The 72089-nt window shown below is 44.7% G+C and overlaps 1 long non-coding RNA gene and 4 other non-coding genes across 5 annotated transcripts; 3 read left to right on the top strand and 2 right to left on the bottom strand.

The window, feature by feature from the left end:
- The first annotated feature begins 28219 nt into the window (after positions 1–28219).
- On the top strand, positions 28220–29374 carry LOC143990297 (uncharacterized). Its single transcript, XR_013277261.1, has 3 exons — positions 28220–28303; positions 28888–29066; positions 29160–29374. It is a non-coding gene; the product is annotated as an uncharacterized LOC143990297 (long non-coding RNA).
- A 7458-nt stretch (positions 29375–36832) lies between these two features.
- Positions 36833–36922, bottom strand: TRNAY-GUA (transfer RNA tyrosine (anticodon GUA)). The gene is given in 2 exon segments: positions 36833–36868; positions 36886–36922. It is a non-coding gene; the product is annotated as a tRNA-Tyr (tRNA).
- Positions 36923–41435: 4513 nt separating this feature from the next.
- On the top strand, positions 41436–41517 carry TRNAS-AGA (transfer RNA serine (anticodon AGA)). The gene has a single exon. It is a non-coding gene; the product is annotated as a tRNA-Ser (tRNA).
- A 5605-nt stretch (positions 41518–47122) lies between these two features.
- On the top strand, positions 47123–47204 carry TRNAS-AGA (transfer RNA serine (anticodon AGA)). The gene has a single exon. It is a non-coding gene; the product is annotated as a tRNA-Ser (tRNA).
- A 12700-nt stretch (positions 47205–59904) lies between these two features.
- TRNAS-AGA (transfer RNA serine (anticodon AGA)) lies at positions 59905–59986 on the bottom strand. Its single transcript has one exon. It is a non-coding gene; the product is annotated as a tRNA-Ser (tRNA).
- Positions 59987–72089: the final 12103 nt, after the last annotated feature.

Raw genomic sequence — 72089 nt, 5'->3', positions numbered from 1 at the left:
GCCGGCCGCCCAAAATTACCCCAAGAGCGCAGCGACGACTCATCCAAGAGGTCACAAAAGACCCCACAACAACGTCCAAGGAACTGCAGGCCTCACTTGCCACAGTTAAGGTCAGCGTTCATGCCTCCACCATCAGGAAAAGACTGGGCAAAAATGGCCTGCATGGCAGAGTTCCAAGGAGAAAACCACTGCTGAGCAAAAAGAACATCAAAGCTCGTCTCAATTTCTCCACAACACATCTTGATGATCCCCAAGACTTTTGGGACAACATTATGTGGACCGATGAGACAAAAGTGGAACTCTTTGGAAGGTGTGTGTCCAAGTATATCTGGCGTAGAAGGAACACTGCATTTCATAAAAAGAACATTATACCAACAGTAAAATATGGTGGTGGTAGTGTGATGGTCTGGGGCTGTTTTGCTGCTTCAGGACCTGGAAGACTTGCCGTGATAAAAGGAACTATGAATTCTGCTGTCTACCAAGAGATCCTGAAGGAGAATGTCCGACCATCTGTTCGTGTACTCAAGCTGAAACGAACTTGGGTTCTGCAGCAGGACAATGATCCTAAACACACCAGCAAGTCCACCACCGAATGGCTGAAGAAAAACAAAATGAAGACTTTGGAGTGGCCTAGCCAAAGTCCTGACCTGAATCCTATTGAGATGTTGTGGTATGACCTTAAAAAGGCTGTTCATGCTCGAAAACCCTCTAATGTAACTGAATTAGGACAATTCTGCAAAGATGAGTGGGCCAAAATTCCTCCAGGACGCTGTAAAAGCCTCATTGCACGTTATCGCAAACGCTTGGTTGCAGTTGTTGCTGCTAAGGGTGGCCCAACCAGTTATTAGGTTTAGGGGGCAATCACTTTTTCACACAGGGCCATGATGGTTTGGATTTTTTTTCACCTTTAATAATAAACACCTTCATTTACAAATTGCATTTTGTGTTTACTTGTGTTGTCCTTGACTATTGTTTAAATTGGTTTGATGTTCCGAAACACTTAAGTGTGACAAACATGCAAAGGAACAGGAAATGGGGAAGGGGGCAAACACTTTTTCACACCACTGTATATATATATATATATATATATATATATATATATATATATATATATGTTTTCTTTATTTAATTTAATTTAATTGAGTGATTAAACCTTTGTGTAGTTTGTATACTTTGGTATGCGGTAAGGATTAGTCAATATGTTTGTGAATGTACATATATGTATATATATATATATATATATATATCTATATAATTCTAGGGAATATGGGGTCCTTTTTTCTCTTGCAGTTAGTTAAAAAAAAAAAAATATATATATATATATATATATATATATATATCATCTGTAATAAAGAAAAATAATATATTAAAAAAAATAAAAAAAACTTTGTAAAATTAGATAATGACAATTTGTTTTTAGGAGACTTTTCTTTCCTGTCCATTCTTTTAGCTTCTATTTCAGTGGTCTTTTCCGCCCTTACTTGCCTTCACAATTATGAGCCAGCCGCGGCTTGACCAAGACCCTCGCTTTCTTAGGAAAGGGCACATACATACTTTATAAAAAAAAGAAAAAAAAAGAAAGGAATTAGACTAAAAGAGTGCCTTGGGCTGTTACTCTCATTTCAGCCCTATACACCAGCACACGTCTAACCAGACTTCTGGCCACCAAAGTGGACGCTCCCGTCCAAGTTCAAGACACAGTCATTTGTCTAGCTCTCATCATCAGTCTAAAAGGTCATCCTCCAAAAGGCAGCGGTCAAGCAGCCCATCCAGAAGAGAGATCAAAGAGTTTAGGGCATGTGGAGCGACGCCTTTACCAGATAAACATATCTGCCAAAATTGCTTGCAGGGTTATGCGATTCAGGGGACCGAAGTTGAGCAGGTCACAGACCTTATTAACCACTTGCTTACTGGGCACTTAAACCCCCCTCAGTCCCAGACCAATTTTCAGCTTTCAGCGCTGATGCACTTTGAATGACAATTGCGCGGGCATACAACACTGTACCCAAATGAAATTTTTATCATTTTTTTCCCACAAATAGAGCTTTCTTTTGGTGGTATTTAGTTACAGCTCGGAGTTTTATTTTTTGCTAAACAAACAAAAAAAGATGCAAAAATAAATAAATAAATAAATCATGTTTTAATAGTTTGTTATAAAATTTTGCAAACGGGTCATTTTTCTCCTTCATTGAAGTGCGCTGATTAGGCGGCACTGATGGCTGCATTGGTGGGCACTGATGGGCTGCATTGGTGGGCACTGATGGGCTGCATTGGTGGGCACTGATGGGCTGCACTGGTGGGCACTGATAGGCATAGTTAAGGCGGCACTAATAGGCACAGATAAGGCGGCACCGATGGGCACAGATAAGGCGGCACTGATGGGCAAAGATGGGCACAGATAAGATGGCATGGATGGGTGGCACGGATAAGTGGCACGGATGGGTGGCACGGATGGGCACTGATAGGTACCACTGATAGATGGGACTGATGGGCACTGATAGGTGGCACTGATAGGTGGCTCTGATAGGTGGCACTGCTGGGCACTGATGGGCGGCACTGCTGGGCACTGATGGGCGGCACTGGGTCGCAGCACCTTTGAGGCAGATTGTGGGCACTGTGGGTGGCACTGCTGGATGGCACTGTGGGTGGCACTGTAGGTGGCACTGTGGGCACTATGGGCACTGATGGGGGGCACTTACTTTTATTCAGGATGGCACGGCGGTGGGCAGGTGGGCACTGGCAGGGGGCAGGTGGTCAGCTGTATTGCTGGCCGTGATCGGGACTGATGTCCCGATCACGGCCGCCGGTGATCGGCTTTTTTTTTCTCTCCTCGCGCTGTCAGCGCAAGGAGGAATAATAGCCGATTACCGGCTCCGTTCTATCACATGATCAGCTGTCATTGGCTGACAGCTGATCACGTGATAAGGGGTCGGGATCGACCCCTTGCACGGATCGGTGATCAGGCGAGTCTCATAGACTCGCCGATCACAGAGCGCACCGCGCGCGCCCCTCAGGGGGCGCGCAGGCCGCTCGTAACCGGGATGACGTCAATAGACGTAGTCCCGGAAATCTAGGTCCGTGCTAATGCCGTCATTCGGCAATAGCGCGGATCTGTAGTGGTTAAAAGAGTAGTCAAAGACTCCTTAACTGAATTAATGCAGGCGAACCCCTCTCCGCAGGGTTCCTCTGGCGGGCCAGGTTCAGTCTCCTGAGTTATCTGTTTCTGGCCCGTCTTTTGCAGCCCCTGCAGGCGCTACATCAAGCCCACCGACCCGAGCTGGAGACAAAAGTGATTCGGAGGACTCTATAGATGAATCGGATCCGTGTGGAGTCCATTTTTTCGCTAGCGCAACCATTTGTATTGGAGGTTAAACAAGCCATCGGTTGTGAAGAAGTAGTAGAGCCTCCAAAAAAAAAAAAAATTGTTTCCCCTTCCTGGAGGAATTGAAATCTCTAGTGGAGGGTGAATGGAAAAAAACGGACAAACGTTTTTCCTTGAATAGGCTACAGAAGTTATATCCTCTGGCGGATTCGGATGCGGGATTCCTAGACACTCCTCTGGTAGTTGACGTGGCGGTAGTGCGGCTAGCAAGAATATTACCCTTCCTATGGAAGATTCGGCTTCCTTTAAGGACCCATTGGATAGACGAATAGATGCGGACCTGAAGAAGGCCTACCAGTTGGCCGGTGGAGCCTGCAGACCAGCGGTGGCCCTGGCTTCAGTCTCCAATGCAGTCAAAGTGTGGACGGAGAATATTGAGGAGGCTATTTGAGAAGATGTCCCCAAAGATGATATTATTAAAGCTTTGGATGAGCTTAAAATGTCGGCAGATTTTATTGGAGAGCCTGCAATAGACACCATGAGATATTCAGCCAGGGCAATGTTTCATGCTGTCATGGCCAAAAGAGCATTGTGGCTAAAGCCGTGGGCAGCGGATGCGTCATCCAAACAAAATTGGTGGAAAATCCCGTTTGATGGGAAGGCCCTCTTCGGAGAGAGGCTGGAAAAGGCAATCTCGAGAGTGACTGGAGGAAAATCAGGGTTGCTTCCCCAGGATAGAAGGGTTAGGCATTCTCGAGTGGTGTCGTCTAAATATCAGTGGTCTAGAAATAGAAATTCCAGCAACTTCCGGCAAAGTAGGGACTCCAAAAGGACTTGGAGAAGCACTCAGGCTATTTCTTGAAAACAAATAAGCAAAGAAGTCTCCCCAGCACCCAGGAGGGTGCGAAGTCCTTTTGACAAGAGATCATCCCCACTAGTAGGGGCCAGATTGAAGGAGTTCGCAGAAGCCTGGCTGCACAGATGCAGGGACCAGTGCGTGGTATCTATGGTCAGGTTCGGACATTTTTGGATGTTCCAAGAACAGTCCCCACAAGACTCATTCGTTCAAACAAAGATCCCAACTTCACCTCAAAAGGCAGAAGCTCTGCAAAGTTACCTTCAACTCCTGCTGGTGCAACAAGCGGTGATACCTGTCCCTCCCTCCGAAAGATTCACAGGGTTCTACTCTCTCTCTCTTTCTTACCCCCAAAAGGGGTGGAGAGTGGAGGCCGGTAGTGGATCTGAAAAGGTTGAATTGATTTATTCAGTTGGAATCCTTCAAGATGGAATCATTACAGACGATCATACAGGCAGTTCAACCAGGAGACTGGATGATCTCGGTGGATTTGCAAGATGCGTATTTCCATGTGCCCATGCTGCCTGCCTTCCAAAGGTTTTTAAGGGTGGCAGTAAGATCAACTCACGTTCATTTTCAGTGCCTTCCTTTTGGTCTGTGCACATCGCCAAGAATATTCTCAAAGGTGTTGATTGCAGTTCTAGCACCCGTCAGAGAGAAGGGACTTTGAGTTTTCCATTGTCTGGACGACATCCTATTGCTAGCATACAGTTCAGACCAATTGGTAGAGCACAGGCAAATTCTTCTGTCTACTCTGAAAGAGTTTGGGTGGCTAATAAACACAGGAAAGAGGGTCCTGAACCCGACGCAAGCAATGGTTTATCTAGGTGCCCTCTTTGACACCAAGGCAGGCACAGTGCGCCTCTTCCCCCCCCCCAGAAAGTGACAGCGATCGCTCAGAAAATGTGCCACGTAGGAACGCTCACCTGTTGGTGTCAAATTGCCTAAGTCTGAAGGGACCATGTCAACTTGTATACCGATGGTGCCCAGTTCCCATTGGCATCTGAGGACTTTTCAATGGGACTTTTTGACACAATGGAAGAGGAAGTCACTGTATCAAAGGATAGCGATATCGACATCCATGAAGAAGGGTCTGATATGGTGGACAAAAGAAGACAACATCTCGAAGCCTCGCCTCCTACGGGTCCCCTCTTGGACCATCCTTACCACCGATGCGAGCGCAAAGGGGTGGCGGGCACACTGGTCACCTGGAGGTACAAGGGAGATGGGATATCCCCACGGAGGGAATAGTATCCAATATCCTGGAGCTGCGAGTGGTATATTTGGCACTCATAAATTTGGAGGAACATGTACGTCAGAAACAGGTGCTGGTCCATCTGGACAACAAAGCAGCAGTAGCATATATATACAACGTCAAGAGGGAACTCACAGCCTCATGCTGTTGAGAGAGGTAGAGCCTATTATGTTGTGGGCAGAGAGAAATCTGGTGGATTTGAAGGCAATCTATCTCCCGGGCCGTTTGAATCAACAGGCGGATCTCCTATCTTGCTGTTTTCCAGACAACAACGAATGGTCGCTCCATCCGGCGGTGTTCAGGTGGATTGCGAAGTTACAGAAACCTCCGGAAATAGACTTATTCGCCTCCCCAATGAACACGAAGTTGCCAAGGTTCCTGTCCAGCCTACCTCACCCTGGAGCAGAGGCGGTAGATGCCTTATCATGCCCATGGCACTGCAAGACGGCATATGCATTTCCTCCCAGACCATTGATTGCGAAATTTCTGCTCAGATTATCAAGGGAGCCGGTCAGGGTTGTGACAGTTCTTCCCTATTGGCCGAAGAGGCCATGGATTTCATGGACAATGAGCCTCAGTGTACGTCCTCCGGTCAAGATCCCAGTATTCCTGCAACTGCTCTCACAGGGAAAGTTTTTTCATCCAGCCCCACACAAGCTGAACTTAAATGCCTGGATCTTGAACGGAAAAGATTCCAATACCTAGGATGTTTGGCGGGCGTAATTTCAACCCTATTAAAGGCAAGGAAGCCCTCTACTAATTACATTTACTCAAAGATATGGGATAAGTTCAAACAGTTTGCGGAAGACAGACAGTTGAACCCAGCTGTGCCGTCCACCTCAGTAATCTTAGAATTCTTACAATCAGGCTCGGACTTGGGACTCAGCCTAAGTTCCCTAAAGGTCCAAGTGGCAGCTATTTCAGCGAGTACCCAGAAAAGATGGGCAGAAGATGCACTCATCGTACAGTTCTTTAAGGCAGTCAAGAAGATTCGCCCACCGCTAAAACGTTCCTTTCCAGCCTGGGATCTACCTCTGGTTTTAGAAAGTCTAATGGCTCAACCGTTCATCCCATTGGATTCTGCTTCACTTTGGAACCTAACCCTAAAAACGTTTTTCTAGGTTGGCTATTACTTCAGGAAGAAGAGCTTCAGAGTTGCAAGCGTTGGGGGCAGAAAAAAAGCACATAACCTTTTTTCCAGACAGGGTAGAACTACGGACAGTGCATGGTTTTGTCCCGAAAGTTTCTTCCCGTGCCACACTCTCTGAAGCCTGGGCACTACCAAACGTTACAGGTCCACACTCTGGGGCGGTACAAGAACTGGACATTTCAAAAGTTTTAACACGCTACTTACAGGTTACGAGTCCCTTTAGGTCCTCGAATAGGCTATTCATAATACCATGGGGTATGAATAAAGGGAAATAAGCCACATCTAGGACTATTGCCTCTTGGATCTGCAAATTAATTCAAAAGGTGTATAGGGCAAGAGGGTTGGATCCGCCGGCGGTCAGAGCTCATTCCACTAGAGCTGTTTCGTCCTCATGGGTGGCAAGGGCATGCGTATCTTTAGAGACTATCTGCAAGGCAGCCACATGGATGTCTCCAAATACGTTCATGCGTCACTACAGAATTGACCCAGGGGCACTAACTTCGGTGGAATTTGGTAGAAGGACTATTGAGTCAGCCCTGGCATTGCCTTAAATAAAGTTTTCCTTTGAAGCATTACCCACCCTGGTTTTAGCTATTCATTGTATCACTGGTATGCTGCCATGGAGGCACCAGGAAAACAGAAAATTGTTTCATACTTACCGTAATTTTCCTTTCCTGGTGCCTATCCGTGGCAGCATACATACCCTCCCTGGTATTCAATATAATTGGAGAATGCTAGGGGGGGATATGGGTTTGCTTTTTATAAGCTAGTAACTACCCTGAGGGGAGGACTCCGGGGTGGAGTTATCACTGGTATGCTGCCATGGATAGGCACCAGGAAAGGAAAATTACGGTAAGTATGAAACAATTTTCAGTTTTCTGTCCATCCTGCTATATTGGCCTCTAGGGGCAGCATTCATACATGTATGATCGCTATGTGACCTGGGTCATCTTCTGTTATAGCTAGCCCTTTGATCTTCTGTAACAGGACATTTGAATTTACATCTCTTCAGGGGGTCTTCCTCCACCCCCATACCTCCATCAGGAGGCCTGCAATGAATTTCCATGAATGATTCCTTGTTAAGAACACTCTGCTGGGTCAACTTGAAACTTTGGGACAACACTCAAACTGTGCACTCACTGGAATCCAATGACCCTCTTAACTTAATAAGTGGTCTACAATGGCTTAAAGCGGTAGTAAACTTGTTAAAAAAAAACACTTTTCCCCTGCAAGGCAATGTTATAATGTGCTAGTATGCATCATATTATGTGAAATTTACCTCAAAACAAAGCCCTCCTGCAGCGCGCTGTGACCTTTGGCTCCAGCTGCTGTCATTGAAATCCTATGATGACGGAGCGGTGGGGGCTTAATCCCGCTGTCCGTGCTTCTGGACACAGACAGTAGGGATCAGGAACAAGCATGCCTGGGTGCCCCATTGGAAGCAGCTTCCTATGGGGCACCCGATGAGCAGGAGGAGCCAAGAAGAGGAGGATACAGGCTGCTCTGTGTGAAACCATTTCATAGAGCAGGTTAGTATAACATTTGTTTGTTATTTTTGTTTTGTTTTTAATTTTTTTCCTTTCAAATCACTTTAAACCAGTGCAATCCTTCCAGGCACTTATTAAAGTGGAGCTCCACCCTAAAGTGGAGCTTCCGCTCATTGGAACCCTCCCCCCCCCCTCCGGTGCCACAATTGGCACCTTTCAGGGGGGAGGGGGTGCAGGTACCTGTACAGTACAGGTATCTGCACCCACTTCCGGCATAGATATCCGCAGAATCTACGCCCCTTTCCGCAGGTCCCCCGCTGTCTGCTGGCAAACACACGGATCCCAGAGACAGCGACCATCCTTATTGCGCAGCGCGACTCGCGCATGCGCAGTAGGGAACCGAGAAATGAAGCCGCAAGGCTCCACTTCCTGATTCCCATAGCCAAGATGGCGGTGGCAAAACCCGAGAGACGATCGAGAGATCGGCTTCAGGTGCCGACATCGCGGGCGGGTAAGTGTCCTTATTTTAAAAGTCAGCAGCTGCAGTATTTGTAAGGTGGAACTCCTGCTTTAAGTTAAAGTTGTAGTAAACTCTCTTCGCATTTTCTTACCTACAGGTAAGCTTATAATTAGGGTTGCACTGATACCACTTTTTTAAGACCGAGTACAAGTACTGATACTTTTTTTTCAAGTACTCGCCAAAACCGATTACCAATACTTTTTTTAATGTCATGTGATAGTGGCACTAATATACAGCACTGATGAGGCATGGACTGTGTCAGTAGTTTTTAAAAAAAAATTTTTTACAATTTTATTTTTAATAATTTATATATATATATATATATATATATATATATACAGTGGTGTGAAAAAGTGTTTGCCCCCTTCCTCATTTCCTGTTCCTTTGCATGTTTGTCACACTTAAGTGTTTCGGAACATCAAACCAATTTAAACAATAGTCAAGGACAACACAAGTAAACACAAAATGCAATTTGTAAATGAAGGTGTTTATTATTAAAGGTGAAAAAAAATCCAAACCATCATGGCCCTGTGTGAAAAAGTGATTGCCCCCTTAACCTAATAACTGGTTGGGCCACCCTTGGCAGCAACAACTGCAACCAAGTGTTTGCGATAACGTGTAATGAGGCTTTTACAGCGTCCTGGAGGAATTTTGGCCCACTCATCTTTGCAGAATTGTCCTAATTCAGTTACATTAGAGGGTTTTCGAGCATGAACGGCCTTTTTAAGGTCATACCACAACATCTCAATAGGATTCAGGTCAGGACTTTGGCTAGGCCACTCCAAAGTCTTCATTTTGTTTTTCTTCAGCCATTCGGTGGTGGACTTGCTGGTGTGTTTAGGATCATTGTCCTGCTGCAGAACCCAAGTTCGTTTCAGCTTGAGTACACGAACAGATGGTCGGACATTCTCCTTCAGGATCTCTTGGTAGACAGCAGAATTCATAGTTCCTTTTATCACGGCAAGTCTTCCAGGTCCTGAAGCAGCAAAACAGCCCCAGACCATCACACTACCACCACCATATTTTACTGTTGGTATAATGTTCTTTTTATGAAATGCAGTGTTCCTTCTACGCCAGATATACTTGGACACACACCTTCCAAAGAGTTCCACTTTTGTCTCATCGGTCCACATAATGTTGTCCCAAAAGTCTTGGGGATCATCAAGATGTGTTGTGGAGAAATTGAGACGAGCTTTGATGTTCTTTTTGCTCAGCAGTGGTTTTCTCCTTGGAACTCTGCCACGCAGGCCATTTTTGCCCAGTCTTTTCCTGATGGTGGAGGCATGAACGCTGACCTTAACTGAGACAAGTGAGGCCTGCAGTTCCTTGGACGTTGTTGTGGGGTCTTTTGTGACCTCTTGGATGAGTCGTCGCTGCGCTCTTGGGGTAATTTTGGGCGGCCGGCCACTCCTGGGAAGGTTCACCACTGTTCCATGTCTTCGCCATTTGTGGATAATGGCTCTCACTGTGGTTCGCTGGATTCCCAAAGCTTTGGAAATGGCTTTATAACCCTTTCCAGACTGATAGATCTCAATTACTTTCTTTCTCAATTGTTCCTGAATTTCTTTGGGTCTCGGCATGATGTGTAGCTTTTAAGGATCTTCTGGTGGACCTTACTGTGTCAAGCAGCTCCTATTTAAGTGATGCCTTGATTGTGAACAGGTGTGGCAATAATCAGGCCTGGGTGTGGCTAGAGAAATTGAACTCAGGTGTGGACAACCACAGTTATAGTATGTTTTAACAAGGGGGGCAATCACTTTTTCACACAGGGCCATGATGGTTTGGATTTTTTTTCACCTTTAATAATAAACACCTTAATTTACAAATTGCATTTTGTGTTTACTTGTGTTGTCCTTGACTATTGTTTAAATTGGTTTGATGTTCCGAAACACTTAAGTGTGACAAACATGCAAAGGAACAGGAAATGAGGAAGGGGGCAAACACTTTTTCACACCACTGTATATATTACAATGCTTTTTTTGGGGGGGGGGGGAGGGTTTCATTATTTTTACAATTTTACTTTAAACTATTTATTTATTACAAATTTACCTTTTTTTAAATCAACCCTGTTGGGGGGCTTTGATGAGGTGTCAGAGGTCTAAACATATCCCTGGCATCTCCCTTTTGAGACTGAGGACACAGACCCCCCCAGTCCATTTCTCTACAGCCTAAGCTGCACTACAGATGAATGGACAGGAAACAATGGCTCCTCTACATTCATATACGGAGACATCATAAACACAGTTTGCAATGCTCAGTTATGAATGGACAAAGTCAGTCCATTCAGAAAAGGAAGGAGGTGGTAAATGACATATATACTGGAGCAAAGGGGGGATTGTAGGAGGACACAGGGGAACTGGAAGAGGAAAGGGAGGAGCGCATGGCGGAGGACACGGGGGTACAGCCCATACACCTCTATGGGGCCCAGGCATCCCTAGGGGTCAGAGCGGGGATCGCTTCTCTGGGCACCTTCCTCGTATATCTTCTGAGGACTGGTGCCGCAATTAAGCACTCTGCGACAGGTGCCAGCTGCTTATAACAGCACCCCTAGCCAATGGAGCCTAGGCTCTGTCTCCATTCTGACCAGGGGCAGACTGAGGGCCCAGAGTAATTGGGGGGGGGTATACTTGCCACTGTGCGGACAGCAGCAGTGTCATTGCCTCCAAATACATACCCTGCATCGGTGGTGTATGTAGGGTTGCCACCTTTTCCTCAAGCCAAACCTGAACACTTTAGCAGCTGCATTTTTTTTTTGGAGTATACCTTATAAGATTGTAAAAGACCTGGGACACTTGGTGGCCCAAAAGAATGCAGTAATGTGGCACACATAGCGCACCATGGTGAACAGTGCAGTGCATGTGGCCGAATTGTGAGAGTTCTGCACAGAATGCAGGGGTCATAAATAATTAATGCACAAAATTTAGGGGTCAGATATGTGCAGTGGAGAGGGGAGTTCGATTTGTACTGGGGGGACTCTATGGGAGGGGAGAGGACTAGTTTTAGGGGGAGTCAGATATGTGTTTGGTGGTACTTTGGGAGGGGAGAGGGCTAGTCCTGGGGGAGGGAGAGGGGGCAGATATATGCTGTATGGTGCTTTGGAAGGGGAGAGAGCTAAAACTAGCAAGTTGGACACTTTGGGAGAGGAGAGAGCTAGAAGGGGAGGCTTGGATATGTGCTGGGGTGCTTTGGGAGGGGAGAGGGCTAGTGCTTGCCGGGGAGTTGGATGTGCATTGGGGGATGCTTTGGGAGGGGAGAGGGCTCGTGCTGGAGGGGGTCAGATATGTGCTATGTGGTGCTTTGGGGGGGGAGCTAAAGCTAGCAGGGGGGCTTAGATACGTGCTGGGGGTGCTTTGGGAGGGGAGAGGGCTCGTGCTTGAGGGGGTCAGATATGTGCTATGTGGTGCTTTGGGGGGGAGAACTAAAGCTAGCAGGGGGGCTTAGATACGTTCTGGGGGTGCTTTGGGAGGGGAGAGGATTTGTGCTAGCAGGGGGGTCAGATATGTGCTGGGGATGCTTTGGGAGGGGAGAAAGCTAGCGCTTACAAGGGAGGGTCAGATATGTGCTAGGGTGGTGCTTTGGGAGGGGAGAGGGCTAGAGCTGGGGGGGGTGCTTTGTGAGGGGAAAGGGAATGTGCAAGGAGGGGGGTAGATATGTGCTGGGGGGCTGTGGTGCTTTGAGAGGGGGGAGGGATAGTGATGGGGGTTAGATAAATGCTGGGGGGCTTTGAGAGGGGAGGGGGCTAGAGCTGGGGGGTAGGTACAGTGTCTTGAAAAAGTATTCATACCCCTTGAAATTTCCCATATTTTGTCATGTTACAACAAAAAACGTAAGTGTATTTTATTGGGATTTTATGTGATAGACCAACACATAGTGGCACATAATTGTGGAGTGGAAGGAAAATAAATGTTTTTCAATTTTTTTTTACAAATATCTGAAAAGCGTGGCATGCAGTATTCAGCCCCTCTGAGTCAATACTTTGTAGAACCACCTTTCACTGCAAATGCAACTGCAAGTATATTTGGATATGTCTCTACCAGCTTTGCACATCTAGAGAGTGAAATGTTTGCCCATTCTTCCTTGCAAAATAGCTCACGCTCTGTCAGATTTGGTGGAGAGCGTCTGTGAACAGCAATTTTTAAGTCTTGCCACAGATTCTCAATTGTATTTAGGTCTGGACATTGACTGGGCCATACTAACACATGAATATGCTTTTATCGAAACCATTCCATTGTAGCTCTGGCTGTATATTTAGGGTCGTTGTACTGCTGGAAGGTGAACCTCTGCCCCAGTCTCAAGTCTTTTGCAGACTCGAACAGGTTTTCTTCCAAGATTGCCCTGTATTTTGCGCCATCCATCTTCCTATCAATTATGACCAGCTTCCCTGTCCCTGGTGAATAAAAGCATCTCCACAACATGATTCTGCCACCACGTTTCACAGTGGGGAGGACGATGTGCAATGTCAGTTTTCCACCACACATAGCGTTTTGCTTTTAGGCCAAAAAGTTACATTTTGGTCTCATCTGACCAGAGAACCTTCTTCCACATGTTTGCTGTGTAACTCGCATGGCTTCTTGCAAACTGCAAACGGGACTTCTTATGGCTTTCTTTCAACACTGACTTTCTTCTTGCCACTCTTCCATAAAGGCGAAATTTGTGGAATGCAAGACTAATACCGGTAGTTGTCCTGTGGACAGATTCTCCCACCTGAGCTATGGATCTCTGCAGCTCCTCCAGAGTTACCATGGGCCTCCTTGCTGCTTCTCTGATTAATGCTCTCCTTTCCCAGCCTGTCAGTTAAGGTGGACAGCCATGTCTCGATAGGTTTGCAGTTGTGCCATACTCTTAACATTTTCCGGTGATGGATTGAACAGTGCTCTGTGAGATGTTCAAAGCTTGAGATATTTTTTTATAAACTAACCCTGCTTTAAACTTCTCCACAACTTACCTGTTTGATGTGTTCCTTGGTCTTCATGATGCGGTTTGTTCACTAAGGTTCGCTAACAAACCACCGAGGGCTTCACAGAACAGCTTTATTTATACTGAGATTAAATTACACACAGGTGGACTCTATTTACTAATTAAGTGACTTCTGAAGGCAATTGGTTCCACTGGATTTTAATTAGGGGTATCAGAGTGAAAGGGGCTGAATACAAATGCACACCACACTTTCCACATATTTATTTGTAAAAAATGTTGAAAACCATTTATCATTTTCCTTACACTTCACAATTACGTACCACTTTATGTTGGTCTATCAAATAAAATCCCAATAAAATACATGTACTTTTTTGGTTGTAACATGACAAAATGTGGACAATTTTAAGTGGTCTGAATACTTTTTCAAGGCACTGTACAGAGTGCTAGGGGCTGGATTATATATATATATATATAAATATATATATATATATATATATATATATATATATATATATATATATATATATATTTACATCTTGTAACAGGAGGATGTTTTCTTTGGATACCAATTTTGTATTATGTATTGTATATATTAGTAGATGAGCACAATAGTTTTTTTTTAATTATAAACATCACTATCTGACCACATGTCAGTCCTCTACTCCCCCCAGCTTGCATCACCCCAGGCCACTTCATACATCCAGCTGATGGACATCGCTCAGACCCTTATCTGCCCAAAATCACTCCCTGATCACCCCACAGACTGACATACCCTCCACACTACTACAGAGGGAGGACACTGCAAGAGACCGACATAGAGGGGAGATGAGACTGGAGAAGGATGACATGGGATGGAGGTGGAGAAAGATATGGGATGGCGAAGATGGAACTGCTGAAGGAGGAGGATGTGGCATAGAGGAGATGGGACTGGAGGAGAAAGAGGACATGGGATGGAGGAGATGGGATTGGAGAAGGAAGAAGGCATGGGATGGAGGAGAATTGACTGGAGAAACAAGACATGGGATGTTGAAGATGGGACTACAGAAGGAGGAGAATGTGAGATAGAGGAGATGGGACTGGAGGAGCAGGAGGACATGGGGGTGAAGGAGATGGGAGTGGAAGAAGAAGAGGAGCACATGGGATGGAGGATATGGGAGTGTAGGAGGAAGAGGACATGGGAGGGAGGATATATTAGGTTGTACAAGTATTAAAATAAAAGTGGGTGCACTAAAGGACTTCGGTGGGACAGCCAGTGGCCGGCCTTGAAGTATGTTTTGTAGTCAGGCTCGGGGGTTGAGGGCCCAGACCTGTGTAATTTCTGATAGCTGCCTTGATCTCATAATGTGCTAGTATGTGATACACACAAGCACATTATGATATTACCTTGCAGGGAGATGTTTTCTTCGTTTATTGGGAAACTTTAGTAATGCTTTAAGAGGGTCATTGGATTCAAGAGTGCATAGTTTGAGAGATCACAAGGTTGTTTTGGGAGGAGGTATATTGTAATTCATGACATTACTAGGGCTGAAACGATTAATCGATATTATCGATAATAATCAATAATGAAAATCGTTGTCAATGATTTTCATTATCGATTAGTTGGTCCGCACCATGCGATCCGCGGAGGAAAGGCCGCGGCTTCGGCCTAGCTCCGGAGCTGGCGGCCATCTTGGTACACCCGGCGGCAGCGAGCTGCACGCTGACGTCACCCCCAGCGCGTTGTTCAGCCTGTGTCAGCCCAAGTGAAGGAATTCTGGAGGAGTCACGAGGAGTCACGCTGGATGCCTTGCCTGCCCTCATTCAAAATGTATTTTATGCAGGTACCACTACATTTATTACCTAATCTAACCGAATAACTAACTACTATCTATTAGATAGTAGTTAGTTATTATCTAATCCTATCTAAGCCTTTCCACTTGCTCGGCACAGCCACCTTGTTGATTTAAATAAAAGGTACAACACTATCTCTCCCCCCCAATAAAATGCAGCTTATTACAAGCATAAAAACATAGCATATCACTGACGATTTGCGCCAATAGGCATCCCGGAACTCATCACGGCGGTCTGTTTAGATGAACTTTGATCTGTGGTGAGCTTGGCGCAAATCATCATTGATATGCTGACTATGTTTTTATGCTTGTAATAAGCTGCATTTTATTGGGGGGGGGGGGGGGGAGATAGTGTTATACCTTTTATTTAAATAAACAATGTGGCTGTGGGGGGCGGGGATAGTGTTATTTTTTTTGCTGATTAGAAAATTGGAACGATCCGATCCGTGAGTTTTTTGATCTGTTGCACCCCTAGTCCGCACCTTCCCCCCCTGCCGGTCCGTTAGAATCCTGTGTATCCTCCCGTGTCCTACACTTGCACCACGTCCATGAGCACGCAGCTACGCCTGCTTGCATTCTCCACCAAGCTGATGTCCTGCCAGCAACGTGCCTGCGCTGCTTTCGGCTCCTCCCCCCCCTCTACCCAGCAGCCTTCCGATAGACCTGCCGCAGAGCGCAGGCACGGCAAGCCCTCGCCAGGCCGCTTTCCAGCGCTGCCGTTATTGGAGGTTGTGCTCTGCACATGCGTGCATCCATCTCCCGGCTTCGGGGTGCCCTTCGCTCCATTCGGAGGAGTCGGCCGAGTCACGTGTGGCGGGTCCGGACTGGGACTCCGCCCCACACCACCCCAGCACACCGAGGAGGAGCCGCTGTCACCATGAAGGGGTGAGAAAACCCGAAACACCGAGGGGGGGGGGAGGGGAGCACTGAGAGGAGGTGCGGCAGTGACACCATGTGAGAGGGGAGGAATGTGTCATCTATACTAGGGGGGACGTGTATGTGTGTGTGTGTGTGTGTATATATTTCTCCCCTTTTTCCGTTTTTTTTTTTTACCTTTACACATATACATAAACAATATTTATTATAATTCTTTTTTTTTTCTATTGTCCTCAATGTATTCTTTCTATGGAATAAAGGAGGGGGGAAAAAGTATTTTATATGTCTATTATTATTCTCTTTATATATACACATACTTGCATGAATAAAGCAGGGAATCTGACATTCACCATTGCGGATAATAGTACCCCATCATTTGTGTTTTATTCTGCAGTTTGAGTGTAACACTCAGTTTTTTCATTATTACTTTTAAATAAATGGAAAAATGGCATATTACGTTTTTTTATCCGATTAATCGAAAAAATAATCGGCCGATTATTCGATTATGAAAATAATCGTCAGTTGCAGCCCTAGACATTACATCTTTGGAGAAGAAACTGTGGTTTGGAGAAACAAACACTGAATAACTAGAGACATTTTTTGTTCACAGCATGTTTTGATTATATTTTTGAAGGACTTTTGCATAATGGATTTTGATTCATAAGTATATATAGATCTATATATCTCTATATATATATATATTGCAGATTTTTTTGCACTGAAAGTTTGCCTGTATAATGGGAAGTGTTATTTATTTGCTTTCTTATTGTATTTCTTATATACGGGATCTCTATAGTGTAATCTTTACTGTGGTGTTTTGACAATTCACACCTTTAAATATGTAAATCAGAGGATTAACATTTGCACAGCATTCCTGACATCAAGGATGGGATTATGTAATTTAAACAGGGCGGTTCTACAATTTTCACACTGCCCATCCTGTTTCTAGATAATAACATCTACCTTTTAACCACTTAAGGACCAGGCTTATTTTTTAACCACTTGAGGACCGCCGTATTGCCATTGTACGTCAGCACAATGGCACAGGCAGGCATAATCACGTACATCTACGTGATTGCCTTCCAGCGGGTGGGGGGTCCCATCGGACCCCCTCCCGCTGGTTACGGCGGTCCGATTCGGTCCAGGAGCGCTCCGTGATGAGGGGATGGCCGTTCGTTTTCGGCCACCCCCTCTGGATCGCTCCTGGCCAATGAGAAGCTTCCTCCCCTGTGTATTGTTTACACAGGAAGGAGGAAGTGATGTCATTCTCCTCGGGGCGGTCTTTTTGACCGGACTACGAGGAGAAGAGTAAAAGTAAGTCTGCACGAACACTACACTGACATGTAGGTACACACAGGCACACAAACCCCCCCCGATCCCCCCCCCGATCGCCCCCCCTCCCCCCCCAGTCACAGTGTCACTGATTGCATTGATCATTTCTTTACTGATCAATGCATTCAGTGTCAGTTGTGACAGTAAAAACTGTCAGGACAGTTAGTGTTAGGTCCAGGGTAGCCCCCTATCACCCCCCAATAAAGATTTAACCCCCTGATTGCCCCTAGAGTTAACCCTTTCACCCCCTTTTGCCAGTGTCACTAAGCGATCATTTTTCTGATCGCTGCATGTGTCGCTAGTGTCGCTAGGTAGCTAGTTATTTTTTTAGGTTCACCGCCAGGTTTTTATATCGCTAGGTACCCCGATATACTACCCAATAATGTTTTTAACCCCCTGATTGCCGCTAGTTAACCCTTTCACCCCCTTTTGCCAGTGTCACTAAGCGATCGTTTTTCTGATCGCTGCATTAGTGTCGCTACAGTCGCTAGGTAGCTAGTTATTTTTTTAGGTTCACCGCCAGGTTTTTATAGCGCTAGGTACCCCGATATACTACCCAATAATGTTTTTAACCCCCTGATTGCCGCTAGTTAACCCTTTCACCCCCTTTTGCCAGTGTCACTAAGCGATCATTTTTCTGATCGCTGCATGTGTCGCTAGGTAGCTAGTTATTTTTTTAGGTTCACCGCCAGGTTTTTATATCGCTAGGTACCCCGATATACTACCCAATAATGTTTTTAACCCCCTGATTGCCGCTAGTTAACCCTTTCACCCCCTTTTGCCAGTGTCACTAAGCGATCGTTTTTCTGATCGCTGCATTAGTGTCGCTACAGTCGCTAGGTAGCTAGTTATTTTTTTAGGTTCACCGCCAGGTTTTTATAGCGCTAGGTACCCCGATATACTACCCAATAATGGTTTTAACCCCCTGATTTCCGCTAGTTAACCCTTTCACCCCCTTTTGCCAGTGTCACTAAGCGATAATTTTTCTGAACGCTGCATCAGTGTCGCTAGTGTCGCTAGGTAGCTAGTTAACTAGGCTCCCAAAAAGTCCCCCACATGTGGTATCCCCGTACTCGGGAGAAGCAGCAGAATTTATTTTGGGGTGTAATTTGACTTCTGCCCATAGCATGTGTGAGCAATATATCATTTAGTGACAACTTTGTGCAAAAAAAAAAAAAGTTTGTAATATTCCCGCAACTTTTGGCAAAATATAAAATATTCCATGGACTCAACATGCCTCTCAGTAAATAGCTTGGGGTGTCTACTTTCCAAAATGGGGTCATTTGGGGGGGTTTTGTGCTATTTTGGCATTTTATGGCCTTCGAAACTGTGATAGGTAGTGAGGAGTTAAATCAAAAATTTGCACCCTTAGAAATCCTGAAGGTGGTGATTGGTTTTCGGGGTGCCGTGCGCGACTAGACTCCCAAAAAGTCCCACACATGTGGTATCCCCGTACTCGGGAGAAGCAGCAGAATGTATTTTGGGGTGTCATTTCACATATAACCATGGCATGTGTGAGCAATATATCATTTAGTGACAACTTTTTGTAAAAAAAATTTTTTTTTTTTTTTTTTGTCATTATTCAATCCCTTAGGACAAAAAAAATAAATATTCAATGGGCTCAACATACCCATCAGCAATTTCCTTGGGGTGTCTACTTTCCAAAATGGGGTCATTTGGGGGGGATTTGTACTGCCCTGCCATTTTAGCACCTCAAGAAATGAGATCGGCAGTCATAAATTAAAAGCTGTGTAAATTCCAGAAAATGTACTCTAGTTTGTAGATGCTATAACTTTTGCGCAAACCAAAAAATATACGCTTATTGACATTTTTTTTACTAAAGACATGTGGCTGAATAAATTTTGCCCTCAATGTATGACTAAAATTTAGTTTATTCGATTTTTCTTATAACAAAAAGAAGAAAATATCTTTTTTTTTCAAAATTTTCGCTCTTTTTCCATTTATATCGCAAAAAAAAAAAATCGCAGAGGCAATCAAATACCATCAAAAGAAAGCTCTATTTGTGGGAAGAAAAGGACGCAAATTTCGTTTGGGTGCAATATTGCATGACCGCGCAATTACCAGTTAAAGCAGCGCAGTGCGAAATTGCAAAAAGACCTCTGGTCCTTAAGGTGTTTATTGGTCCGGAGCTGAAGTGGTTAAGCTTGTTGTTTACAAGTTAAAATCAGGTTTTATTGTTAAAAAATTACTTAGAACACCCAAACATTATATATGTTACGCCGAGAAAATTGATCTGTGGAATGGTGGAATGGTGACAAACTTTGATCCTTAAAAATCTCCTTAGGTGACATTTCAATTTTTTTTATAGGTTACCAGTTTTGAGTTACAGAGGAGGTCTTTTACTAGAATTATTGGCCATACTCTAATGCCGCATACAGACGATGGGACATTCCGACAACAAATGTTCGATGTGAGCTTGTTGTCAGAAATTCCAACCGTGTGTATGCTCCATCGGACATTTGCTGTCGGAATTCCCGAAACAAATGTTTGGACAGCTCGGAGTCAAGCAGAATAGCCGCACTGGCTATTGAACTTCATTTTTTTCATCTCATCGTACGTGTTGTACATCACCGCGTTCTTGACGTTCGGAATTTCCGACAACATTTGTGTGACAAGGGGGGGGTAGGGGGTGCATACTGAACATGTTACATGTTTCACCCTAACTACAGGTGTCTAAATAGTGATATAAAGATATAAAGAATGCAGCACAACCCTCCAAAGGGCAGAGTGAAACACATTGGGGGCATGGCCTGGCTGGAGTCTGGGCTGAGGCTGAAATTCATCTCATTTCATGCACATGGGTCTGCTTTATGATGTGTGGCATATGGATCTTTTACCTTGACATTGCTGCAGCTTGGAGCTAGGGCGAGCTCCCTGTCCCTTCCGGCAGTCACATCGGTCTAGTTGGACTTTACCTCTCTACCTGAGCAGCACCTAATTTTGTCTTTTTGGGCCACATGTGGGGGGAACACTGCATGGCCATGCGATTTTCAAATTGTGACAGCGGGTGGGGAAAAGGATCCCCTGCCCACTGTCACAGAGGGTGGAGGAATGGGGGGAAGAGGGAGTGCATGCTGAACATGTTACATGTTTCACCCTAAATACAGTCTAAATAGTGATATAAAGAATGCATGACAACTCTCCACTCTAAGTAAAATCCTAATAGGTGCAAAAAAATCTAAATGTGTAAAGCCTACTACACACTATCAGATTTTTTTTCGTTCAACCAGGTGGGCTGAACAAATTAAAAAAACAAGGAGCTCACTGTACTAACCATCCAATGTTAATACAGTGATCGTCCCCTAAGCTATTGTGTTCTGACAGGGGTACTGCCCCCTGCCTAGAACACACCGATCTGTCTAGAACACACCGCTGCCAGCGCTGATCGGATGCTGGTTTTCCAGCATGCCTGTTTGCCAGCTTCTGTCGGACAGGCTGGTATACACATGTTGACATTAATTACCGGGGTTATGGCAGCAGCTAGCTTTTGTTAGGCGGCCATCTTTCCGATAAAAGTGATCCCGACGGAGGGTTTTCTAATAAGCATAAACAGCATAAAGCAAAATTCCGCCGAAAAAACATAAAATAAAAGTCAGCAGCTACAAATACTGCAGCTGATGGCTTTTAATATTAGGACACTTACCTGTCCAGGGTGCCCGCGGTGTCCTCACCTGAAGCTGATCTGTCCCTCAGCTCTCACATGGAGGTGCCAGCATCTTCGGTAAGGAAATCAGGAAGTGAAGCCTTGTGGCTTCACAGTCTGGTTCCCTACAGCGCATGCGCAAGTCACGCTCCATGATCTCACTGGTCCTTGCTGTCTTCTGGGACCTGTGTATCTCCCAGAAGACAGCGGGGGGAGGGGGAGGAGGGGCCAGACATGGTGTAGATTGCCGCGGATACTGCGGTGATCTATGTCCGGAAGTGGGAGCAAATACCTGGATTATACAGTTATCTGCTGCCCCCTGAAAGGTGCCAAATGTGACACCGGAGGGGAGGGGGAATCCGAAAAGTGGAATTCCATTTTCTCTTTCATTGACTGACACAGCTCCTTTATTCTTGACCATTGGGTTGTTACGCCACCTTCAGGAGAGGACTAGGCAGAACATGTTAACATGTACAAAAAAACAGAACTTTCTAGTTCCACCCAAGGGGCAGTCCCTTCAGTAACAACCCTCCAGCCTGCTTCCTACAGCCTCAGTTTTTTTCTGCTTAGTGAAGAAGGACCTAGGAACTCTGTGGGCCCATCGGTCCGTGGATTTTTTCTGAAGAAGTTTGCCTTTTGTGCAAGATTAAGATCCTGTGATCTGCTATCAACAGTCGGCTGGGTGACAGGCTGGATACCCTTATCCTTGTAGTCTCCCCAGCCTGTCCAGCGAGCGTGTGCAGACAAGAGCTCCGCACTGGGTCGGCCACGACATGCCCCCCAGCTCCAGGGGCGGCCGTTGAGCGTAATGCTCTGGGGCACACATATGACCAGGCTACTGATGTCTGTGTCACAGTGTGCCGGGCCAGCAGCCACCCCCTACTGATTGGAGAGTGGGTCTGTGATGGAATGTTCCCCAGCTTGTCAGGACTGGTAAGTACAGCTCTCCCTGCCTCTTTGCGGCTGAGCAGCTAGGCATTCCCTGGGAGGTCGATTGGGAGGTCCCTCACCTCCCTCTCTTCTCTCCCTGTCCCTATTTCCCTCCCCCCTCCCTGTGGGGGATGCTGCATGGGCTGCTGAGCGGTGTTTGTACCATAGACAGGGGCCCCCTGGGGGGCTCTCACCTGGGGTGGGGACTGCACTGGGTAGCTGTGCCCTGGATGTCTGGAGCTCTCTCCCCTGGGTGTCTGGAGGTCTGTGCTTGCTGATCGCTGTAGTGTTGTTTGCCGCCATTTCCTCTGCCTGTTTTCACTGTCTCTCATAGCATACAGTGCTCGGTGGTCATTTTTGGTGTCACCAGGGAGACACATGGTCAGACTCCATTTTGCTGTAGTCTGGCAGCCATTTTCCCTGTGATTATGTCCTTTGTACTGGATGCTCGGTGGCCTTTCTGTTGAAGCCTGAACACGTTTTTCATGCTCAGCGCTGTCCTCTGGGGCCCAGCACAGCGCGGTTTTCTCTCACAGGTATCTGGGAGCTGACACAGGACACAGGCACACCTAGCTGGACAGCGCAGAATTCAGTCAGGGTGGTGAGTCCTGCGGTGGGGACCCCTCAGACTGCAGCAGTTAGGAGGATGGGACCATCACTGTCCTAATTCCCCTTCAGGTGGCAGACAGGATAGGGTCAGCATGGCTTCAGAAACTGGTGTTTCTTCCCCCGAAATCCAGGCAATTGCAAACGGTTCGCCTGCAGACAGTGCAGTGCCTCTGGACACTTGTCGGCGGTCCTTAACATGTTCCTTGCCAAGATGGAGGCGGTGCGTGGGCACAAGGGTGGTAAAACGGCGGGTCCTGCCCCCGTCCTTCAGGGAGAGCTCTGACGCAGACTCGGGCCCTGCTGAGGCTGGTGACCCCTGCTCTGTTTCAGATGACGCTGACCAGGAGCGATTGGACAGTGAGGATGAGTCCACGTCCAGGTCCGCATGCGACAAAAGCGCTTGTTGGAGCACTTATCACAGCTAGCGTGATACCCTGAAAATTCAGGACACAGCAGATTCCTCTGCTGAGGTAGCTGTCCCTTTTGGGTCCTGTAAGCCAGCCCATACACCTAAGGTGTTTCCGTATCTGACTTATTTCGATAAGTTAAATTACAGGAACGGGGGCGACCGCAACTGACCTTTTTCGGTCCCAAAACGCATGGTGGTGCGTTCCCCCCTGAGGAGAGCCTTCCAAAATAATGGTCGGCTCCTCCAGTCGTGGACCCCCCAGTATCCAGATTAACCACTTGCCGACCGCCGCACGACGATGTACGTCGACAGAATGGCACGGGCAGGCATATGGGCGTACATGTACGTCCCTGCCTTCCCGCGGGTGGGGGGCCCGATCGGGCCCCCCCCCGGTGCCAGCGGCGGTCGGTATCCATGCAGGAGCGATCCGGGATGAGGGGGCGGCCATTCATTCATGGCCACCCCCTCGCGATCGCTCCTGACGAATGGGAGTGAAGCATTGCATCACTTCCTCTCCTGTAATGTAAACACAGGAGAGGAAGTGATGTAATCTCTCCTCCGTGTCGCTATTTTTCTTTCCGGCACCGAGGAGAGAGGATCGGTGAGTTGCACCAACACGACACTTCACAGTAGAACATGCCAGGCACACTCACACCCCCCCCTTTACCCCCCGATCACCCCCCAATTACCCCTGCCCCCCCCCAGTCACAGTGACACCAATTGCATTTTTTTTTTTTTTTGCATTGGTGTCATTTGTAACTGTAATAACTGTTAGGGCAGTTAGGGTTAGCCCCCTTTAGTTCTAATGTACCCCCCTAACCCCCCCAATAAAGGTTTAACCCCGTGATCACCCCCCGTCGCCAGTGTCACTAAGGCTGGGTTCACATTGCAGCGGTTTATGAGAACGGATGTGATTCGCACCGCACTGCAGTGCAAATCACATCCGATCTCTGTGCGATTCGAGTTCAGCCATTCGCCGCATCCGCCGCAAATTCACACGGGACCCTTTTTTTGGTCCACAGCAGAATCGGATCGCATGGGTGTTCACACCATGCGATCCGAGTTTGCAGATCGCACTGCGATATGCGAACTGATCTGGGGGTGTCATTAACATTTCACTGACACTCCCAGCAGTTCGCATAGGGCAGTGTGAACTGCCGCCGGGAGGCATGCGATGCGGGAACCCGCCGCGGATTCGTGGCGTTCCCGCATCACTCCAGTGTGAACCCAGCCTAATAAGCGATCGTTTTTCTGATCGCTGTATTAGTGTCACAGGTGACGCTAGTTAGGCAGGTAGGTATTTAGGTTCGCCGCAGCTTTTTATAGCGCCAGGGACCCCCATATACTACCGCATAAAGCCCCCTGATTGCCCCCTAGTTAACCCTTTCACCAGTGATCACCATATAACTGTTACAGGTGACGCTGGTTGGTTAGTTATTTTTTTATAGTTTCAGGGCACCCGCCATTTATTACCTAATAAAGGTTTAACCCCCTGATCACCCGGCGGGTGTCATTTGTGACTGTAATAACTGTTAGGGCAGTTAAGGTTAGCCCCCTTTAGTTCTAAGGTACCCCCCTAACCCCCCCCCAATAAAGGTTTAACCCCGTGATCACCCCTTGTCGCCAGTGTCACTAAGGCTGGGTTCACATTGCAGCGGTTTATGAGAACGGATGTGATTCGCACCGCACTGCAGTGCAAATCACATCCGATCTCTGCGATTCGAGTTCAGCCATACAGATAGTATGGCTGAATTCGCGCCGCACCCGCCGCAAACTCGCACGGGACCCTTTTTTTGGTCCGCAGCAGAATCGGATCGCATGGGTGTTTACACCATGCGATCCGAGTTTGCAGATTGCACTGCGATATGCGAACTGATCTGGGGGTGTCATTAACATTTCACTGACACTCCCAGCAGTTCGCATAGGGCAGTGTGAACTGCCGCCGGGAGGCATGCGATGCGGGAACCCGCCGCAGATTCGTGGCGTTCCCGCATCGCTCCAGTGTGAACCCAGCCTAATAAGCGATCGTTTTTCTGATCGCTGTATTAGTGTCACAGGTGACGCTAGTTAGGCAGGTAGGTATTTAGGTTCGCCGCAGCTTTTTATAGCGCCAGGGACCCCCATATACTACCGCATAAAGCCCCCTGATTGCCCCCTAGTTAACCCTTTCACCAGTGATCACCATATAACTGTTACAGGTGACGCTGGTTGGTTAGTTATTTTTTTATAGTTTCAGGGCACCCGCCATTTATTACCTAGTCTCACTAGTGTACCCCTAAATTTAGGGGTGTCTACTTTCCAAAATGGGGTCATTTGGGGGGGGTTTGTGCCATCTTGGCATTTTATGGCCTTCAAAACTGTAACGCCCTTAGAAAGCCTGAAGGCAGTGATTGGTTTTCGGGGCCCCGTACGCGGCTAGGCTCCCAAAAAGTCCCACATATGTGGTATCCCCGTACTCAAGAGAAGCAGCAGAATTTATTTTGGGGTGTCATTTCACATATGCCCATAGCATGTGTGAGCAATATATCATTTAGTGACAACTTTGTGTAAAAAAAAAAAAAAAAGTTTGTAATTTTCCCGCAACTTGTGGCAAAATATAAAATATTCCATGGACTCAACATGCCTCTCAGCAAATAGCTTGGGGTGTCTACTTTCTAAAATGGGGTCATTTGTGGGGGTTTTGTGCCATCTTGGCATTTTATGGTCTTCAAAACTGTAATAGGTAGTGAGAAGTGAAATCAAAAAATTACGCCCTTAGAAAGCCTGAAGGCGGTGCTTGGTTTTCGGGGCCCCGTACGCGGCTAGGCTCCCAAAAAGTACCACATATGTGGTATCCCCGTACTCAGGAGAAGCAGCAGAATTTATTTTGGGGTGTCATTTCACATATGCCCATAGCATGTGTGAGCAATATATCATTTAGTGACAACTTTGTGTAAAAAAAAATTTTTTGTCATTATTCAATCGCTTGAGGCAAAAAAATAAAATATTCAATGGGCTCAACATGCCACTTATCAATTTCCTTAGGGGGTCTACTTTCCAAAATGGGGTCATTTGGGGGGGGTTTGTACTGCCCTGCCATTTTAGCACCTCAAGAAATGAGATAGGCAGTCGTAAACTAAAAGCTGCGTAAATTCCAGAAAACGTACCTTAGTTTGTAGATGTGACAACTTTTGCGCAAACCAATAAATATACAGTTATTGGCTTTTTTTTACCAAAGACATGTGGCTGAATACATTTTGGCCTAAATGTATGACTAAAATTGAGTTTATTGGATTTTTCTAATAACAAAAAGTAGAAAATATATTTTTTTTTCAAAATTTGCGGTCTTTTTACGTTTATATCGCAAAAAATAAAAATCACAGAGGCAATCAAATACCATCAAAAGAAAGCTCTATTTGTGGGAAGAAAAGGACGCAAATTTTGTTTGGGTACAACATTGCATGACCGCGCAATTACCAGTTAAAGCAGCGCAGTGCCAAATTGTAAAAAGACCTCTGGTCATTGACCAGCAAAATGGTCCGGTCTGAAAGTGGTTAAACAAGTAACCACAATCCCGGTAGAAGAGGTTCCTGTGTTTTAGGACCCCACGGGCAGGAAGCTAGGCAGTGGCCCGTTCCTTATTTATGGTTGGGGGGTCAGCAGTGCGGCCAGTACTGACCACAGCACTTGTGTCGCAGACATTTACTGAATGGGCAGTACTTTGCACTGCAAAATGGAGAAGCAGCAGGCTCCTCTGGTCTGCGTGGAACTAGCAGACCAGTTAGTGCATGGTCATAAGTACGTTGGAACATGACTCTGGATAAGTTTCCTCTGCTATCCAGGGTTTCAGTGTCAGCAGTGGTGCTGTGGCGCCTGATTTGGCTGACAGACTGGTTGGCGGACCAGGTATTTTAAAAAAGCCTTGACGGATTTATCCTTCCTTGGTGTGCGGCTCTTGTAAGCCTCGTTGGATGACATTATTAAGAATGTCACAGGTGGGGTGTGGCCAGCGACCGGGATGTGAGGACATGTTCAGACTGAGCTCCGGCCGCGCCACACACACACATCCTACCGCCATCATGATTACCCAGCCGTCTGTTCCAAGCCTCATCTACCTCCACAGTATCTGAGGAGTGCTGTGCCAACCGGGAGATGGTTAAATACAGACCACCGATGGAGGTTGCCCCGGAATCTGTGCTGACAGGGGGGGCCAAAGCAAGATGACGCCAGTGTGGGGAGAACACACAGTGCCAGCCTGCCTCCACATCAGCGCCATGGAACCAGATCGCAGGGAGGGGTGAGTTACTAAGATCCCCCCCTACCCTGAGCCCAGAAGGCCCTCTGATATTCTCCCAGGAGGAGGACATTAACCCTGCAACACCCAGAGTAAGCAACACTAACTCAGGCCCTGCAAAACCATCCCTAGCTCAGATTATGGAAGCCATCCAACGCAGCCATGTGTCTCTCACCTCGCAAATGGACACCATTAAAACTGAGTTATCCTTCCTTAAAAATGATGTCCACACTATCCGCCATAGAGTGACAAACGCTGAACAACGCATTGGTGATTTAGAGGATGAGACCCGTCCTTTACAGGGATTGATGAGAGAGCTGAAACAGGCCCAGGCTTATACTACTGATAAGCTTACTAATATGGAGGACAGTTTAAGAAGGAGCAACCTACGCTTCTTGGGGTTTCCAGAGGGAGCCGAGGGCAAAACACTGCAGGCATTCATGGAGCAATGGCTGACCAATATGTTTGGAGCCAATACCTTCTCACCAGTATTCGCCATTGAATGGGCGTATAGAGTCCCCATGCGACCCTTGCCACCCAGGGCCCCACCACGTGCCATGATTATTAAATTACTTCACTTCAGAGATAGGGAAGCCATCCTTCGTCGGCACAGCTGGACGCACTATATCATCAGATGGCATGGGGGTACGCTTGCATTTGCATGCCTTCCTATGACAGTGGGTGCCCCCTGCACTCACATGTCAGCCATCCATACATGGTGTTGGGGGCAGAGCCTCCTGGGGCCTTTCGGGGTTAAATTGGAGGTCAGGCATGGCTTGGATTTCATTTCACCTTTCACTGAGGACACACACAGCTGTGGAGATTGCTTGCTGTGTCTCATTACTTTTATACTTAGGATATTCTCCTCACTCAGGTACTTACTATATTCACCTTTTTGATACTTACTTTATTTAGGCACACTTGCATATCTTACACATTGTTTATCCTATGAGCACTTATTCTCATTTATTTTAATTGGATCCTGTTGATTTTTCCACACAAGTTTATCTTTTTCCTTTTTCTTTTCTTATCTTGTCACCTTCTAGTATCCCCTTGCTATCCTATGTTTTCCACCATCTCCATGTCCCTACCATCCTTGATCCAGGCCTTACTTAGCTATACATATCTTTATGCCTATACTCATTGATTTTACTTTACTATTCTAGATGCCTGATAAACATATTTGTTTATAGCTTATACGCTCTATGGACTAATGAGGTTTTTAAGGATACATCGCTACCCACACAATTGTAGTTCACCTCTTTCCCCTCTTTCTTTGTCCATTTTGTCACCTGGTAGTACCCCTCTGTTGTCCTAGGTTTCTAACCATCTTCATGGCCCTACAACCTTTGGCTCAGGCCTTTCATTTTTGCATACATGCATACATTTCTTTATACCAATATCTATTGATTTCACTCTACTACTCTAGATGCCTGACAAACATACTTATGTTCACAGCCTATACTTTTTATCGACCAACGAGGACCCTAGGCATACATCACTACATCTTTGCCATGCCTGCTCTCCGTTTGGCCCTGGGTGGGGTCCCATTTGATTCTGCCCCCTCAGCTCCCTGGGGAGGCATCTGCTGCCGCCGTCTCGAGGCCGCACACCTGGAGCCATGGCCAAGCTCAGTGGTAAGTATGGGGGGGCCTACAACCCCTCCTACCCTGTGCCTTTATAACCAATACTGTGCTATATTGCCAAACATATATTTTTGTTCATCCTAGGTACATTGTTACACACATCCACCCCTGAAGAGCAAGCTGGATCTCACAAAACTAGTCGTGTAGTATGATGCCCGTGTACCATGTACTACTTCTACATTTATGTACCAATACTCCTTGTTTATATATATATATATATTTTTTTTTTTAATTGGCAACCGTTGGTGTTATTTATCCATGTAAACAATTGTATTTGAATAAACCATATACTATATTTACTACTGTTATGTTCACTGGCGGAAACAGTACCCACTTCATTTAAAGTCCCAGGGCGAATCCTTTGTTGTTTGTTATATATCTTGACTAATTCACCAGTCTATGTTACAAAAATGAAGCTTAACCACTTAAGGACCGCCGCATGGCAATGTATGTCGGCAGAATGGCACCGACAGGCACAAGCACGTACATGTACGTGCTTGCCTTCCAGCGGGTGGGGGTCCAATCGGACCCCCTCCCGCTGGCTGCGGCAGTCCGTTTTGCTTCAGGAGCGATCTGGGATGAGGGGATGGCCGTTGGTTTCTGGCCATCCCCTCTTGATCGCTCCTGGTGAATGAGAAGCTTCCCCCGCCTGTGTAGTGTAAACACAGGCAGGGAGGAAGTGATGTCTTTCTCCTCGGGGCGGTCTTTTTGACCGGCCTGCGAGGAGAACACATATTAAGTGCACCAAACACTAAACTAACATGTAGGTACACATAGGCACACAAATCACCCCCCCCCCCCCTCCCAGTCACAGTGTCACTGATTGCAGTGATCATTTACTGATCACTGCATTTAACCGTATAAGTGCCACTGGTGATGCTGGTTAGCCAGTTATTTATTTAGGTTCCCCGTCAGATTTTTATATAGCGTCAGGGACCCCCATATACTACCTAATAAAGATTTTAACCCCCTGATTGCCCCTAGTTAACACTTTCACCAGTGATCACCGTATAAGTGTTACGGGTGACTCTGGTTAGTTCGCTTTTTATAGCATCAGGGCGCAAACCATTTATTACCCAATAAAGGTTTAACCCCCTGATCACCCGGCGGGTAATATCAATTAGGTTTTAGGGTCAGGGTCTGCATCGCCCTAGGCAGCACTAGGTTAGTGCCAGTACCGCTAACACCCACGCGCAAAGCATACACCTCCCGTAGTGGTATAGTATCTGAACAGATCAATATCTGATCTGATCAGATCTATACTAGTGTCCCCAGCAGTTTAGGGTTCCAAAAAAAACGCATTGTTAGCGGGATCAGCCCAGATACCTGCTAGCACCTGCGTTTTGCCCCTCCGCCCAGCCCACCCAAGTGCAGTATCGATCGATCACTGTCACTTACAAAACACTAAACACAACTGCAGCGTTCGCAGAGTCAGGCCTGATCCCTGCGATCGCTAACAGTTTTTTTTGGTAGCGTTTTATATTTAAATCCTGAAGGCGGTGCTTGGTTTTCGGGGTCCTGTACTCGGCTAGGCTCCCAAAAAGTCCCCCACATGTGGTATCCCCATACTCGGGAGAAGCAGCAGAATTTATTTTGGGGTGTAATTTTACATATACCCATAGCATGTGTGAGTAATATATAATTTAGTGACAACTTTGTGCAAAAAAAAAAAAAATTTTAATATTCCTGCAACTTGTGGCAAAAATATAAAATATTTCATGGACCCTTAGAAATCCCGAAGGCAGTGATTGGTTTTCGGGGTCCCGTACGCGGCTAGACTCCCAAAAAGTCCCACATATGTGGTATCCCCGTACTCAGGAGAAGCAGCAGAATATATTTTGGGGTGCAATTCCACATATAACTATGGCATGTGTGAGCAATATATCGTTTAGTGACAACTTTTTGTAAACTTTTTTTTTTTGTGTCATTATTCAATCACTTGGGACAAAAAAAAATATTCAATGGGCTCAACATGCCCCTCAGCAATTTCCTTGGGGTGTCTACTTTCCAAAATGGGGTCATTTGGGGGGGTTTGTACTGCCCTGCCATTTTAGCACCTCAAGAAATGAGATAGGCAGTCATAAATTAAAAGCTTTGTAAATTCCAGAAAATGTACTCTAGTTTGTAGACGCTATAACTTTTGCGCTAACCAATATATGCTTATTGACATTTTTTTTACTAAAGACATGTGGCTGAATACATTTTGGCCTAAATGTACGACTAAAATTTAGTTAATTCGATTTTTCTTATAACAAAAAGTAGAAAATATCTTTTTTTTTTTTTTCAGTCTTTTTCCTTTTATATCGTAAAAAATAAAAATCGCAGAGGCAATCAAATACCATCAAAAGAAAGCTCTATTTGTGGGAAGAAAAGCATGCAAATTTCGTTTGGGTACAACATTGCATGACCGTGCAATTACCAGTTAAAGCAGTGCAGTGCAAAATTGTAAAAAGACCTCTGGTCCTTAGGCTGACAATTGTTCCGGGGCTGAAGTGGTTAAGGAGATAGACTCCATCCTTATCACGTTTGTCTAGAAGGGGGGAGCAGTTAGGATTGCTAAAAACACTTTACAATTACCAGTGCTGGAGGGTGGGCTGGCACTACCCTGCTTACAAACCTATTATATTGCCTCACAATTGACCCATGCGCATTGGTGGTTTCACCCAGAGGCCAACAATGCGGCCACGGCCCTGGTGGCAACTATACTCACCTCATATGAGTCCCTCCAGAATCTGATCCACCGTATGTCCCTTAGAGGAAGGGAGGGCACGTCCATCCTTGCAATGACCCTACAGATCTTTAAACTGACTAAAATGTTGCCATCAACTCAACATAAAACCTATTCGCCAAATACCCCATTATGGGGGAACCCAAATCTGCAGGAATTCTCCCGCAGAACGGATGGGGATAAAGGTCCAAAAAAGGGGTGAAAACGATCCTACATCTATTTGTAGACAACAGGTTCCGATCCTTTGAAGAATTCCGCCAAGACTATCAGTTACCACGCACAGCATATTTTCTTTATCTACAGATACGCCACACAGCATCCACCCAGTTTGGCCTGTGTAACAAAGGTTCAACCCTCTCTGCTAGAACAAATGCTAACAGATTCTTCCCATACTAAACTAGTCTCCGCATACTACAGATCTTTACTGCACTCTGCTACTCGTAGACTTAGTAACACGGCCAGCAAATGGAAAACTGATATCCCTGAGTTGATTGAGGACATCTGGCAGGAAATTTTACCCCTCCAGGTTCCTTGGTCATATCCTCCCGATATAAAGTTATACAAACCAAACTGTTATATAGATCTTATTTCACGCCATTATTACGGTTTGAACTTAATAAGCTACCCTCGGCATTATGTTCCAGATGCACCATGGCTGATGGCACATTTTTCCATTTAATGTGGGAATGTAATCAGATTAGGAAATTTTGGTCGGAGGTCACAGCCTTTCTTAGCTCTTTAACTAAAATACATATGTAATCCTTTGAGGTGTCTATTGGGTTATATTGATGATGAGGGTTTATCTAAACATGTGAAAATGTTCCTGCGAATAGCATTCTTTTTACGCTAAAAAAAAAAATCACTATTCATTGGAAATCTCAGGCCTCACCAACCATAGCCTTTTGGCTCAATATCATTAATCAGGCTATTCCACTATATAAGCTGACATGTATGGAACGCATGGGTTAGCTCCGAACATACTATTGCACCTATTATGTAAGAAACACTGGAAAATTATGTTCATTAAAGGATTTTTTTATGATAGAAGGAAGATACAGGGGCAAGTCTATGTATATCCACCAAATGTATACCAGTTTTCTGTATGTGATATTGGTTTGGGTGACGTTTGCTCTATATACATGTATGTATTGTTGCTGTTGTGTACCAAAAAAGAATAAAAATTACCTTTAAAAAAAAAAAAAAATAAAAAAAAAAAAAGAATGTCACAGGTGGGAAGAGTACCTTGCGCCCACAGACCAGGAAGACTAAGGAGCCATGCCGCAGGCAAAGGCCCTCATTTCTCATTTTCCACTCAAAAGAGGCTTTTCCGTCAGTCCGGGACTTCGCCAAAACGCTCCCAGTCCAACAGGACGTACCTTGGGGACGAAAGCACCCCTGCATCCACAAGCCTAACATGCCTGCGAGAAAGGTGTTAGCACGCGAAGGTTTGCCCCCGCCCATCATACGGGTGGGGAGGTTGCCTTCGGGAGTTTGCAGCCCGGGGTGCCTCTCGGCTATCTGGCCAATGGGTCTGCGAACTGACAAGTTCCTTGGCTACAAGATAGAGTTCCTCTCTTGGCCTCTCCACATAGTCAATGAGACTATGAGGGCGTACAATCAGGATCCAGTCATACAACGCCACGGCGGTGGCATATGTCAACCATCAAGTAGGAACAAGTAGCTCGTTTGCAGCATGGGAGGTTGCTCACATCCCTCAGTGGACAGAGCGACAGGTACCGGACTTGTCGGCCATTACATCCCGGGAGAAAGAAACTGGCAGAGTGGAAGCCGAGGGGGTTCCATTAATACTAATACCCTGGATTGGTCTTGGTGTCCCTGACACGCCGACCTAGTACGCCTGGTTGTGAAGGCTGCCTGACAACTGCCATTGCGAGAGGACCTTCTGTGTCAAGGTCTGATTCTCCATCTTGTTTTTACCATAGCTGGTTTTAACGGTATGGCTGCTGAGTGCCAGATGCTGAGGTACAGAGGCCTATCGGACTCGGTGATCTCAACTATGTTGAGGGCACGGAATTCTTCTTCTCGGAAGATATACCATCGTACCTGGATCTGAACCTGTTATTGCCTCTTCAGAAACCGCCGTTTGAGAACATCAGAGGAATTCCCTAGTTGACTCTTTCTCAGAAAAGGGGTCTTCTCGTGACCATCGGCCAGGAGGGTTTCGGAACTGGCGGCCTCGTTTTGCAAGTCGCCATATTTGGTTAACCATAAGGATAAAGTGGTGTTGCGTTTGCAACCTGCTTTTCTGTCGAAGGTGGTTTCGGCATTCCACATCAATGATGTTATTGTGTTAGCATCTCTGTGTCCTAAACCGACACATTCTAAGAGGTGGCCCTTTATTCCCTGGACATGATCAGAGTTATAAGGATATATTGTCTGCCACAGCTCCCCTGCGGGAGTTAGATCTGTTTGTTTCGGTAGCTGGTCCAGAACAGAGGTATGGCGATCTAGTCGATCACCATTTCCGGGTGGGTCAGACAGATGTAGTACAGGCCTATGCCTTGAAGGGGCAGGTGCCCCCCTTTCCTGCCATGGCCCATTCTACCAGAACAATTGGGGCCTCTCGGGCTTCCGACATCGTGTGTCAGTCGCTCTGGTGTGCAAGGTGGCGATTTAGTCGTCCGTTCACACTTTTATCAAGTTCTACTGAGTGGATGTATGCGCATCGTCTGATGCTTGCTTAGCCACAAGCGTTTTACACAGAGTGGATGTAAGCGCATTGTCTGATGCTTGCTTGGCTGCAAGTCTGCGGGCGGCCGTGTAATGTTGCAATTCTGCACTACTTTTTCTGTTTAAAAAATAGTTACTTTTGAGTATAATGCACTGTTGCATTGTTACCACAAGTTCTGATGCGGTCAGATGAGGTGGTGAATCCCTTGTTTGGGGGCACTTCTCAATGTGGGTGAAGTTCTTTTATGCTGTTTCCCACCCCTCGTTCTGATACTGCTTGGGGGCGTCCCAATGGTCAAGTATAAAGGAGCTGTGTCAGTCAGTGAATGTAAGAGAAAATAGGATTTTTGTACTAACTGTAAAATCCTTTTCTCTGTAGTTCACCTACTTACACAGCACACACTCACCCACCCCTCTAATTGTTTTACGTTATACTGCTGGTTGACGTACTTAAGCTGCAGGAAGCAGGCTGGGGGGTTGTTGTTGAAGGCACCGCCCCTTGGGCGGAACTAGAAAGTTCTGTTTTTTTTTTACATGTTAACATGTTCTGCCTAGTCCTCTCCTGAAGGTGCTTAACAACCCAATGGTCAAGAATAAAGGAGCTGTGTCAGTCAGTGAACTACAGAGAAAAGGATTTTAGGGCGAGTACAAAAATCCTATTTTTGGGTGTAGTTCAATCCAATGTCACTTCCTGTTAGTATACTGACATGGTGCAAGATGGATCTGGCTGGGTGCATTTGGAGAAGTCCAACTGGGAAAGAAAATACTTGACTTTGAGGTTTACATTGCATTTATTATAATGTTTTTTTGAAGGTTTGTTTTATTTTATATATTTAAAAGAGCAGTGCACCACTACATTCACTTTTTTTTTGATTCAGTACACTGAGCAAGTGTTTGCAACTGTTCCACGCATTCATTTTATAATTTAGGTTTAGCAGCACATGAGTTTTTTTATATTAATATATTATACTAAATTTAGGACATGCACAGCTCTCTCTCTCACTCTCATGAGTTTGCAAGGAAGGGAAGGGGGGTGAGTCATAAGAGGGCCAATGAGAGCCGCAGGGCTGCAGAGCTAGAGGTGTTCTAGTGAGACAATCCTCCCTACAATTAGAATCACTCCCTAGGACACACTTAACCCCTTGATCGCCCCCTAGTGTTTAATCCCTTCCCTGCCAGTGTCATTTACACATGAATCAGTGCATTTTTATAGCAGTGGTCGCTGTATAAATGACAATGGTCCCAAAATAGTGTCAGAAGTGTTGACAATGTTGCAGTCATGATAAAAAAAATTGCAGATCGCCGCCATTACTAGTTAAAAAAAAAAAAAAAAAAAAAAAAAAAAAAAAAATGCCATAAATCTATCCCCTATTTTGTAGACACCAACGTTTGCGCAAACCAATCAATATACGCTTATTGCATTTTTTTTACCAAAAATATATACAAGAATACATATCAGCCTAAACTAAGAAAGAAATTAGTTTTTTTAATTATATTTTTTGGGGATATTTATTATAGCAAAAAGTAAAAAATATTGCTTTTTTTTCCAAAATTGGCGCTCTTTTTTGTTTATAGTGCAAAAAATAAAAACCAGAGGTGATCAAATACCACCAAAAGAAAGGTCTTTTTGCGGAAAAAAAAAAGACGTCAATTTTGTTTGGGTGCAATGTCGCACGACCGCGCAATTGTCAGTTAAAGCAACACAGTGCTGAATCGCAAACAGTCCTCTGGTCAGGAAGGGGGTAAATCCTTCCGGGGCTGAAGTGGTTAAACTCACAAAACAGCTTGGCTCAGCAATGAAAAAGTTATTATGTGAGCACTGAATTCAGCATGTAAACAGTCAATCATCTAGCAACATGATACCGTATTGAGACTTTATTTATAGCAATTTCAATCAAAGCATCCATATTTTTAAGTCGGTTGCTATATTTTCATTTTTCAGATTCTGTTATTGCTTTGTTTTTTTTCTTATATTTACATTTTTTTTTATTAAAAGATATGAGCTTCCCATACCGGGAGTCGAACCCGGGCCGCCTGGGTGAAAACCAGGAATCCTAACCGCTAGACCATATGGGATTCATAGTAAAAGCTGTTCTTGACGAGCGTGCAGACACTGAGTGAAGGTCAGCATGATAACATCTGAAAGGGTTCTATTTTGTACTTCCACTTCAGGCACTGGCAGAATTGTAATTATCATAAAAAAAGATCAGCACCATATAATATACATAACAAAGTATAATCAGAACACAGACCATACATAGTCCTAATACTCAAAATCAGGAAACAGAATTCATGAATTTCAGCATACTTTTGAATATGTGAATTGAAGTAAAAGATTTCCTTCGAGCCGGAATTGAACCAGCGACCTAAGGATTGCTGTGTGTATTTCCTCTACAGTCCTCCGCTCTACCAACTGAGCTATCGAAGGCTTGGGAAAAATGTTACAGGAATTACTATAAACCATGTAGGCTGTCAGAGCCATACATGGTGGGGTTGGGGGTGCTGCCAGAGCCGCGAGCCCCATGATGGGGGGGGGTCGGTGGGCACAGTGGCTGCACATGGTGGGCACAGCGGCTGGCCAGCTAAAACCTGTCCTAGGTTGCTAATGTGACTTGCATGCATAAACATGTAGACCGGCTAATAACCTTAATACAGTTTATATACTCACACGTGAGATAAAAGCAGAGTTATTCACTGACTTTATATAAGAATACCATATAACAGTTGTATATTGTGTTCACAGAAGCTAACGAGAAACATGTGCCTTTTAAGATTCATTGTATGACAGTAAAAGGTAAGCTCAAAGACACAGCAGAATTGAAACCAGAAAACAGTTAAACCTTTGTGACTCAGGAGTTTTGACCAATCACAGCCAATCTCACACTGATCAAGAGTCTTGGCCAATCACAGACAGCCTTACACCTATTTTGTCTGGAAATTACCCAGCACATTGTTAGAACTCATTACATCAGAGAGAGGACCTAAATAGATTACAGATCCAGCCAGCATTCAGTTTTATGGAAGCAAGTGGCCAAAATAGGCATTTCTTACAGTTATATATATATATATATATATATATATATATATGTTACTATTGTTAAATAATGTGATTAGAACTATATACTGAACTAGTTATGTGTTCACTTGTAGTTCCACCAAACAAATGTTCAAGCAAACAGACACCATAGCAAACATTCAAACAAACAAGCATACAAATTGCAATAACAAACAAGTAAAACTATTTCTTATGCCTCAGAGAGATCATAAAGTGTCTAAAGTATTTAAAGTGAAAGTACAGATCCTGAATAGAGAAATACATCTACCATTTTATGTAGAATGACAAGATTGAATAGTTGAACCACCATTTTGTTACACTTTATTCAACACGTTTGTACATGCAATGTCTGTTGCACAATTGTCAGTGTTCTATATGAAGAAAAGCTGAAGTTAATAAAGAAGACATAGAGGTTTGGTGTGCTCTTTAAACCTACTGCTTCCATAGAACGGTGCTAGAGGAATTTTAGAGTAAGAGATAGTCCTGTTTGGACTAAAAGGTCAGAAATAAAAATTCTTCTAATGCCACAGCGCATAAGGAACTTCATAGTGCTGCGCCTTCCACAGGCACAGCGGCTGCATTTGATGGGCACGGTGGCTGCATATGATGGGCATAGTGAGGCTGCAATTGTTTTTTTTTATTTATTTTTTTTCAGTTTGTTTGCGCCCCCCTCTAAAAAAAATTTGGGCACTAGCCGCCATTGCTCCATTCCAGTTCAGATTTCAGCCTGAATGTTTAGCTGAATTTGGACCTACAATGGACCAAAAGACACAGGACTCCTGTGCAATTTGCACTGAAGCCGCTCTGGACATGTATGAACCGGGAGCTGGTCACAATCTCCTGCTATGCGAATTGGATATGAGGAATCCCGCATCCAATTGGTGAGATTGTGAACCCAGCCTTAGGGTTGTAATGGATTCCTTGTTTTAGATACAAGGACATGCAAATGCTCTCAGCTATAGTAAGGCAAGGCTGTTTGTCAAGAGTGTTCTATGAAAGAAAACATCCCCTGCATCCCTCTAGATGTAAAAGCTCCTCCCTGTCGGTCACAAAAGGGGGTAAACAGCCAATTATCTAGCAACCCGATAACAGTCAAGAATGTCATTTAGTTTGAGCAAAAAAAAAATTGTATTTTGTAACTGTTGAAAAAATGTCTCAGGCAAATATTTCTCCCTGCTTGTATTTAACTCACCATGTAATTGGGAATGTTGCCACTAACCATTGGCATAATGTAATGATTTTAAACTTTACGGGGGTATAGCTTGTGAGCATTTTCTTTTCATAAAGATTTGCATTATGCTTATAGTCCAATGTTATCAAAATTTAAAATGGCTGGCATAATATAAAAAAAAAAATTGCAATCTTCCCATACCGGGAGTCGAACCCGGGCCGCCTGGGTGAAAACCAGGAATCCTAACCGCTAGACCATATGGGAGACATGATGATGTTTGCACTTAAAGTGTTTCTAAACCAATAATAGTAAAACCAATATGTTTATGTAGGCAAGCTCTGCATTGTGTAAAAAGGCAATTTGATCTTGTCTTCTCTGATCCTCCCCTTCATCCACAGTCCCCAATCCATCTGCTGATAGCACAGATCCCTGGGAGGCACTATGCACACGCTCAGTTTGATGTGTATTGCTAGAGTCTTTGTTTTGGAAGGGTGTATGTTGTGCTGCGATTTGGGATCATTATTACTCAGGATTTATATAGCGCCAATTGTTTGCCCAGTGCTGTACAATGTGAGGGCAGACAGTACAATTTCAATACAGGAGGAATCAGAAGGCCCTGCTCCTTAGAGCTTACAATGTGCAGAATTGCAGTGATTCTGCCTACATTTCCAGATCATATTGTGAACAGGGCTATACCCATTTTTTCCCTCAGACGCCTCTATATACACCCTATATTGCCAAAAGTATTGGGACACCTGCCTTTGCACGCACATGAATTTTAATGGTATCCCAGTCTTAGTCTGTAGGGTTCAGTATTAAGTTGGCCCACCCTTTGCAGCTATAACAGCTTCATCTCTTCTGGGAAGGCTGTCCACAAGGTTTAGGAGTGTGTCTATGGGAAGGCTTGACCATTCTTACAGAAGCTCATTTGCAAGGTCAGACACTGATGTGGATGAGAAGGCCTGGCTTTCAGTCTCTGCTCTAATTCATCTCAAAAGGTGTTTTATTGGGTTGAAGTGAGGACTCTGTTAGGGTTTCCACCTGTCCGGGATTCACCCGGACAGTTCGGGTCTTGAAGCGTGTGCCCAGGTTTTGTACTGCATGTAACCCGGGCACGTGATTCAGCCCAGACAAGGGACAGACCATTCAGGCAGGGGGGCCATTAGCACACCTGCCACTGTGGAGATAGGAGCAGTGGCATTGCTTGTAAATAAGTACTGTACACTGTGCCTGTAGTGTGTTGTGGAATCCAAAGCTCCTTTCTGTTTCCCCCCTCCCCTCCTCCATTCTCCTGCAGGGTCTCTCTGTTCTGACTCAACCCCCAATCACCAGTGCTTGTGCTGAGAGCTGGCAGACGGAGCTCACTGTAGCTCCTGTTGGGCTGGCTGCTGCTCACACACTACATGCAGGGAGGAGGTGAGCTGATTTTTTCTGAGAAGTCTCCTTGGTTGGAAGGTTGCAAACTTTCAAGAGGATTTGTTCTTCAGATGATGCAGTGAAGGGTGAAGGTGATAGGAGAATCAGAGGTGATCTGAGTGTGAGGGTGGGAGTATGCAGCCCACCACATTTGACAGAACTCCTAAGCAGCACACATGTCTGTCTTTGCAAACCTCCCTCACTTGTTCAGACCACATAATGTGAAGATAAAGTATGACCAGCTACTTAACCCTGTGTTTATGTGGTGAGTTTACAGACTCAGACCCTGGATAACACGGGCTATATGAATGGTCATCAATTACCTCCACATCATCTGGATATACAGAGTGCTAGGAGCTGGCTTGCATAGATCTGTACTTACAGCTTATAACATTGTTTTCATCTAGTAGTACTGTTGTGTGATTTATTATTGTACACATTAGTAGAGGAGCACAAGAACTTTTTTTTGATTACAGACATTACTATCTGACCACTTCTCTGCCCCCAATGCCTCCCAGCTTGCATCACCCCCAGACCACTTTATACATCCAACTGACAGACATACAAAAGCTTTTGTTTCATACATTTGCAAAACCACCCATTTAACACCCAGGAACTGTCCAAGAAGGTTTGTCCTGCACTTTCAGCCAGTAAGCCAGCAAACAGAGTTTCGATGCAGAAGGGCTTAGTATTAGTATTTAAGCCTTAAACAAATACAACATCTGCTTGGCAGAGCCACCAACTAAACTCATGTCAGTTCCTGACTATTAGGGCCGGTTCGCACTATTGCGATGTGAGAACCTTGCAAATTAACTGCGGGGTTCCTGCATCACAACCGGGGTGCACGGAAGTTCACACTGCCATATGCGAACTGCTGGGGAGTGTCATCATATGTTAACACCCCCATTTCAGCTCACGTATTGCACGGCAAACTGACAGTTTGGACATGAATTGGATCGCATATGTGTGAACACACATGTGATCTGATTCTGGTCGGAACAGAAAAGGGGTCCTATGCCCGTTTGCACTGAATGCGGTGTGATATCAGCCATACTATCTGTATGGCTGAAATCGCACCCGCACAGACATCGCTTGTAATGGGAACAGCAGTGTGCTGCAAATTACTTGCTATGGCAGACATCGCAATAGTGTGAACCAGCCCTTAATGTCCCCAACACAAACAGCCCCTTTTTTGTGTCGTGTCTTGCCCTTTCAGCAGCAGGCTCTCACAGAAGAGAGAACAAAAGCATGTCCTGAGCTCAGAAAACATTTACATGCCCTGCTGACTGAAGAAGCAATGTAGTCGTGGCCGAGTGGTTAAGGCGATGGACTAGAAATCCATTGGGGTCTCCCCGCGCAGGTTCAAATCCTGCCGACTACGTGTATTTTTATTTATTTTTTTAAGTTATTCTCTCTAAAAAATGCTGCTGAATGTGTTTACACAAATATAGCCTAGGTCTATGGAAAGCTTAGCACATGTCCGAGATAACATAAAGGAGTTTTTTTTTTCCCCTAGAATTTTTATTGTTTTCTTGAATAATTTGTACAAACAAGAGGTTATCATACAGAATGTGTCAAATAACGCTTATATTGGAAGAATGGTAAATCCAGTATGTGCGGTTCATCTGATGAGAATTTGTACTCTTAACGGAATAGAAATTGTTAGTTGATCAACAGTTGATGAACAGTTGCACCATTTTACAGTTTAACAAGTTTAGATTCCTTGTCAAAAACCCATTCTGAGTAGTTTAGAGTATGATAAAGTATAGATATAAAATTGGAATACAATAAAAATAAAGAATAAAAACCAAAAAAAAAATATAAAAAAGGAAGGAAAAGTAATGACTGAAACTGTTGAAAGAAAGTGTCATTTCAGACCAGAGGCTATGTAGGATGTATTTTTAATGCCTTGGGGTTGTTTTTACAATTTTTCCTAAAGTATAACTACAGGCAACTAAGTATTGGACGGAACAGCAAGGAATTATAACTCCTGTTGGGATTTTTATTATGGTCTGTGTCCTTGGGTTGTCCCCAGTAATAGAGGTGAAATCTTTCAATGTGGACATTAGTTCTGGTGACAACCAGGGATTCCCTCACTTTGGAGAGTTTCTCTTACTTCCTGTTTGGCCAGGGGACAGGAAGTGAAGGGAAATTTCACCAATGGAGCACAGATGAAACATAAAAACATGACAGGGGTTATAACCTCTATTACTCTATTCAAAATAGAGCAAAAAAAAAAAAAAAAAAAACGCATGTGCACATTGAGTAGTTGTAGTTTTGTGAAATTTCCCTTCATATCCCCAGCTCCAAAAAAAATTATAAAAATAATGTATATAAGATACAAAGAATTTAGAAAAATGCACGTCATTTAGTAAGGGTTTACATCTACTCTGTCAGCAAATTTTGTAAACAAGTAATTTTTCTCCTTCACTGATGGGCACTGATTAGGTGGCACCGATGAGGCACGAATATGCTGCACTTATGGGCAATGATAGGGAGAACTGATGGGTGGCACTCGTGGGCACAGATAGGCAGCACTGGTGGGCATTTATGGACACCACTGACTGGCATCACTAATGGCCATTAATTGCTGGCACAGATTGGTGGCAATTGTGGCCACTGGTGGGCACTTAATTGTAATCAGGGCACTGATGATCAGTGCCCTGATTACATACCTAGGTGTCCCTTGTGAGGAGATGCCGCTGATCAGCTCTCCTCACACTCTGTCCTTACAGGCATCTCCATGTTTACATGTGACCGGCTGTAATTGGACACAGCCGATCACATGGTTAAAGAGCCGACAAGTGGTTATGGAGGCCTGCCCCCTGCCAATCCAAGTTGGGGATTGGTCAAGGCTCCTTAGAACACCCCAGGCAGCCCCCCCCCCCCTCTCCTAGAATCCTCTAGAAGCCAGAGGGAGGTAACCGAGAAGTGATGCTGCATGTGAGTCAACTGCTGCTACTCTAGGCCACTCCCAGCCCACACAGATCAAAACAAAAAGGCCTAGCTTACAGCTAGGCCTGATTAAATTTACCTACACTCGCAAAAATCATACTTCTAACACCTACCTAAAGTAGAGGGTGCTACACAAGCAAGTTTCTGGAATAGAGTATACTCACAATCCAAGGGTTTACTGTAATTGCATATTTATATTAGATTGTAAGCTCTTATGAGCAAGGCCCTCCTAACACTCTTGTATTTTATTGTAACTGTACTGTCTCCCTTTATATTGCAAAGCACTATGCAAACTGTTGGCGCTATATACATTCTGAATAATAATAATACCAGCATAAGGATTTAAAGTAGTCAGTGTTGATTGAGAGAGTAAAGTTCAACTTAAAGAGGGAGTCCACCTACAAAAAATTATTAAAAGCCAGCATCTACAAATACATCAGCTGCTGACTTTTAATAAATGGACACTTACCTGTCCCAGGGTCCAGCGATGTCGGAAGCCAAGCAATATCTCCGCTGCCATTCTCATTTAGGGAATCAGCAAGTGAAGCTTTACGGCTTCCCTTCCCGGTTCCCTACTGTGCATGCACGAGTCGTGCTGCACGTCGTAAGTGGTCCCCGCTATCTCCTGGGACCTGTGTGTTTCCCAGGAGACAGCGGGGGGGGAGTGCGGGTAGGGGCATGACTCACACAGGAGTCTATTCCCGGAAGTGGGTGCAGATACCTGTATTATATAGGTATCTGCACACCCCTCCCCCCGAAAGGTGCCAATTGTGGCACTGGAGGGGGGGAGGAATCCGATGAGCGGAAGTTCCACTTTTGGGTGGAACTCTGCTTTAAGGAAAGTCATTACAAACAGGTTTGTCCTGCACTTTCAGTCAGTTAGGCAGCAAACACAGTTTAAATGCAGAAGGGCTTAGTATAGCTGGTCCATAACCTAGAACTAATACAACATCTGCTTGTCAGAGCCACTAACTAAACTCATGTCAGTTCCTGACTATTAAAGTGTCCCCAACACAAACGACTCCTTTTTTGTGTCTTGCCTTTTCAGCAGCAGGCTCTCACAGAAGAGAGAACAAAAGCATGTCCTGAGCTCAGATCAGAAAGACGTTTAACCAGTTGCCGACCGCCGCACGCCGATGTACGTCGGTAGAATGGCACGGGCAGGCATAAGGACATACATGTACTTCCCTTGCCTCCCGCGGGTCGGGGGCCCGATCGGGCCCCCGCCCGGTGCCTGCGGCGGTCGGTTTTCGTCCGGGAGCGATCCGGGACGAGGGGGCGGCCATTCATTCATGGCCACCCCCTCGCGATCGCTCCCGACGAATAGAAATCCCCGGTGACATCACTTCCTCTCCTGTAATGTAAACACAGGAGAGGAAGTGATGTATTCTTTCCTCAGTGTCGGTATTTTTCATTCCGACACGGAGGAGAGCGGATCGGTGAGTTGCACCAACACTCTACACACACAGTAGAACATGCCAGGCACACTCACACCCCCCCTTTACCCCCCGATCACCCCCCCAATTACCCCTGCCCCCCAGTCACAGTGACACCAATGTCATTTTATTTTATTTTTTTGCATTGGTGTCATTTGTGACTGTAATAACTGTTAGGGCAGTTAGAGTTAGCCCCCTTTAGTTCTAATGTACCCCCCTAACCCCCCCAATAAAGGTTTAACCCCGTGATCACCCCCCGTCGCCAGTGTCACTAAGGCTGGGTTCACATTGCAGCGGTTTATGAGAACGAATGTGATTCGCACCGCACTGCAGTGCAAATCACATCCGATCTCTGTGCGATTCGAGTTCAGCCATTCGCCGCACCCGCCGCAAATTCGCACGGGACCCTTTTTTTGGCCCGCAGCAGAATCGGATCGCATGGGTGTTCACACCATGCGATCCGAGTTTGCAGATCGCACTGCGATATGCGAACTGATCTGGGGGTGTCAGTAACATTTCACTGACACTCCCAGCAGTTCGCATAGGGCAGTGTGAACTGCCGCCGGGAGGCATGCGATGCGGGAACCCGCCGCGGATTCGCGGCGTTTCCGCATCGCTCCAGTGTGAACCCAGCCTAATAAGCGATCATTTTTCTGATCGCCGTATTAGTGTCACAGGTGACGCTAGTTAGGCAGGTAGGTATTTAGGTTCGCCGCAGCTTTTTATAGCGCCAGGGACCCCCATATACTACCGCATAAAGCCCCCTGATTGCCCCCTAGTTAACCCTTTCACCAGTGATCACCATATAACTGTTACAGGTGACGCTGGTTGGTTAGTTATTTTTTTATAGTTTCAGGGCACCCGCCATTTATTACCTAATAAAGGTTTAACCCCCTGATCACCCGGCGGGTGTCATTTGTGACTAATAACTGTTAGGGCAGTTAGGGTTAGCCCCCTTTAGTTCTAAGGTACCCCCCTAACCCCCCCAATAAAGGTTTAACCCCGTGATCACCCCCCGTCGCCAGTGTCACTAAGGCTGGGTTCACATTGCAGCGGTTTATGAGAACGGATGTGATTCGCACCGCACTGCAGTGCAAATCACATCCGATCTCTGTGCGATTCGAGTTCAGCCATTCGCCGCACCCGCCGCAAATTCGCACGGGACCCTTTTTTTGGCCCGCAGCAGAATCGGATCGCATGGGTGTTCACACCATGCGATCCGAGTTTGCAGATCGCACTGCGATATGCGAACTGATCTGGGGGTGTCAGTAACATTTCACTGACACTCCCAGCAGTTCGCATAGGGCAGTGTGAACTGCCGCCGGGAGGCATGCGATGCGGGAACCCGCCGCGCATTCGTGGCGTTCCCGCATCGCTCCAGTGTGAACCCAGCCTAATAAGCGATCGTTTTTCTGATCGCTGTATTAGTGTCACAGGTGACGCTAGTTAGGCAGGTAGGTATTTAGGTTCGCTGCAGCTTTTTATAGCGCCAGGGACCCCCATATACTACCGCATAAAGCCCCCTAATTGCCCCCTAGTTAACCCTTTCACCAGTGATCACCATATAACTGTTACAGGTGACGCTGGTTGGTTAGTTATTTTTTTATAGTTTCAGGGCACCCGCCATTTATTACCTAGTCTCACTAGTGTACCCCTAAATTTAGGGGTGTCTACTTTCCAAAATGGGGTCATTTGGGGGGGGTTTGTGCCATCTTGGCATTTTATGGCCTTCAAAACTGTAACGCCCTTAGAAAGCCTGAAGGCGGTGCTTGGTTTTCGGGGCCCCGTACGCGGCTAGGCTCCCAAAAAGTCCCACATATGTGGTATCCCCATACTCAGGAGAAGCAGCAGAATTTATTTTGGGGTGTCATTTCACATACGCCCATAGCATGTGTGAGCAATATATAATTTAGTGACAACTTTGTGTAAAAAAAAAAAAAATTTTTTTTTTTTGTCATTATTCAATCGCTTGAGGCAAAAAAATAAAATATTCAATGGGCTCAACATGCCACTTATCAATTTCCTTAGGGGGTCTACTTTCCAAAATGGGGTCATTTGGGGGGGTTTTGTACTGCCCTGCCATTTTAGCACCTCAAGAAATGAGATAGGCAGTCGTAAACTAAAAGCTGCGTAAATTCCAGAAAACGTACCTTAGTTTGTAGATGTGACAACTTTTGCGCAAACCAATAAATATACAATTATTGACTTTTTTTTTACCAAAGACATGTGGCTGAATACATTTTGGCCTAAATGTATGACTAAAATTGAGTTTATTGGATTTTTCTAATAACAAAAAGTAGAAAATATCATTTTTTTTCAAAATTTGCGGTCTTTTTACGTTTATATCGCAAAAAATAAAAATCGCAGAGGCAATCAAATACCATCAAAAGAAAGCTCTATTTGTGGGAAGAAAAGGACGCAAATTTTGTTTGGGTACAACATTGCATGACCGCGCAATTACCAGTTAAAGCAGCGCAGTGCCAAAGTGTAAAAAGACCTCTGGTCATTTACCAGCAAAATGGTCCGGTCTGAAAGTGGTTAAACAGCTAATGAGCTGCACATGTATGAGCGTGCCCTGCCGACTAAAGAAGCAATGTAGTCGTGGCCGAGTGGTTAAGGCGATGGACTAGAAATCCATTGGGGTCTCCCCGCGCAGGTTCAAATCCTGCCGACTACGTCTTCTTTTGTCAAGTACACTTTACAAAATGCTGCTGAATTTGTTTACACAAATATAGCCTATGTCTATGGAATGCTTAGCACGTATTCAAGATCACGTATAAGGAGGCATTTTTAATGGCTTGGGGTTGTTTTTACAATTTTTCTTTAAAGTATAAAACTACAGGCAACTTTTTTTTTTTTTTTTTTTTAAGTTTTGAACAGAACTGCAAAGATTTATCACTCCTGTCTGGATTTTTACTGCAGTCTGTGTCCTTGTTGGGGAGATTTAAGATTCAAAGCATTCAGAAAAATACATTCCTGTGCACATCACATGCCATGTCTGTATAGTGTGATTTGAGCCACACATTTTGTATGGCTTAAATAGCGTCGCATTTGCACTAAAATGGTGCAGGAATGGGTTTCTGGCAATCGTACTTTGTGATCTGTTTCAGGGAGTTGTTAATCTAATGTTGACACGTGCAGCAGATCACATGGACGCCTTTTGATTGCTAAGCAGTGCGATGAGATGAGGGGAAACGCAGCTAATCTTGTGCATTTCTCACATCAGTGTGAACCAGGGCTTAAAGTGGTTCTAAAGGCTGAAGGTTTTTACCTTCATGCATTGTATGCATGAAGGTATAAAACCTTCAGTTTTCACCTCCCCCTCTCAGCCCCCCCTAATACTTACTAGAGCAGCACAGTTCTGGCCAAAATCAGAATCACAATTTTTTTTTGCTTAGAATAAAAGTATAATGATCACAATTCTTTCGGCTGTCAGGCTAGGAGCAGATAACAGATAACAGGTAACAGTTCAAGTGTGCCGATTATACAAAGAGCACATACCATGAGCAGGTCTAAGCAGAGCAGGACAGCTGGGACTTTTAGTTCACATCTGCAGATGAAGGTAGATGTTTGCTGGACCTTGTAGTTCACTGCTGCAGATGAGGGTACTATAGTAGAATCAGGCAAAGCGTAGTCTAGGCAAGCTGGGTCATACACAGGTAGATCAGAGTCCAAATGGTACTGAATCAGAATTGAGCAAAGAGGGTCAAACAAGCCAGGTTATACACAAGAGACACAGGGCAAATATCAGCTGGATCAAACACAAATGTAAACACAGGCACTGACTGAATGCTGATAAGGGTGATTTAAAGGTGAGCTGGCCAATCACTGTTATTTCCCAGACAAAGGCTGTGTCAGGTGAGTTGTGCTGGGTCCTAAAGGGATTCTAGTACTGACAGCGGCCTAACAATCTTTCACATTATACAAAAAATTGGGCTAACTTTACTGTTTTTTTAAAATTAATTGAAGTGTATTTTTTCCCAAAAAATTGGGTTTGAAAGTCCGCTACCCAAATACAGTGTGACAAAATATTGCAACAGCCACCATTTCATTCTTTAGAGTCTCTGTTAAAAAAATATATACAGTATCTCACAAAAGTGAGTACACCTCTCACATATTTTATAAATATTTTATTATATCTTTTTATGTGACAACACTGAAGAAAATGGAAATTTTGCATCAAATACTTACCGTAATTTTCCTGAGGTAGCAAAGAAATTGTGGACACCATAGTATTGAATTGGGCCCCTAGGTAGACCATATTCTGTGTAGGCTCCAGCTGGCTCTGGTAATGCTTATTCTTCAACGCAAATCTGAGAAACTGCTGGTATGACTGAAGGACCGGAACATGCTGGTAGGCCTATTGCAAGTCCACGGAAATCCTCCAGTCTCCTGGTTGAATAACCTGTATTATGGTATGGAGAGACTCAATTTTGAGTCTATCCGGATAAATTGATTCAGCCTCTTGAGGTAGTTCTGGAAGCTGCCAATAATGGCCTTGCGCCACTGTGGACAGAATTTGCAGTTTTTTGGCAGTGGTCTTGCCGGAACTGGGTCAGTTGGAGCCACCTGGCTCCAACTGCCTCCTGGGCGGGCCTGACATTAAAAGGGCTCCTAAGTATCTGAGGGAGCCACAGGAGTCTTTGCTCTCTGCAATCACATGGAGGTTGACTGAGTCCCCCTCCAAAGCATTCTGAAGTCCTTAGATGGGCAAAAGCCTCTGAAATCCCAGTGTCTGTTTGGTGTTCCTCTGGATGCTTGCCCCCTCTGACGTCTGGACCTTCGATCTTGGTGCAGAAGACCTGATTTTCCTCCTGTAACCCTGGAGATGGTAGTCTCTAGGTTTTTGGACAAACCGTGCCTTCCCATCAAAAGGCAGTTTTTACAGCAATTCTGCTTTGAAGATGGGTCGGTCGCCCAGGGTTTTAGCCACAGCGCTCTTTTGGCTGTAATTGAGCTGAGCATGGCTCTGGAGGACCATCGAATGATGGTTGTAGCTGCCTCACCTGCGAAGTCCGCCAAGAGTTTTACCTCATCAAGAGCCTTGATGGGTTTTTTATTTTAGCAGCTGGTTTGCACCCACACTTACTTGCTACGGATGTTAAAGCAACAGCGGGTTTACAAGCACCGTATGCCATGAGGTAAAACTTTCTTAAGTCCATGTCAATGCGTCAGTGAAGGATATATTGACAGGAGGAATTGTTTTTAATTGGAAGCGTCACATTCTTGGCCAGTCTGGTGACTGCCGCATCCACCGTTGGTGGGTTAGATAAAGGAGTCGCATCCTCTTCCGTTAGTGGCTACAACTTCTGCAACCTATTGGTTGAGGAGAATTTTCTCTCCCCATTCCTTCTGAAACAGGCCTCTTATTTCTGCCACAAGAGGAAAGGTACCTGTTTTGTTTGTTCACACTTGCAGCAGGCTCTGCTATTGCACTGAAAACAATCTGTGCTTAGGTCACTTTTCAGAGGCATTTAATATCACATAGGGGTTAAGCGTTCCTGCTATGGGATTTTCAAAGAGCGATTTGTACGCAATGTTGCAAGTCACATGGGGCGGCCCATTCATTTGGCTGCCCTACCTGTGCAAAAAGAAGCCCCTGCTCCTATTTAGGGGCAACCATCTTCACACAATGTTTTTAAAGGTGCGTTCTCCCACATGACAATCACAGCAGAATCGCATTGCATTTGGGGTGCCCTGAAAGGATAAAGGCACCTAATGCGTGTTTTGCAGTGATTGCCACACATTTTAGAATCCGATTGTATGGTGTGTGATAATAGTTTTTCTTCTTTGGAGGAGGTTCTGGATCCTCCCATTTCAGTGCAGCTTATACTGCCTTAATGAATGGTGGTATTAGCGCAAAATCAAAGTCTGAACCTTCAGGATCCTCTGCCGAGGAGACGATATCTTCTCCCTCTGGGGAATCAGCCTGCCTAATATGCGGAGCTGGAGTCACCCCTGAAATGCCTGGTACCCCTCTAGTTAGAGAGGGTTGAATGGCTTGGTTTAGACCTGGTGCAGGGCCCACGCTCTGTTCGTCTGCTTCTGTACCTGGTTGCCCGAGATGACCGGAAAATTCTGCCATGGAGTTGGGGACTACTTTCTTGAGCAAAATTGACACCTGCTGACTCATCTTCCTGGTCTCTGGCAAGCTGCCTGATGCAGTTTCTGAAAAGTAGCTTTCTAGGCATAAGGTCATCTCCACATGACCGACATTTGCCTTTTGGGTGCTGAGCCCTCAGAGGAGAACTGTGTGCGTTCTTTTAAGCATACATTTGCGCCCTTTGTACTGGGGTCTGCTAGGAATGGAGGAGTCACTTTCTACCCTGGAAAAATTTTGACGATCCAGAGGGCCTTTGGACCTCCTAGAGTAGGAGATTGAGCAGCCGGCAGTGCAATAGACCGGAAGACACGCTCGTCAGGGCAGAATGCACTTTTTCCCGCTTCTTACTTACCCAAAATTGTCCCTTACCTGGTATTGCGGTGGTCTTTGTTAAGTGGTGTTAGGCTCATGATGGCAGAAGAACGGAAAGGTGCAAGGGGGACTGACTGCATGGCAACAGAGAAATAAGAAGCAATTGAAAAAACACATATACCCTTTCTTTTTTTTTTGGGCAAAGAGTAACAAGTTAAAAAAAAAAATCTGGGCAACCCCCCATCCCCTAGTAATACATTGCTCCTTGCCCCTCCCCCCTTCTATTCTCATTAATAGGATAGCAAGTCTTACCGGTCATTGATTGTTCCTCAGAATGAGAAGCCTCCTATCTGGATGCCTGAATAGCAAAGGCATCCATTACCTGGCCATTTGTGCTCTGTAAATAGTGCACCTGAGAGAGAGAAAAAGACTCAGCCTCTCTCACCTGTGTTCTAATCAAAAAGGGCTAGTACAATTGGATGTAAGCCAACGCCCATCCACAGAAAAGGGCACTTTTTAGGCTGGCTACACATCATACAATCCTCTGCAGATTTTTTTCCCTCAGACTTACCAAAACCACACAATATGAGGTCAAACCTTAAGAGCCTCAATTTGCATGCAATCAGGTGGTCCCGGCAAATCTAAAGGAAGTCAGACAACATAAGCTGCAGTGTGTATGGGTTCTTTAGAGATATGAGAGCAAGAAAAATAAAAAGTTTTATAGAAATTAACAGACCTGGAAAGAGTTCCATAGGAGAGAAGACATCATGCAATCCCAGCTGCTGGATCCGGACGCCAAAGCAGGCGTGCCACAAGAAGATTGTTGTCTGATTACAGAACACCTTGTCCCCAAAAGACCACCAGAAGGGGTTCCCCATCTTGTTGGTGCGTTTAGCAGCCTAACATGTAGGATTGCATACTGGTATAGGCTGGACCCAGACAGACTCCAATGTAGTCGGCAGGTAAGAGCTTTATCCTGAGTGTAACGGTCTGTATGTGTTGATCTTTTGAGGAAAAAAAAAGGAGAATGGGGGAGGTCGCTCTCAGACTTTTATAGAGCTAAACAGGTCCTGTGGGTGTATATAGGGGCGGAGCTATATCATATGTATCCTGCCATGTTTGGCGTCAGGAGATTACACTTTGCTACAATGTAAAGTAGTGAGTGTACAGCTTGTATAAAAGTGTAAAGTTGCTGTCCCCTCAAAAAAACAAAAAAAAAAAAAAAAAAAAAAAAAAAACACACAGCCATTAAGGTCTAAACCACTGGCAACAAAAGTGAGTATACCCCTAAGTGAAAATGTCCAAATTGGGCCCAATGAGACATTTTCCCTCCCCGGTGTCGTCTAACTTATTAGTGTTACAAGGTTTCAGGTGTGAATGGGGAGCAGGTGTGTTAAATTTGGGGTTATCACTCTCATACTGGTCACTGGAAGTTCAACATGGCACATCATGGCAAAGAACTCTGGGCTGCAGGGCAGTATTCCAATATAATGCGTATCTCCTATGTTGTATGCCTTTAAATGTAGCTTCTGGATACTTTATTCCCTTAGAGCTTTGGCATGCCCCCGCCACTATATATAATCACAGCCCATGCCCTGCTCCACACCTTGCTCTGAACCTGCTCAATTTCATGGCTGACTTCTGTGTAACGGGTGGAAGACTACCACGGTGGGAGCCGGTGCCATGGCTGACAGTCACAGGATGCCTCCATTCTGATGTGCACATTTTACTACTTTCTATGTGAGTTGCCAATTGTTTTTAATTTATTAAAGTGGTATTTTGCTCCTACACTTAGAGGCGCCTCTCTCCTTGTATATTATAGCTGCTGCTGGGATCCGCTTCAGGTTCTCCTTTGGGAAGCTGCCATTTGTGGATGGGCTTTGTTATCACTATACGACATTGAGATTGCTGGGTCTCTTTATATGGACATTATTTTTTAGTGTTTAGGTTTTAGTTCCATCCAGGTCCCTTACATGTGTGCTTATCCATGGTCGCACTCTACTGGAGATCATCAGTTTGTGCCACTATTCTTTGTATTTAAGCAATAAAAATCCAAATAGAAGTTGTAATTCCTTGCTGTTCTGTCCAATACTTAAAAGAGAAGTATGGGTTTGTTTGTTTAGTTTCTGACTTATACTTACCTAGGTGAATGCAGCATTGGTTCGATGCTGCATCTGCATACCTCCCAACTTTTTGAGATAGGAACGAGTCTATTAGCAAAAGTATGTAGACATAGGACATGCCTCCTGTCACGCCCCCTTAACCACCTTCAGACCGGACCATTTTGCTGGTAAATGACCAGAGGTCTTTTTACAATTTGGCACTGCGCTGCTTTAACTGGTAATTGTGTGGTCATGCAATGTTGTACCCAAACAAAATTTGCGTCCTTTTCTTCCCACAAATAGAGCTTTCTTTTGATGGTATTTGATTGCCTCTGCGATTTTTATTTTTTGCGATATAAACGTAAAAAGACCGCAAATTTTGAAAAAAAATGATATTTTCTACTTTTTGTTATTAGAAAAATCCAATAAACTCAATTTTAGTCATACATTTAGGCCAAAATGTATTCAGCCACATGTCTTTGGTAAAAAAAAAGTCAATAATTGTATATTTATTGGTTTGCGCAAAAGTTGTCACATCTACAAACTAAGGTACGTTTTCTGGAATTTACGCAGCTTTTAGTTTACGACTGCCTATCTCATTTCTTGAGGTGCTAAAATGGCAGGGCAGTACAAAACCCCCCCAAATGACCCCATTTTGGAAAGTAGACACCCTGAGGAAATTGATAAGTGGCATGTTGAGCCCATTGAATATTTTATTTTTTTGCCTCAAGCGATTGAATAATGACAAAAAAATTTTTTTTTTTTTTTTTTTTTTTACACAAAGTTGTCACTAAATGATATATTGCTCACACATGCTATGGGCATATGTGAAATGACACCCCAAAATAAATTCTGCTGCTTCTCCTGAGTATGGGGATACCACATATGTGGGACTTTTTGGGAGCCTAGCCGCGTACGGGGCCCCGAAAACCAAGCACCGCCTTCAGGCTTTCTAAGGGCGTAAATTTTTGATTTCACGCCTCACTACCTATTACAGTTTTGAAGGCCATAAAATGCCAAGATGGCACAAAACCCCCACAAATGACCCCATTTTAGAAAGTAGACACCCCAAGCTATTTGCTGAGAGGCATTTTGAGTCCATGGAATATTTTATATTTTGCCACAAGTTGCGGGAAAATTACAAACTTTAATTTTTTTTTATTTTTTTTTCACAAAGTTGTCACTAAATGATATATTGCTCACACATGCTATGGGCATATGTGAAATGACACCCCAAAATAAATTCTGCTGCTTCTCCTGAGTACGGGGATACCACATATGTGGGACTTTTTGGGAGCCTAGCCGCGTACGGGGCCCCGAAAGCCAAGAACCGCCTTCAGGTTTTCTAAGGGCGTAAATATTTGACTTCACTCCTCACTACCTATTACAGTTTTGAAGGCCATAAAATGCCAAGATGGCACAAAACCCCCACAAATGACCCCATTTTAGAAAGTAGACACCCCAAGCTATTTGCTGAGAGGCATTTTGAGTCCATGGAATATTTTATATTTTGCCACAAGTTGCGGGAAAATTACAAACTAATTTTTTTTTATTTTTTTTTCACAAAGTTGTCACTAAATGATATATTGCTCACACATGCTATGGGCATATGTGAAATGACACCCCAAAATAAATTCTGCTGCTTCTCCTGAGTACGGGGATACCACATATGTGGGACTTTTTGGGAGCCTAGCCGCGTACGGGGCCCCGAAAACCAAGCACCGCCTTCAGGCTTTCTAAGGGCGTTACAGTTTTGAAGGCCATAAAATGCCAAGATGGCACAAACCCCCCCCAAATGACCCCATTTTGGAAAGTAGACACCCCTAAATTTAGGGGTACACTAGTGAGACTAGGTAATAAATGGCGGGTGCCCTGAAACTATAAAAAAAATAACTAACCAATCAGCGTCACCTGTAACAGTTATATGGTGATCACTGGTGAAAGGGTTAACTAGGGGGCAATCAGGGGGCTTTATGCGGTAGTATATGGGGGTCCCTGGCGCTATAAAAAGCTGCGGCGAACCTAAATACCTACCTGCCTAACTAGCGTCACCTGTGACACTAATACAGCGATCAGAAAAACGATCGCTTATTAGGCTGGGTTCACACTGGAGCGATGCGGGAACGCCACGAATCCGCGGCGGGTTCCCGCATCGCATGCCTCCCGGCGGCAGTTCACACTGCCCTATGCGAACTGCTGGGAGTGTCAGTGAAATGTTAATGACACCCCCAGATCAGTTCGCATATCGCAGTGCGATCTGCAAACTCGGATCGCATGGTGTGAACACCCATGCGATCCGATTCTGCTGCGGACCAAAAAAAGGGTCCCGTGCGAGTTTGCGGCGGGTGCAGCGGGTGCGACACAAATTCAGCCATACTATCTGTATGGCTGAACTCGAATCGCACAGAGATCGGATGTGATTTGCACTGCAGTGCGGTGCGAATCACATCCGTTCTCATAAACCGCTGCAATGTGAACCCAGCCTTAGTGACACTGGCGACGGGGGGTGATCACGGGGTTAAACCTTTATTGGGGGGGTTAGGGGGGTACCTTAGAACTAAAGGGGGCTAACCCTAACAGTTATTACAGTCACAAATGACACCCGCCGGGTGATCAGGGGGTTAAACCTTTATTAGGTAATAAATGGCGGGTGCCCTGAAACTATAAAAAAATAACTAACCAACCAGCGTCACCTGTAACAGTTATATGGTGATCACTGGTGAAAGGGTTAACTAGGGGGCAATCAGGGGGCTTTATGCGGTAGTATATGGGGGTCCCTGGCGCTATAAAAAGCTGCGGCGAACCTAAATACCTACCTGCCTAACTAGCGTCACCTGTGACACTAATACGGCGATCAGAAAAATGATCGCTTATTAGGCTGGGTTCACACTGGAGCGATGCGGAAACGCCACGAATCCGCGGCGGGTTCCCGCATCGCATGCCTCCCGGCGGCAGTTCACACTGCCCTATGCGAACTGCTGGGAGTGTCAGTGAAATGTTACTGACACCCCCAGATCAGTTCGCATATCGCAGTGCGATCTGCAAACTCGGATCGCATGGTGTGAACACCCATGCGATCCGATTCTGCTGCGGGCCAAAAAAAGGGTCCCGTGCGAGTTTGCGGCGGGTGCAGCGGGTGCGACACAAATTCAGCCATACTATCTGTATGGCTGAACTCGAATCGCACAGAGATCGGATGTGATTTGCACTGCAGTGCGGTGCGAATCACATCCGTTCTCATAAACCGCTGCAATGTGAACCCAGCCTTAGTGACACTGGCGACGGGGGGTGATCACGGGGTTAAACCTTTATTGGGGGGGTTAGGGGGGTACCTTAGAACTAAAGGGGGCTAACCCTAACAGTTATTACAGTCACAAATGACACCCGCCGGGTGATCAGGGGGTTAAACCTTTATTAGGTAATAAATGGCGGGTGCCCTGAAACTATAAAAAAATAACTAACCAACCAGCGTCACCTGTAACAGTTATATGGTGATCACTGGTGAAAGGGTTAACTAGGGGGCAATCAGGGGGCTTTATGCGGTAGTATATGGGGGTCCCTGGCGCTATAAAAAGCTGCGGCGAACCCAAATACCTACCTGCCTAACTAGCGTCACCTGTGACACTAATACGGCGATCAGAAAAATGATCGCTTATTAGGCTGGGTTCACACTGGAGCGATGCGGAAACGCCACGAATCCGCGGCGGGTTCCCGCATCGCATGCCTCCCGGCGGCAGTTCACACTGCCCTATGCGAACTGCTGGGAGTGTCAGTGAAATGTTACTGACACCCCCAGATCAGTTCGCATATCGCAGTGCGATCTGCAAACTCGGATCGCATGGTGTGAACACCCATGCGATCCGATTCTGCTGCGGGCCAAAAAAAGGGTCCCGTGCGAATTTGCGGCGGGTGCGGCGAATGGCTGAACTCGAATCGCACAGAGATCGGATGTGATTTGCACTGCAGTGCGGTGCGAATCACATTCGTTCTCATAAACCGCTGCAATGTGAACCCTGCCTTAGGGACACTGGCGACGGGGGGTGATCACGGGGTTAAACCTTTATTGGGGGGGTTAGGGGGGCACATTAGAACTAAAGGGGGCTAACCCTAACTGCCCTAACAGTTATTACAGTCACAAATGACACCAATGCAAAAAAAAAAAAAAAAAAAAAAAAAAGCAATTGGTGTCACTGTGACTAGGGGGGCAGGGGTAATTGGGGGGTGATCGGGGGGTAAAGGGGGGGTGTGAGTGTGCCTGGCATGTTCTACTGTGTAGTGTAGTGCAACTCACCGATGCTCTCTCCTCGGTGCCGGAACGAAAACTACCGACACGGAGGAGAGAATACATCACTTCCTCTCCTGTGTTTACATTACAGGAGAGGAAGTGATGTCACCGGACAATTTCATTCGCCGGGAGCGATCGCGAGGGGGTGGCCATGAATGAATGGCCGTCCCCTCGTCCGGGATCGCTCCCGAACGAATACCGACCGCCGCAGGCACCGATCGGGCCCCCGACCCGCGGGAGGCAAGGGACGTACATGTAAGCCCTTATGCCTGCCCGTGCCATTCTGCCGACGTACATCGGCGTGCGGCGGCGGTCGGCAAGTGGTTAGAGGAGAATTATACAAAAAAAATAAAAAATTATAGTTAAACCCACAAGTGCCATTACTTTATACTGGCTTTTGAAATTTACAAATGCAACAGTTTAGAAATTGTCTGAAAGATTTAGCACTGGGAAACACTTTTTAAAAGATAAAAAGTGCATTTTATATACAACTATATAGATCAGACCAAAATGAGGGACACGAGGAGGAAAGAGGGACAGAGGGACTTAGATCTGAATCAGGGACTGTCCCTCGAAGTCAGGGACAGTTGGGAGCTATGCATCTGTCCCCTGGCGCCTCTACACTGAGAACCGAGAGATCGAACACCGTAGATCGATTCTCACAGCCCCCTGAGCAGAGAGTTGCTGACTGTCAATCAGCTCTCCGCTCTGGTCCTCCTCACTCACTGGAGTGCTGAGCTATGGAGGGGCGGGGAGCGGCTGGCTAAAGCTCTCAGCAGCTCGCAGAGAGGCTGAGCCGGGTGTTGGTTAAGGCACCTGGTGGATCCAGACTTTGTTGTGATGACGTGGTGCCTGGACTGACTTCTGTGACATCAGCAGAGAGCAGACTTCAGTCCACTCTCTGCTAAAAATGGGTCACAGGAATGCAAAATGAATGGCACTCCTGTGACCCATAGGAGAAGTACAGCCAAACAAGCCAAACAAGCTGACTATACTACTTTACCAAAAAAAAGTTGCCTGTAGTGATACTTTTTTTTTTTTTTTTTTTTAAATATCCCATTATCTTGGAGATGTGCTAAGATTTCCATATACAGAAAAACCTTGGATTGCAAACATAATTTGTTCTGGAAACGTGCTTGTAATACAAAGCACTTGTATATCAAAGCAAATTTCCACATAAGAAATAATGGAAACTAAGATGATTCATTCCACAACCATTTATTCATAAGTCCTGCATCTACAATCCATATAAAAAGAGTATAGCAATGTGACTTCAAGGCAACTTCAGGGAATGCCTGAGTAATCCTCCTGTAACGTCTGATCCAAACCACATCAATTAAGATGAGGATCTGACATAGGGCTCATGCACACTGCAGCTCAAAAAATAAAGCTGCTTTTACAGAAGAAGTTTGTGCATTTTTGTGCTCTTGCATGTTTTTATTGAGCTTCTTTGAACTCCTTTTCACAAAAAACTGTCAACTTTCACTGTCGCATTTTGAATGACAATTGCGCGGTCATACAACGCTGCACCCAAACTAAATTTTTAGCATTTTCTTCCCACAAATAGAGCTTTCTTCTGGTGGTATTTGATTGCCACTGAGTTTTTTTTTTTTTGCTAAACTAAAAAAGCCTGAATTTTTTTTTGAGGGGGGGAACAAAAACGTTTTTGTTTCTGTGATAAAATTTAGTTTTCTCCTCCACTGACGGGCACTGATGAGGCGGCAGTGATGGGCACTGACGAGTTGGCACTGATATGTAGAATTGATGGCCACTGACAGGCGACGCCGATGGGCACTGACAGGTGGCACTAATGGACACTAATAGATGGCACTGATAGGCAGCACTGATGAAGTACTGACAAGTATTACTGATCGGCACTGTGATGGGCACTGACAGGCAGCTGATTGGCACTGATTGGAATTATTGTGGCACCTCTCATGGGGGCTGCGCTGATAAAGTGCAGATTATCATCGCAGACCCCCCTCTGACAGGGAGAGCCTCTGATAGGCTCTCCCTGTCAGCACGAACCAAAGAAAGACATTTACCGGCACTTCCTGGTTCACACTGATCAGCTGTGTGATTGGTCACAGCTGATCACGTGATAAGGAGCCTCCGTCGGAGGCTCCTTACCACGATCAGTGATGTCATGTGTCAGACTGACACACAGCACTGTGGACTTGCGTCGGCATGTTACCCTGCTGGACATCATATGATACCCAGTCAAGATAACTGAACCACTGCCAGGCAGGCAATGGTTAAAGTCTATGGGCACAAGTCGCATAGAAGTTGCCTTGAAGTAGTACAGGAAACATTTCTAAAGTCAGAACGACTTCAGTAGTGCTAATTAAGATGGCTAAAATGGGATTTCTCTTCTTTTATACTGAGTTGTGATGTGACGCTACTCATATTGCAAGATCTCGCTGATTTAGCAAGTTAAAAATGGTAAAAAAAAAAAAAAAAGTTGCTTGTCTTGTAAAACACTCACAATCCAAGGTTTTACTGTACGTAGGCTATACATTTGTGTTAACATTTTCAGCAGCATTTTATAGAGTATGAGTAACTTAAAGAATAAGAACGTAGTCGGCAGGATTTGAACCTGCGCGGGGAGACCCCAATGGATTTCTAGTCCATCGCCTTAACCACTCGGCCACGACTACCTTGATGATCTAGCATTACAGGGTGTGCTCATACATGTGCTCTGGCACGCACACATGCATTTCATTAGCTGTCTGCAAGTCTTTAGAAGCTATTCTCTTGCTGTCTCTTCTGTGCTGCTGCAAAGGCAGGACACAAAAAAAGGTACAAGTGGTGTTTGTTTCAGGGGCGCATTGATAGTCTGGAGTGGAGTGGCTCAGACAAGCAGATGTTTTATTAATGTTATGCTACAGACTTGATAAATGAAACCCTTCTGTACTGAAGCGGTTTGTTGCCTTGGTGAATAAAAGTGCAGGACAAACCTGCTTGAATTGGACAGTTCCTACGTGTTCTATGCGTAGATTTGCAAATGTATGCAACAAAATGAACAACATGTACAAATATATAAGGGGTCCATATAGTGAACTTGGTGTTGAGTTATTCACTTTACAGTCAAAGAGGACAAGGGGGCACTCTTTACATCTAGAGGAAGAGATTTCATCTCCAAATATGGAAAGGTTTCTTAACAGTAAGAGCTGTGAAAATGTGGAATAGACTCCCTGCAGAGGTGGTTCTGGCCAGCTCAGTAAATTGCTTTAAGGAAGGCCTGGATTATTTCCTAAGTGTACATAATATAACTGGGTACTAACATTTATAGTTAAAGTTGATCCGGGGATAATCCGATTGCCTCTCGGGGGATCAGGAAGGAATTTTTTCCCCTGCTTTAGCAAATTGGATCATGCTCTGCTGGGGTTTTTCGCCTTCCTCTGGATAACTGTGGGTATAGAATTGGGTATATAGGATTGTATGATATAATTTTTAAAAAATTTTTGTTTGTGGTTGAACTGGATGGACTCATGTCTTTTTTCAACCTGACTATGTAAAATGCAGGTAGTTCAGACACACCGCTGCTGCCTGAGTTCAGCTGAGTGCTGCAGCCCGCTGGCCCTGTCACCAAATCACTGATGGGGGAACGGAGGGAGGGGGTGCTTGACAGCACCCGCTACAACTGCCAGCTTCCTTTTTGGTGTCACCTGCCCCCCCATGGAAACATTACTGCTACACAGTACACCATAGCTCCCAACTGTCCCTGATTTTGAGGAGCAATGTCCCTCATTTGTCCCTCATTTTGGTCTGATCTATACAGTTGTATATAAAATGCACTTTTTATCTTTCAAAAAGTGTTTCCCAGTGCTAAATCTTTCATCCAATTTCTAAATTGCTGCATTTGTACATTTTAAATGCCAATATAAAGGATGTAGTAGTGGTAAAAAAAAAAAAAAAAAAAAAAAAAAAAAAAGTGCTTGTGGCTTTAAAGGGGTTGTAAAGGTAAACATTTTTTCGCCTTAATGCATTCTATGCATTAAGGTGAAAAAACATCTGAGAGTGCCGGCCCCCCAGCCCCCGTTTTACTTACCTGACCCCTTGAAAGTCCTCCGCTCGCCTCCGACAACCTCTTCGCCGCTCAGCCTGGCTGTTGATTGGCTGTAGTGGATAGATTGAAAGCAGCGCAGCCATTGGCTCGCGCTGCTTTCAATCACATCCAATGATGGGGCGGGGCCGCCGGCTGTATCACGGGAGCGCGCCCGCAAGTTCTCACCATGCGAGGGAGCTTGCATGAACATGAGAAGTACTTGGGGGGGAAGCAGAGACAGCCGCAGAGGGACCCCAGAAGACCCCAGGTTCGGGGCCACTCTGTGCAAAACGAGCTGCACAGTGGAGGTAAGTATAACATGTTTATTAACCACTTCAATACAGGGCACTTAAACACCTTCCTGCCCAGACCAATTTTAAGCTTTCAGCGCTGTCGCACTTTGAATGACAATTGCGCGGTCATGCTACACTGTACCCAAATGAAATTTTTTTCTTTTTTTTCCCACAAATAGAGCTTTTTTTTGGTGGTATTTGATCACCTCTGCGGTTTTTATTTTTTGTGCTACAAATAAAAAAATACCGAAAATTTTGAAAAAAATATTTTTTTTTTGTTTCAGTTTCAAAACTTTATAAATAAGTAAGTTTTCTCCTTCACGGATGGGCACTGATGGGGCTACACTGATGGGCACTGATAAGGCGGCACTGATGTGCACCAATGAAGTGGCACTGATGAGGTGGCATTGATGGACACTGATAGGCGGCACTGATAGGCGACACGGATGGGCACTGATAGGTGGCACGTATTGGCATGGATGGGCGGCACAGATGGGCATGGGTAGGCGGCACAGATGGGCATGGGTAGGCGGCACAGATGGGCATGGGTAGGCGGCACAGATGGGCATGGGTAGGCGGCACAGGTGGGCACTGATAGGCGGCACAGGTGTTATACTGTACTAATGGATGCCAATCAGTGCCAAACAATAATGCATGCCAATCAGTGATGCCCATTGTGGGCACTGCCATCCATTATGGGCACTGATTGGCATCCATTGTGCCTGACTGGCATCCCTGGTGGTCTAGGGAGGATTACCTCTGCTGGGCATCCCTGGTGGTCTGGTGGCGTCCCTGGTGGTCCAGTGTGGGCATCCTCGGGGGGGCTGTGCTGATAATCGATCAGCACAGACCCCCCCTGTCAGAGGAGCAGCCGATCGGCTCTCCTCTACTCGCGTCTGACAGACGCGAGTGAGGAAAAGCCGATCACCGGCTCTTCCCATTTACACTGATCAGCCGTGATTGGATACGGCTGATCACGTGGTAAAGAGTCTCCGTCGGAGACTCTTTACCGAGATCGTAGTTGCCGGGTGTCAGACTGACACCCCGCAACAACGATCGCCACGATGCGCGCCCCCGGGGGCGCGCAGCGGCTCATAATCCTGATCACGTCATATGATGTCCGGTTAGGATTATGAAACCACTTTGCCGCCGTCTATTTGTAATAGGGCGGGCGGCAAGTGGTTAAAAAAAAAAAAATTCTGTTTACAACCACTTTAACCTTTTTTTGTTAATTCTCCTTTAAGGGGGTGTGGCAATGGGGGTGCCCTATGCCTACATACATTTGTTAGTAGATGTTCCTTATTCCGATCTCATAATGTTGGGAGGTATGTATGCAGTATACCAGGAAGCAGCTGGAGAGGCTGGCAATTCTTTTTTTTTTAAAGACCTGAAGGGCAAGTTCTCACATGTCTCCCATATGGTCTAGCGGTTAGGATTCCTGGTTTTCACCCAGGCGGCCCGGGTTCGACTCCCGGTATGGGAAGATTGAAGTTTTTTTTTGTTCTTACAATGCTTCTTTTTATGCCAGCCATTTTAAATGTGATAATATTGGACTATAATCAAAATGTAACTGGTAAGGATAAGAACATGCTCACAAGCTATTCCTCCCTAAAGGTAAAAATCATTACATTATGTTTAAGGTTTAGCTGTAACATTCTCAATTACACAGTGTGTTAATAAATACAAGTAGGGAGAAGCATTTGCCTCCTGCAAGCCTGAGAGCCACAGATGTAAAATAAGTGACAATTGTTTTGGTAATGATCTGAAGTGCATGTGAAAGTTAGTAGAGTTTCCTCTCATTTACTAAGCTCAGGAGCAACTGCGCTTGCAAAGTGCACACTATTTTTTCATTTTTGTATCTCAACCCCTATGTCTCACTTTAATGACAATTTGGATCCTTGGTATGATGTTTAACACTCCTTTTCTACTTGACATACATTTTTTTTTTATCATCCAGTCCTTGCTCCACCTTGTGATAGATACTAGATTGGGTTATATATCAGCAGTGCACCTTGTGTTGTCGTATTCAGTATAGGTGGTATCAAAAAGTTTTAAGATTAGCTCTGTTTACAAAAAAGAACTTCATTTAGCTACAGTAGGTTTACACACTGTCCCTTCAAAATAGTCCCTTTGCACAGCAATACAGCCCTCCCAGCATTTCTTCCACTTCTGAAATGTAAATGGATAGAAGACAACCTGCAATGCCATACATGCTTTTCATGAGTCCAAATTTATTTAACTCCATAAAAGATAAAAATGTACAGCAGAAGTTAACGCGTTTCAGCCATAATGGCCTTGTTCACAACACTTCTGCAATGTGCCCTAGAAGTTTACTTTTCAAAGCGTGTCAAGCACAGTCTACTATTCATTCTGGATTTCCACAATGGTGAAAGAACGGCGACATTTGAACCAGATCTGCATTTTTGTGAAAAGGGCGAAGTCCACAGAAGCCAAATCTGGTTCGTAGAGTGGGTCCGGAAGGGAGATCATTTCCAGCGAGAAAAAAAACGTGTGAGGAGACCTCTTGGCAGGGTGCATTGTCATCACGGAGCATCCAGTTTTTGTGAGTTGAGCTAGTTGAAGGTCTTCCTAAATCGCTCTACGTCTTCCAATGATGTTCTTCCACTCTTGAAGCACGTGTGCCATTCAAAACTCCTTTCACACCATAGTTTCGAATTATAGACCCATCTCGCTTTTAAACGTAGATGTGAAATTATATGCCAAGATTCTAGCCAACCGACTCCTCAGGATTCTCCCACAAATAATATCCCTGGACCAAGTTGGTTTTGTCCCTGGAAGAGGAGGCTAGGGACAATACTATAAAAGCACTACATATCCAACACTGGCTTACCAATAAGACACAACAAAAAGGTTTTTTACTATCGTTGGACGCAGAGAAGGCGTTCGACAGAGTGGCCTGGGACTATTTATCTGCTACATTACAAATGTTGGGGCTACCAGCACACTTCCGACAGATGGTAGCGACAATATATTCCTACCCCCCAGCTAACGTAAGGATTAATGGTTGCCTGTCGGACGCCTTCTCCGTGTCGAACGGAACTCATTAGGGATGCCCGCTATCGCCGCTAATTTTCATTCTTACCCTCAAACCCCTCCTACGAAAGCATAGAGAGAATGCTGATATAAAAGGCATCGAAATCGAACATAAACAATATAAAATAGCGGCATATGCCGATGATATCCTCCTGTTCCTCTCAGACCTGTTAATTACAATACCGAACATATTAAAAGATTTCACGCTTTTCAACAAGTTGTCCAATTTGCAAATTAACTTTTCAAAATCAAAAGCTCTTAACATTTCCCTCCCCTCAGCCACAGTAGATCTATGTAAACTAAACTTTCCATTTGGCTGGGAACCCAAAGCCCTCACATACCTAGGAATCCAATTGCCTACCTCTTTAGACAACCTTTACGACTTAAACTACAAACCGTTCCTACAGTCCCTACAAAGCGACCTTAACAACTGGACGAATGGCAAGTTCACTTGGTTTGGCCGTATAGCCATCATAAAAATGAACATTCTACCCCGCATTTTATACATAATGCAGACTGTGCCGATTAAACTTCCTGCATTATTTTTCATAACTTAAAATTCCTGCAGAACTTTTTGTATTTGGGCCTCAAAATCTCCAAGAATAATTTGGGTCACACTGGCAATACCTAAAGCCTTAGGGGGTCTTAGTTTACCAGGCATTTGAAGATATCACTGAGCATGCCACCTTACAAGAATTATCGACTGGCACGTACACAAAGATACGAAAGATTGGATAAATTTAGAGGACTCATTCGACCCCATTCCCGTAATGCACTTACCATGGATCTCAGAGGGGAACACACCAAAAGCTTATTCCACACACCCGCTCACAAGAGCATCTTTGCGAGTGTTTAGAGACATAGCCACGCAATTAAATTGGATTCCATCTCAGGGCCCGATGACTCCATTAACTAACAATCCAGATTTTCCTCCGGGGATATCCCTACGAGATACGTCGGGAGCTTCTAATAGGCAGATTCTGAGAGCCTCACATCTAGTTGAAAATGGCACTATCCTCTCATTTCGAGAGATGTGTTCGTCCCTCCCTGACTATGATATTCGATTCTTTAAATTTTTGCAACTCCGACACTTCTTCCAAAGTGCCGTTCACATATCACACTGGAGTAGAAATCTGAACCCATTCGAAACTTTGTGTGCGGGTACACCACCTCTCAGGCACCTCATTTCAGAGGTATACTCACTACTGTTCAGAGACCACAACCCCAAAGACCTGCTAGCGGTGCACAACTGGGAGAGAGACCTAAACTTAGATCTCACGAATGGGGAGTGGGAATTGATCTTTTATAACATTCATAAGAGCTCAGTTAACGTATCTGCTCAAGAAAACTCCTATAAAATTTTCGCGAGATAGTACCGAACACCGGACATTCTACATAAGTTCTTTCCCTCCGTTTCTCCATTATGTTGGCGATGCGGCCAAGAAACAGGAACTATACTACACATCTGGTGGGAGTGTACGCTAATTAAATCCTTTTGGGAAAAAATTCACAAAATAATCGCAGAAATCTCATCGAGAACACTCGACTTCACGCCAATGCAATTTCTGCTAAATTATGCTTCCACACCACACAAGCTTCAAGAACTCGATCATACCGCATCTGATAAATGCAGCTAAACAATGTGTCCCTCTTTTCTGGAGGACTACAACACCTCCAACGGTGACAAACTGGACTACAAGGGTTGAAAAAATTTCTGAGATGGAACAATTAATCCATCAAGCTCACGACACCCCTTCTAAATACACTACATTATGGATGTGTTGGATAAATTATAGAACTTCCCCACCAATTCGGCGACCATAGTCAAATAACTTAAGCCCCTTCAAACCTCATCCTCCTATTGGAGTAGTATTTTCCAGCACATGGAAATAAATACAATAGGAAATATGTTTGTGGTTATTAGTACAAGGCTACATTTCTTTGGGTCTGAATGTATATATCCAAGAGTCTAGGGGAACATATACGCAAGACGAATGCTCTGAGATGAAAATGTGTGTGACATCACCACTTAGGAGCACTTAGGAATTCTTACTATAACTTGGACTACAACATACTACTAGAATGAATGTTTCCCTGCTCCCTCTGTACAGCAAGCTCCCGTAAGGGGTGCAGAGGTTGAGTTGGGAATATTTAATGATGCACATTTCCATAGGCAGTCTCGCATAATACAGATATAATACACATTCCAAGCAGAATCAGATCTTGGCCTTACACATATTAATGAGCTTCTATAATCATCGGTAGGAAGGTTGTAATATGGTTTAATATGACGATGTAATAGGACTTGCACTGATTTTTTATCCTTGCTTCACACTGCTAAACTGTGTAAAAGGATATGATGACTATATACAGAGTGCTCTTGTGATCTGTTCACTGTATGTAAAAATTGTATTCTCATTGTGTTTATTGTATTGATTTTTGCTTTTGAAATTACTTAATAAAAATTATATTGGAAAAAAAAATAAAAAAATAAAAAAACTCCTTTCAAGGACTCATTGCAGCATCATCATAAACTTGCCAAATCATGTCAAACGTCTCTGTGGCAGATTTTCCCAGTTTCACACAGAATTTCACATTTGCTCTTTGTCCTAACTTGCTGTTGATGAAATTGCAGACGTGTTAACACATGTGGTCAGAATAGCACTAGTTGCACAGCTCCCAATGTACACAGAATGATGTCTTCTGGCACACTGACTTATGAAGGTTGGTGCTCCCTGTGACTGTGCATACAGCCTTGTGCTGTCATCTGTTGGCGTGTTACAGAATTAGTCTCAAAACTTTTTTTATACCACCTTATACATGTACCTTACCTTTCTAATACACCTGCAGAGGTTCTGTTTCAAGAGTCTTGTCTAAACCTTTTATTGGTTTATCATCCTTGAGGCATATGTATTTACTTTTTGTTTTTCCTTGTTTTATATCTTTATAAAAGTAAAACTGAAATACAAAAAGAAGACACCTTCATGGATAAGCGAGTCCAGATGCCAAAACACAGGCCAGGAAGGGAGAGGATACTAAATACCAGAGCAGGAGACTGGCAGGCAACATGCTATACAGCATTTTAACATGTAATTCTAATTGAGTCCAAATAAATAAGCTTAATAGTTTTATAGAAAAACTGACCGATGGTACCATGAGAGTTCTATTAATTGTGTTTCAAGGTAATTTCTATATATTTCAGACATCTCAAGTCTCCCGCACCTCGCGGGACACTTCCGCATTTCTGCGGCGGCTCCCACACACCCACCAGCACCTCCCGATCTCCTGGGAATGATTGGTGCAGTGGGGAACAGCTGTGATTACCAATATCCTTTGTATCAATTTTTAGCTGATAGACGCTTCTCCTTCTCTCCCACGGCTGTCAGCTAAAAAGCTATACAGGGAGGTTGGTGATCACAGCTGTCCCTCCTGCTGCGTACCGATCATTCCCAGTTGCTCTGTGTGCACCTCCTCTGGCCCCCTCCATGTCCTTCTCTGACTCACACATTCTCCTCCAGCCCCCCTCATCCCCCGAAGCTGGCTCCCTTCCTCTCCTACCAAGTTCACTCCTGTATCCTGTGATTACTCTGCTCAGTAAACAGTGTTTAATCTGCTCAGTGTATGAATGGACAGGAGCCTCTGTCTTCTGTTCATTCATCTTTAGTGCTGAGAATGGGACTGAGGAATCTGTGTCCTCAGTCCCGTTTTCTGTCTCAAATGGGAGATGTCAGGGGTCTGTTTAGACCCCTGACATCTCACCAAAGCCCCCTAAAAAATATATACAAAAAACATTGTAAAAATATTCAAAAAAATTAAAAAGTGTAAAAAAACAAAAAAAAAAAAAAAAAAACAAACAAAAAAAAAAAAACTACTGCCACCACTCTCCCCTGCCCTACCAACACTGTCCACTGCCTCAGCCCCTTCCCCCAAAAAGCATTTTGAAAAAAAATTAAAACACAAGTGAAATTGTAAAAAAATCTATTAAAAATAAAAAAAACCTACTGACACTGTCCACATACCACCCACCCCCACCCCCTTCCCCAGAAGCAGTGCAAAAAAATATGGAAAAAGTGATTTAAAAAATATTTTGCCATGGGGGGTGGGGGCGTTTGTGGGCATGAAGCACCACCTCCCTGAAATGAGTTTCTGCATGTTGGGATGTCTAATATATATACAAATATCTATATCTATATATATGCGATGCAGTATTTTTTTTTTAAAACTTATTATTTTTTTACATTTCTTCAGTTACTTCCTGGTTTTCATGCCTAGGCAAATGACCTCATACATCCCTGGAGTATCCAGGAGGGGTTTTCTCAGCACTCCCTCCTGCCTGAATGTCTGGGTTAAGGGTAGATGGATTCCAGGTAGTAAATTCTACATAAATCATCTGTCTTACTCAAGATGGCCATGGCCAGAAATTATAGTGGATCTTTTTTAAAGTAATTTCTTAGCAAAATAAAGCACGGAGACATAGATGGATGGGCGAGTTAATGCTTCACGAATCATTAACATGGATGGGTGAGTTCAGGCTACATGAATCATCTGTCTTACTCCAGATGGCCAAGGCCAATGCTAGGAGAATCTTTTTCAAAGTAATTTCTCAGAAAAGTTGGATGGGTGAATTTGTTGTGAATATTAAAAATGACTTGCATAGCATTTTTGATTTGTGGCACTCAGATGCAGTATAGTTCCACTTTAATGATATTAATGTTGCAGAGTTAAATGTGTAAGTACTCTATATCTCCACATAGGAGCCAGATATGAAAAATATATTCGCTATTCTTAGTAGGTGTATGGGAAGGAAGCTTTTCCAGAGAAGCAACTATACCCATAAGCACAGAGGCTCTAGTGGAGCCCTCCTTTACTCACATTTTATCAGGCTCAGAGTCTTCCCCTGTGTCTGCTGTGGTGTATTCGGGGCTATTTGTGCATGGTTTTGAGCAATAGCCTACCCCTAGGTTGGACTAGAAACCTAAAATGTGAGTCCTGTGTAGTGCTACCCCCGACTGAGGCCCTGGTGATGATGGGTCCTCTGCTCTGCCGCAACTCTCTAAGCTGCTCAGTCTCCACTGATACACTTGACCATACTAAAGATCACTGGCTCCTGTGGATTTAAGGTTTAGCAGGCTACTACTCTAAGGATGCATAGGAATGAGGGTACATGCAGCTTGGCAGCAAATCAACTAACAGATGAATGCATAGACAAAAGAGCACTATAAATAGCCAAATGAGCAACAAATCACTAGCTTGCATTTAAAAAAAAACAAAAACGACTGCACTGTTAACCTATTATACAGGATTTTGAATCTTAACTGGGTTACTTGAGTCTCTAAACAATATCAACCAGTTCAAAGTAATAGAAAGGGTACTGTTGTAAACCTTGAGCATACAGTAACATGTGGACATACAGGTTTCTAGTGTGGGGTTCCCCTATAGCCGATAGGGAGTACCTAGTGCCTAGTAAGTAATGTTGGCCAACTTTCACTGGGGCCCTTCTTTAGTTGGTGCACTGTTCTTTTAAGAATTTTAGTGGATAACAGACTACGCTGCTAAGTGGGCACAGTCTCCATTTGAGCTAACAAAGTGTGGCAGGCATTTAGAGCATGCAATTCAGCTTACAACTTCCTGGCGGGTTGCTATTCAGGTCCCAGTGGCTTGGTGATCAACAGCTCCCAGATTCTTACACAGTCCACAGTCTCTCAGCTCGAACTCTAAAGATGCAGAGATTATCTCTCTCTTGCTCTCTCTGTCTCTCTCTCAACTCAGTATCTGAAGGCAGCTCCAGCAGGCTTCAGTGAAGGTGCCCGAGGCCTGTGCATACTATATATATGCATAGCTCCCAACTGTCCCTGATTTCAAGGGACTGTCCCTCATTTTGAAAAATGTCCCTCATTCCTCCTCATTTTGGGATGATCTATATAGTTGTATATAAAATGCACTATTTAGCCATCAAAAAGTGTTTTACTGTGGTAAACCTTTCATGAATTTCAGAATTGCTGCATTTGCAAATTTTAAAAAGCCAGTATAAAGGAATAGTAGTGGTAAAAACAAGCACTTGAAGGTTTAACCAATCATTTTTTTGTATAATTCTTTAAAGGAGGCGTGACAAGGGGTGTGTCCTATGCCTACATACTTTTGCTAATAGGTGTCCCTTGTTAGCTCAGAAAGTTGGGTATGTATATACTATGAATATGAAATTCACAACCTATTACTGCATGCATGTGATATTTATAATAGACTTCTTTGAAAAATAGGCTTTGTTGCAGAAGGTTCTGCATGATTTTTTACTTTTTTCTCGTAGGAATGCACCCCAACACTGATCTTGTGCATTAGCCAGGCTACTTTAACTTTATACTGTATATTATGTTGCATGCATGAAATTAATGTCAGTCCTTTTATATATTTATCCTCATAGGGTACTCCCAACAGTCCTACACCCCCAAGTACCAATGCACAAATTAATGATTTATTGGTAATCTAGCATATTCTGAGAATTTATATATAGTCAAAGGGCTCATCTTTTGATACTTTTTGCGGGACCCAAGTGAGTTACTATAGTATCTATTAACACAATGAACATGGATCAGATTAACTTTTCCAATACGTACTTTACTTCAGCCATTCTCAACGCAGATTTTTAGGTATTTTGACAACCACTGTAAGCAATTTTATTCTTTCCACTGACTACAAATTTTGTAAGACATTCTCCGGCTGACCCCAGATTAAGTGATTTCAGGAAGATTAAAAATAACTGAAAAACTAAATGAGGAATGTGCACATGTGCCTTTGTTTGAGTATGGCGTGTAGGGTTTAGGAATGCACTGCGTGCAGTGTGCAGGGTTGAGGAGTGCGTTGTACAGAGTGCAGGGTTGAGGAGTGAAAAGATAAAATACTAATGCGCCATCTAAAAAGTGCTTGACAATCAATACGCTAAAAAAGTATAAAAATGTGAAAAATAGTATTGTCGAATAAAGTGCTTGTTAAAAAATGGAAAGCAGCTAAACTTCTATAGTGCTACCGGCACCAATAAATCTTTGTATAAATGATGAAGTAGCGCTAAAAAAAATAAATGAAAAAAAAAAAATTTGCAAATGTGCTTTAAACTATATTAATTCCTCCTAAAGTTGTGTCTTGGCACAAATAAGTTCTTCACAAACAAGTAAAGTAAATAAAACATTCAAAATACAGATAACTGATCCAGTGAATGAAGTGCAATAAAGGCCAGTGTATAAAGTGCATAACATTTTCTTGTTATTCAATAAAAAAAATAACCATATTGAATGATTAAAGTGCATTAATAATCAATCTAGAAAAGTTCCCATCAAAAAGTGCATCCAGAAAATAGTTTGGTGATTCAAGGAA

Source organism: Lithobates pipiens, unplaced genomic scaffold (genome assembly GCF_037356315.1).
Source record: "Lithobates pipiens isolate NorthernLeopardFrog02 unplaced genomic scaffold, aLitPip1_a1.2 Scaffold_18, whole genome shotgun sequence".
Classification (NCBI taxonomy): domain Eukaryota; kingdom Metazoa; phylum Chordata; class Amphibia; order Anura; family Ranidae; genus Lithobates; species Lithobates pipiens.
Note: the sequence above shows the minus strand (reverse complement) of the source record. Positions and strands in the feature narration are given on the sequence as shown.